This window comes from Somniosus microcephalus, unplaced genomic scaffold (genome assembly GCF_052327205.1).
Source record: "Somniosus microcephalus isolate GS21.2 unplaced genomic scaffold, FLI_Smic_1.0 unresolved_chr9, whole genome shotgun sequence".
Classification (NCBI taxonomy): Eukaryota; Metazoa; Chordata; class Chondrichthyes; order Squaliformes; family Somniosidae; genus Somniosus; species Somniosus microcephalus.
In genome coordinates, this window is record NW_028225187.1 from 38,937,204 (window position 1) to 39,009,292 (window position 72,089).

General features: G+C 43.5%; 1 protein-coding gene across 1 annotated transcript; it reads right to left on the reverse strand.

Annotated features, from left to right (window-relative positions):
- Nucleotides 1-16,700: 16,700 nt before the first annotated feature.
- On the reverse strand, nucleotides 16,701-43,542 carry LOC147085094 (T-cell-interacting, activating receptor on myeloid cells protein 1-like). The gene is made up of 8 exons (XM_085979431.1): nucleotides 43,512-43,542; nucleotides 41,080-41,370; nucleotides 34,844-35,137; nucleotides 31,573-31,674; nucleotides 27,473-27,500; nucleotides 27,252-27,304; nucleotides 19,954-19,991; nucleotides 16,701-19,052 (listed from the first exon to the last, which is right to left on the reverse strand). The coding sequence occupies exons 1-8, from the start codon at nucleotides 43,540-43,542 to the stop codon at nucleotides 18,912-18,914; spliced, it is 978 nt and encodes a 325-aa protein (XP_085835557.1). The 3' UTR covers nucleotides 16,701-18,911.
- Between the last annotated feature and the right edge of the window lie 28,547 nt (nucleotides 43,543-72,089).

Sequence of the window (72,089 nt, forward strand, 5' to 3'; positions counted from 1 at the left end):
TTAGGTGGGGTGGTGTTCACATGCGCCTGCTGCCCTTGTCCTTCTAGGTGGAAGAGGTCGCGTGTTTGGAAGGTGCTGCCGAAGAAGCCTTGGCGAGTTGCTGCAGTGCATCTTGTAGATGGTACACACTGCAGCCATGGTGCACCAGTGGTGGAGGGAGTGAATGTTTAAGCTGGTGGATGGGGTGCCAATCAAGCGGGCTGCTTTGTCCTGCATGGTTTCGAGTGTATTGAGTGTTATTTGAGCTGCACTCATCCAGGCAAGTGGAGAGCGTTCCATCACAATCCTTACTTGTACCTTGTAGATGGTGGAAAGGTTTTGAGGAGTCAGGAGGTGAGACATTCATCACAGAATACCCAGCCTCTGACCTGCGCCTGATGCCACAGTATTTAATTGTCTGATCCAGTTAAATTTATTAAAATTGAGACCCCCAGCATAATGGGGCATTGGGCGATGGTAATGCCAATGAATATCAAGGGCCGGTGGTTCGACACCAGTTTTTTTAAATTAGACATTGCCTGGCACTTGTATGGTGTGTATATTTCATGCCACTTATTAGCCCAAGCCTGAACGGCATCCAGCTCTTGGTGCATGCGGACTTGGACTTCTTCATTATCTGAGGAGTTGTGAATGGCACTGAACACTGTGCAGTCATCAGCGATCATCCCCCCTTGGATCCTCTCGTCACCCCACCCTGTGCCTGTCAATGCCTCATAAAGTGCTTTCCCTCTCATGGTTAGCTGTTTACGGATTGCGATTGCTTCATGCTGCTCTTTAGACAACCCAGCAAGAATCTTCCCCCATTAGAGAGAAAAATTGTGCCCGTTTTACAAGCCGCCCGATTTTCTTTTTCAATAGATATAAAAATCGTGTAATGTGTAATGCATGCTATATCGTCTACTTTGCTCTAGGGCCACAGTGTCATTTCAACCACATTCTGCAAGCTTTTCGGGCTGTCTCCCCACTCCAAACCACTGGAGGCGTCACCCAAAACCTTCCCCATGCCTGGGAAAGGATGCCTAAATAGTTCTGATGTGAATGTTTGTTTTCTGAATGGAATTGTACTGCTGCATATACATTGATTTATTCATCAATAAATATTTAACGGCAAATCTTGCATTATCATTTATTCCATTTTATAACTTGTTATCTATAGTTTCCATTGTAACTACATTCTTTTGCATTTTTTGCATTGGTGAAAGAAAGAAAGACTTGCATTTATATAGCGCCTTTCGTGACCACTGGACATCTCAAAGCACTTTACAGCCAATGATGTACTTTTTGAAGTGTGGTTACTGTTTCAATGTGACTCCCGCTTTCGACAATTTCCTCCCAGCAAGCTCCCACAAACAGCAATTTGATAATGACCAGATAAACTGTTTTATTGTTATGTTGATTGAGGGATAGATATTGGCCAGATCACCGAGGCTAACTGCTAATTTTCGAAATAGTGGCCATGGGGTCTTTTACCGCCAGCTGAGAGAGAAGACAGGGCCTCGGTGTAAAGTCTCGTGCAAAAGATGGCACCTCTGACAGAACAGCGCTCCCTCAGCACTACACTTGAGTGTCACCCTAGAATGATGGACTCAAATCCCTGGAGTGGGACCTGAACCCACAACCTTCTGACTCAGAGGCGATGGCTGACACTTTATCAGCTGTCAGCTGGTGTGACGTTTGTAAATAATAGCCTAAATGCTACTTAATGGAAGCTCAGTGCAGTGGAGATAATGAGGTAATGGGGAAGTAGGAAGAATGGTATAATGCAAATAGACAAGACCACCTTCAATTTCTCCATCGGGAACCAAGCTATATGTGAGTGCCAGACTCTATCATGTGTCTCACTCTTGAGAGCTCCAGCAGTAATGGCCCAGAAATTCGGGTCAGGGGCTTCCGCGGGTGCAAGCCCCCGACCTGCGCTTACCTAGCGCGCCGGCCGTTGAGCTATGGGCCCCCGTGGGATTCCGATCCTCGCCCTCCTCCAACTGCTGGCATGCAGTGCTTGCGTATCCCAGGGGTGCAGTTAGTTCGATGCATCCCCTGAGATCACGTGGGCCATGGGGAACCAATCGGAGCAGGGAATGCCCATTCATAAGTTTGACAGGAAGAGCTGTCAAAACTTATAAATACTACGGGCCCCAAAACATCACTAAATCTTCAAATATTTTTTTTTTAAATCACATTTTTTAAATAAAAGATAAATTACATGAAATAACTATTATAAACAATAATATAAATTTTTGAAAAATATAATTTTATTTTCTAACGGGGCTTAAAATAAACTTACCTTGCTTTAAAGTATTTAAAAATAATAAACCTGTGGAAAAAATGTTTTAATTTTAATTAATTCACCACATTCCTTGTTAAAAGCAGGCCTTGCGCCTGCTTTTTATGTGCAACTTCTGGAGACTTACCCTCCTGGGAAAACCTGCCAAAAAAACGTAAGTTCGATGCGCACGCGCTGCCTCTCCGGCGCGCGCGTTTGACCTCTGAACCTCTTCGTCCAGGGGAATGGATGTGCCGGTTTACCACTTCCATTGGGCTTACGGGTGAGTACCCCGTGCATACTCACCCGTGGAGACCCGAATTTCTGGGACAATTATATAATGAGATACTTTAACAACAGATCTATGTATGGATATTTCCAATCTTATAATGAAACTATACAATTCTCATGCTGAATTCAGTTAATTTCATAGTAACGTAGGAATAGGAGTAGTCCACTGATGCCCACACACCTGTTTCACCATTTTATTAGATCATAGCTGATCTGTACCTGGACACCATCTATCCGCCTTGGTTCTGTATCCCATAATATGATTACTTATTAAAAATCAATCAAAGCTAGTTTTCAAATTTCAATACAAAAAGCCTCAGCTATCTCGTGGAGAGAGCGCCTGATTTCCATTTTAGTGTGAAGAAGTGCATCATGACATCACCCCTAAACGACCTAGCTCTAATTTAAGGATATGCCCCCTTTGTGCTGGACTGCCCCCGCCAGAGGAAATAGTTTCACTCTATCTCCCCTATCATCATCTAAAACACCTCAATTAGATCACCCGTTAACCTTGAGTACTTAAGGGTATACAAGCATAGCAATTGCAACCTTTTCTCATAATTTAAACCTTTCAGTACCGGTGTCGTTCTGGTGAATCTGCACTGATCATCCTCCAAGCCCAATATTTAATTCCTGATGAAAGGTCATCGACCTGAAAGGTTAACTCTATTTCTCTCTTCATAGATGCTGACCTGCTACGTATCTCCAGCATTTCCTGTTTTTATTTCTGCTTTCCAGCATTCAGCTTTCCTCCCCCCTGCCATCTGGGAGACACGACAGATGCATTCGCACCAGAACGACTAGACTTAGGAACAGCTTCTTTCCCAGGGCTGTCATCCTACTGAACTCCGCAAATAAACTCTAAAGCCTGCACATCTGCCAATGCACTTTATTATGTTTATGTTTATGTATTACAAGCCAAATGAATGTTGAATGTTTAAATGTCTTAATTTAAATGTACACTATCGGGAGCCGCAAGCCTACATTTCATTGTACTGCACTTGTGCACTAAAAATGACAAAAAAGTTGATAATTATTATTATTATTATTATTATCTGCAGTATTTTCTGTTTGATTTAATTCCTGATGCCCGGCGCCCAAACACTGATAAAAGTGCTGTGAATGTAAGCAAAAAGAGTTGGTGGATCATGTTTTCTCCGTGAGTGAAAGAAATGTGCATATCATCAGAATAGCAGGATGTTAGCATTGGTGGAAATCTGAATTATGCGGTAGAATGCTTCAATTTCAGTGGCAGTGAGGCGATGGCACTTGGCAAGTGCCAAGGTAATGTTCATAACAGAGAATGGGGAAACGCAATTTGCAATGAGCACAGAATAACGTAGAAGTGAGGTCTTCTGGACTGAGATAAATTCTACAAGGTGTTTCCTCTTGGGTACTTCATATCAACTCCCGTAGGTTCGGTGCAAGATCGACTTGAACCCTGTTTATGCTGTAATCATTATGAGTAATGCACCAGAATTATAGCAATTGATAGGTGTATGCCTAGGCAGCGATAATCCTTAACATTTGAGACTCCTGAAGATGCCCCATATAGATAAAAAAAATAGTTTTAAAAATCAAGTAATATTCTTTATCTGCATGTTGCTTTCTTTGTGCTCATAAATCGACTTGGTAGCACACCAACTAACTATCAAAGCAACGCAAAGTTACTGTATTCCTTGCCTGCAGAGCAGCATCCGAACAGCTTAATAAGCCGCACTTTGGACATATGCTCGCGTTCAGTTTACCAAAGTTCTTGTTTGCTAACAAGCTGTATGAACGTGTTCTGGATGATTCACACATAGGTGAGACTCCTAATCCAAAAGGGCAGTTTGTGGCAACGTCAATTTGCAGGTAACAGTAGGTTAGTAAAATACGGCATTGGATCTCAACATATTCAGTAAGCCTACTCGTTGTTTTCCAGTCCCTACGCCAATCAATTCCTAGGGGACGTTTTCTCTGTCTCTTACTGGGACATACTCATTAAGATGAGGTAGGAACGTGCATTGCATTGCATTCGACGAGTTGGTTCGTGTCAGTAATTTTATTGAGAATGATCGAAGGAAGGAAGGAAGGAGGAATGAAGGGAGGGAGACATAATGGAGCAAGTTAGAGAGGGAGGGAGGCAGGCAGAAAGAAACGGAGCAAAGGAGTAAAGACTTTGTGATGTAATTCTGGCATCAAGGTTGAATAATATGAATTGCATGTTTGGGTTGCTAGCTTGAAGGCTTAGAGGGTAAATGGTTTGGTTTGTGCCTCTCCATAGCTCAAAACCCCTAGTGCTCATGCACGGTGCCACTAACGCCTCCCGTGAAATTCAGCAGGAGGTAAATTGCGGTGGCAGCCAGTACCAGCCAGCGCCGTTGCACCACCGGTGATGACGTCATCGCCGCGCACAGTGCCCAAATGGGTGCCACCCAATTTGGTTATAACTTTGAGATTTATGCTGACTGAGGTGTTGCCCGACTGATCACCAGGTTCACCATTAAAATCAATGGATATTAACGCATCAGATGCTTAATGCGTTCGTCCAAATAATCTTCTCTCAGATATTTAAACGGAAACGGATAATCAACTTTAAATGTTCAAGATTTCCCTTGGGGGAAAAATTCATTTGGTTGCGGCTCCCGTAAGCACCTTAAGAGGGCGCTAACGGGACGCAACTAGCGCCCGGGCGCGGCACTGCCCACGCCTCCCGCAAAATTCAGCGGGCGGTTCCTGGTGGCGCTAACCAGTACCGCCCTGCCGCGCTGTGCTGCTGGCGATGACATCATTGGTGTGCTCAGCGCCCCGCTCACGCCCCCACCACAAACTTCGGGTGCGCCCCCTGACTTACCGCTTGAAGCTAAGTCCGATGGGGTCAGGGGACGTACCTGCGGCCGGGGAGGCGCAATTTAAAGGTGAGGTGCGGGGCGGCCATTTTTGTTGCTGGCCGCCTGCCAGCACCTTCCTGCGCTCCCAACCCAGACCTCCTGAAACCCCCCCCCCCCTGAAATGCGCTCCAAGAACCCGGCACTTCTCTTGAGTGCCGGGCTCTTTTGCCTGCACTCCCGATCCCCGGGGGCCCAGCTGATCCCCGGGGGCCCAGCTGGGCCCCGGGTCACGCTGCACAAGGCCCCTCCCCTTAAAGAAGGGGAGGAAGGCCTGCAAAACTGCGGCGCGACATGCCACAGCGTGTGGCGCTGCGGCACATAATGCCGCAATATTGACACACAGTGCCCCAAGAGGGATGCTGGGTGCTTCCAGTAGCGCCCTACTTCCATCTTGGGGCGCAACCACTCAATTTCCGGTGCGGGGTTGCTAATTTTTCCAGGGCGGTACTTTTAGCACCCCGGCAAAGTTAGCTGCCCAATTGAGGCGCTACTCAATTTTTAGCCCTTTAAACTGTTCCCGTTGGCAGAAGAGTCGAGAACCAGAGGACACAGATTTAAGTGATTGGCAGAACAGCCAAAGGCGACATGTTAGGATGTGGAATGCACTGATTGAAAGGGTGGTGGAGGCAAATTGAACCATGGCTTTCAAAAGGGAATTTGATAATTACTTGAAGGAAAAAAAATACAAGGCTATGGGGAAAGGGCAGGAGAGTGGGACGAGCAGAAGTGCTCTTGCAGGGAGCCGACACGGGCTCGAGGGGCCAAAAGACCTCCTTCTGTGTGGTGACCATTCTATTCTAAATTGCAGCCGTCTTTGATGAAGGATAAAAAGGACAAAGGTTCTGTTGTTTGCTTCTTCTGACAGCTAATTCAATAAAGCCCATAATATCTGATTTTTCCATTGTCCCCGAAATATGGTCAGTGAGCCTTCATGTCAAGTGTTTGAACCTCAGTGATGTTCCAATATTGGCCTTGTTCCACATAAAAGAATTGTGACACTTTGAACATCCTCACAATTATTAAACACTAGAATCAGCGACTCGATGGGTTATGCTTCCCACAGGATCACGGTTGAACAGTGAATCTTGCAGAGTAATGCAATTCGGTGAGATGAGAGGCTGAGCGATCTTCCCTGTGCCTTTAACATCGAAGCAGGCATGGCGAAGATAAATCGGAAAGCACTGATTAAAGTTGAACATTCCTTTTTTTGTTCATTCACGGGTTGTGGGCATCGCTGACAGGGCCAGCATTTACTGGCCATCCTGGACTGAGAAGGTGGTGGTGAGCCGCCTTCTTGAAAAGCTGCAGTCCACGATACTTCTTTGATGCGGTTTGGTACAAATGAGTGGCTTGCTAGGCCATACTCAGAGAAGCACGTGAGATTCAAACATGATTTTGTTGGTCTGGAGTCACATATAGGCCAGACCAGGAAAGGACGGCAGATTTCCTTTACGAAAGAACATTAGTGAAGCAGATGCTTTTTTTTACAACAATCTGGTAGTTTCATAGAAATATAGAAGATAGGAGCAGGCTTTGGCCATTCTGCCCCTCCAGCCTGCTCCGCAATTCAATGCGATCATGGCTGATCATCCAAATTCAGTACCCTGTCCCTGCCTTCTCCCCATATCCCTTCATCACTTTAGCCTTAAGAAACATATCCAACTCCTTCTTGAATATGTTTAATGAATTGGCCTCTACTGCGCTCTGTGGTAGAGAATTCCACAGGTTCACCACTCTGGGTGAAGAAATTCTTTCTCGTTTCTGTCCTAAATGGCTTGCCCCTTATCCTTAGACTGTGACCCCTGGTTCTGAACTCCCCATCCATCAGGAACATCCTTCCTGCATCTAGTCTGTCCAGTCCTGTCAGAATTTTATAAGTTTCAATGCGATCCCCTCTCATTCTTCTAAACTCCAGCGAGTATAAGCCCAATCGACCCAATCTCTCCTCATACATCATTCCTGCCATCCCAGGTAGCAGACTGTTGAATCTGCGCTGAACTCCTTCCATGGCAAGAACATCCTTCCTCAGATAAGGCGACCAAAGCTGCACACAATACTCAAGGTGTGGTCTCACCAAGGCCCTGTACAACTGCAGCAAGACATCCTTGTTCCTGTACTCGAACCCTCTCACTACGAAGGCCAACATACCATTTGCCTTCTTAACCGCCTGCTGCACCTGCATGCTTACCTTCCGCGACTGGTGCACAAGGTCACCCAGGTCTCGTTGCACTTCCCCTTCTCCCAATCTGTTGCCATTCAGATAATAAGCTGCCTTTCATGATCATCATTACTGCTACTAGTTCTTTATTCAGATTTATTGAATTAACATTCCCCAGCTGCCATGCTGGGATTTGAACTCTTAGTCTACTGGTCCAAGACCCTGGATAACTAGTCCAGTAACATAACCACTATGCTTCCATAACCTAAATGTGACAGTTGAAATCATCAGTGTACTGAACGCTGCAAATTCAAATGTCTGTCTGGGCAATATCCATCTGTTTCTCGCCTGCCTTTGCTTTGCAAACTAATGTGAGGATCCAGATGAAACCCACTTTAATAACAGCATATTATGTGGAGTTTTTTTTTAAATGGCATGGGTGCAAATGATGAAATTATTATTGTGTTTGCTATGGTTTCCTAATTTACTTGCGAAACTAGTTGCTGACGATTACGAAACATCTTTGTTCGTTTATCGTTATGTTGCAGATGTTTACCCTCAGTTGGTTCACATGGAGAACTAGCAAAGTTTTTCTCATTTGTGAATATGATGTTTAGGGTCTTGGAGTGGTTCAGTTTATATTCTTGATAGGTAACACATTTGTTGTTATGAAACAAAGAAAAACTTGCATTCCTATAACGGCTTTCACGATCACGTCCAAAAGTGCTTCATCATCAATGTAGGAAATGCGTCAGCCAATGTGCGCACAGGAAGCTCCCACAAACAGAAATGTGACAATGACCTGATAATCTGAATTTTTTTTTAGTGATGTTGATTGAGGGATAAATATTGGCCCCAGTACACCGGGGAGAATTCCCTGCTATTCTTTGAAATAGTGCCTTGGGATCATTTACATCCACGTGACAGAGCAGATTGGGCATTGGTTTAATGTCTCATCCGAAAGATGGCACCCACGAAGGGGCAGCAGGGGAGTGAGCAGATGAGTTTATGGGCACAAATAAGCATATAGTTTCCCCCAATAATATTTTTGATGTTCACATGAGGTAGTGGGACAGCAGGGATATGTGTTCATCATTGTAGATGGTGAGCAGAAACACATTGATGGCAGCCTTGCGCAATCCTGGCTCTCACCGCAACAGCTGTGGACGATCAGGGCTTGGGTGAGTTATGCAGAGAGTGCTAAGTTCTAAACAGTGCTCCGAGCCGGTTATTGTTCCGACTTAATAAGGGTGCAAAGTCTAGGGGGTAGAATTAATCTTTGCTGGTAGTGTAATTAAACTTATCCAGTAAGAGTTTTGGGCATAGAAATTGACTATAGCCCCGTTTGGGGTGCCAGCCTCGCCAGGGCGCTAAAAGTAGCGCCCCGGAAGCCGTCGCGGCCGCCCACCGGAAATTCAGTTGGCGCACCCCAGAGGGAAGCGCGATGCTACTAGAGGCGCCCCGCATCCCTCTTGGGGCGCTGCAGCTGAATATCGCTGCGGCACATCGCGCTGCATTACTGCAGGCCTTCCTCCCCTTCTTAAAGGGGAGGGGCCTTGTGCAGCGCGATCTTGGGCCCAGCTGGACCCCCGAGGATCGCAAGTGCCGGCAAAAGAGCCCGGCACCGAGGAGAAGTGCTGGGCTCTTGAAATGCAGTCGGCACTCCGCGGGGGCGGGGGGGCTCAGGAAGCCAGGGATGGCATAGCGGAGAGGTGCTGGCAGGCGGCCAGCAACAAAAACGGCCGCCCCGCACCTCTCCTTCAATTAGCACCTCTACCGCCACAGGTAGGCCCCCCTGAACTGGTCGCACATAGCGTCCGGCGTTAAAGCAGGTGGCGCATCTAAATATCGCGATCGGGGCGTCAGCTGGGCGCTGCGCACAACGATGACGTCATCGGTAGTGGCGCCACGCTAACGGCGAGTGCCGCCATTAGCATCCCGCTGAAATTAGCGGGAGGCACGGCCAGTGGCTTACGACCCACTTCGCGCCCTCTTAAGGCACTAACGGGTGGCGCAGCCCATGGAATTTCTAGGCCTTGCTATTTTCCGCAGACACGGCAGCAATGCATTTTCAGGGTTTTTTTATCGCTCCATCCCTTATATGCTCGTTAGGATTTTGACCTACAGCCATGCATCATAACTTTATTAATTGGAGAGTAAAGAGCAACTTGACATCAGAATGATTTAAAATAAACAAAAATATACTAATTTTGGTCAAATAAAGACTTGCACTTGCATAGCGCCTTTCATGACTTCAGGACGTACTAAAGCGCATTACAGCAAATGAAGTACTTTTGCAGTGTAGCCACTGTTATAATGTAGGAAACGCGGCAGACAATTTGCACACAGCAAGCTTCCACAAAGAGAATTTTTGAAAACTTTTAAAACAGGTAAGTTTATTTAACAGTCCCATAAAAAACTAATTATTTTTGCAAAAAATTTAAATTTTGTTTAAAGTATTTAATTTATTGTAATTTCAACTCATTTTAAAAATGTGATTTAAAAAGAATGTATTTAATGTTTTACCGTGTTTATGGGGTGATCTCCATTCATTTATTTGACGGGTCCATCTGTCAAGTGCATGAAGGGAGAGTCCCTTCTTCTATTGGCTCCCCATGGCCCAAGTGATCCCAGGGACGTTTGCGAACCGCATGCACCTCTGGGCTACGTGGACCCTGCACATTTCGAGTTTGTAGAGACCCAGGAATGGAAGTGTATGCACCTTGGGAGCCCTCAGGTAAGTCGATAGATTTTTTCCAAATCGGAGGCCTCCGCACGCAGGAAGCCTCCGATCGGAAAATACGGACCAATTCTCTCGTCGATTGCAAGTCCATTTTAAGTTACAAATATCAATCAAACCCGCCACATACTCGTAGGCTCTTGCAGTCGGATGCTTTACTTTACATTTTTACTGTTTGCTTCAGTTGAATTTGGTTTTGTTTGCGCATTTTTCGACTGTTAACATATTTAAGCATTTCAAATGAGATGAGTCTTTGCCATTTCTGTTGAACCAGGCGGAGCTTCTGAAGTGCGGTACTGAGTCCTTGATTTCATTACAGATGACACAAAGCTGGGTGGGCATGTGTGCTTTGAGGAGGATGCTGAGAAACTACAGGATGATTTGGACAGGTTGGGTGAATGGGCAGAAGCATGGCAGATGCAATATAACGTGGATAAATATGCGGTTATCCACTTTGGTGGCAAAAACTGGAAGACAGATTATTATCTGAATGGCAATAGATTGGGAGAAGGGGAAGTGCAACGAGACCTTGGTGTCCTTGTGCACCCATCGCTGAAGGTAATTATGCAGGTGCAGCAGGCGGTTAAGAAGGCAAATGGTATGTTTGCCTTCATAGTGAGAGGGTTTGAGTACAGGAACAAGGATGTCTTGCTGCAATTGTACAGGGCCTTGGTGAGACCACATCTTGAGTATTGTGTGCAGTTTTGGTCGCCTTATCTGAGGAAGGATGTTCTTGCCATGGAAGCATCTCAGCGAAGATTCACCAGGCTGATACCTGGGGTGGCAGGAATGACGTATGAGGAGAGATTGGGTCGATTGGGCTTGTACTCGCTGGAGTTTAGAAGAACGAGAGGGGATCTCTTTGAAACTTTTAAAATTCTGATGGAACTGGACAGACTAGATGCAGGAAGGATGTTCCCGATGGCCAGGGAGTCCAGAACCAGGGGTCACAGTCTAAGGATAAGGGGTAGGCCATTTAGGACAGAAATGAGGAGGAATTTCTTCACCCAGAGAGTGGTGAACCTGTGGAATTCTCTACCACAAAAGACAGTAGAGACCAATACATTAAATATATTCAAGACGGAGTTGGATATATTTCTTAAGGCTAAAGGGATCAAGGGGTATGGGGAGAAAGCAGGGACCGGGTACTGAATTTGGATGATCAGCCATGATCGCATTGAATGGCAGAGGAGACTCAAGGGGCCGAATGGCCTACTCCTGCTCCTATCTTCTATGTTTCTACGTTTCTATTGATACAAGTACTGAGTTATTCATTAGATGTTTTTAATTTGAAGGTGCAAAGGTACCACGGTGGATGTGCACAGCGTGTCCACCTATCATGGTGTCAGAAAGAGGTGGCATTTCCTTCAACTATCTTTTTAAATATTAGCCCGAGCTTCTGCAACCTTTGAAGATGTGAGTGTAGAAATGCTTTCATTAGTTGTTGCATATAAGCCTACTGATGTATGAATGTTCTTTTAGATGTATTCCCTGAGCTGTATATTTTTTAGAGGTCTTCACATGGGAAAAAAACATCTTCACCGCACTTTTGTGCTGCAGTTTCCTTTCCTTCGCGCTTGGTCCTGCAACCTCGCCCTTCGCTAAAACATTCATTTCATCCTCTTTCGTTCTCTCTAATTATCCTTCATCCCTCTGAACCCCTCCTCTGCCCCTTGTTCTCCCCTTTCTCCAGCTCCTTGCTTATTCCTCTCCCTTTGCACTCACCTCCTACCACTCCCACGACTCCTAGATTCCCATCTTCACCCTCCCTCTATCCTTATTCTCTCACATTGCTCCCCTCCCTTACTTATCTAGCTACCATCCTCCTCTCCCACCAGCAATCTGTACTCCGCCTCCATCTTCATTTGCTGTCCCTTTCTCCTCTCCCTTTTCCCACTTCATTTCACACCATCCTACGCTCCTCCAGTTAATGCATCTTCCTTCAATGCCTCTCCTCTTCACATCTAAGCTATTTGCTTCAACCACCTCCTGTTGTAGCGAGACATACATTCTATCCATTTTTGAGTATAGGAATGTCTCCTTGTTTCGCTGTTGGATGTATTACTCCACACTCTTGGCCTGAACACTTCCCTTTGCAACTGGACCATGGACTTCCTAACTAACAGACTCCAGTCTGACAAATTAGGTAACCACACCTCCCCCCCCGACCCTGAACACGGGGGCCCCACAAGGATGTGTGCTAAGCCCCCTCCTCTACTCCCTCTTCTCCCACGACTGTGTGGCTGTTCAGGGATATACAATATTTAGGAAGGATCGGCAAAAAGGTAGGGGAGGTGGGGTAGCATTGCTGGTAAAGGAGGGGATTAATGCAATGGAAAGGAAGGATATTAACTCGGATGAAACGGAATCTGTATGGGTAGAAATGAGAAATAGCAAGGGGAGGAAAACGTTAGTGGGTGTGATATATAGGCCTCCAAATAGTAATATGGAGGTGAGGGAAGGCATAAAAAGGGAAATTAGAGAAGCGTGCGATAAGAGAACAGCTGTCATCATGGGTGACTTTAATTTACATATTGATTGGACTACCCAAATTAGTAATAATTCTGAGGAGGAGGAATTCCTGGAATGTTTTCGGGACGGTTATCTGGACCAATATGTCGAGGAGCCGACTCGAGATCAGGCCGTTTTAGACTGGGTATTGTGCAATGAGAAGGGACTTATCAGCAATCTTCTTCTACGAGGCCCCTTGGGTCAGAGCGATCATAATATGATCGAGCTCTCAGTCGAGATGGAGAGTGAGGAAATTGAATCAGAGACTAAGGTCCAGAACTTAAATAAAGGGAATAACGAGGGTATTAGACGGGAATTGGGTAAGATTGATTGGGTGGTGTTTCTGGGGGGATTGACAGTGGATAGACAATGGCAAGCATTCAAAGATAGAATGGAAGAATTCCAGAACATGTTTATACCGGTTTGGCATAAAAATAAACCTAAAAAGGTGACTCAACCGTGGATAACGAGGGAAATTAGGGACAGCATAAAATCAAAAAAAAGGGCATATCAACTGGCAAAAAAAAGCACCAGACCGGAAGATTGGGGGCAGTACAGGATACAGCAAAAGAGGACAAAGGGATTAATCAGGAAGGGGAAAATAGAATACGAAAGTAAACTTGCAGCAAACATAAAGACAGACTGCAAAAGCTTTTATCGGTATATCAGGAGGAAAAGACTGGTAAAATCCCAAGTCGGTCCCTTGCAGTCCGATTCGGGAGAATATATAATGGAGAATAAGGAAATGACAGACCAATTAAACTCATACTTTGGTTCTGTATTCACAAAGGAGGACACAAATAACCTCCCAGGAATATCGGCAAACATAGGGACTAATGAGAGGGAGGAGCTGACAGAAATTAGTATCTCCAGGGATATGGTGTTGGGTAAGTTGAGGGGACTGAAGGCCGACAAATCCCCGGGGCCTGATAAACTACATCCTAGGGTATTAAGGAGGTGGCCCTGGAGATAGCAGATGCTCTAAGGATCAACTTCCGGAACTCCATTGGCTCGGGAACAGTACCCGTGGATTGGAGGGTAGCTAATGTTACCCCAATATTTAAAAAGGGGGGTAGAGAGAAAGCAGGGAATTATAGACCAGTAAGCCTTACATCGGTTGTGGGCAAAATGCTAGAGTCCATTATTAAGGATAAAATAGCGGAGCACTTGACAAATGGGGAAAGGATCGGACAGAGTCAACATGGATTTACAAAGGGTAAATCGTGTTTGACTAATCTGCTGGAATTTTTTGAGGAAGTAACTGGTAAAATAGATGGGGGAGAGCCAGTGGATGTGGTGTACCTTGACTTCCAGAAAGCCTTCGATAAGGTTCCACACAAAAGATTATCATGCAAAATTAAGGCTCATGGGATTGGGGGCAAAGTATTAACGTGGATAGAGAACTGGCTGGCGGATAGAGAACAGAGAGTTGGAATAAACGGCTCGTTTTCGGAGTGGCAGGCAGTGACCAGCGGGGTGCCGCAAGGATCTGTCCTGGGACCCCAGCTGTTCACAATATATATAAATGATCTGGATCAGGGAATTGGATGCAATATTTCCAAATTCGCTGACGACACTAAACTAGGAGGAGGGGTGGGCTCTGATGAGGATGTCAGGAGGCTACAGTGCGATTTGGACAGGTTGGGGGAATGGGCGGATACGTGGCAGATGCACTATAATGTGGATAAATGCGAGGTTATCCACTTTGGGGGTAAAAACAGGAGGGTAGATTATTATCTAAATGGCAATAGATTGGGAGATGGGGAAGTGCAGAGGGACCTGGGTGTTCTTGTGCACCAGTCACTGAAGGAGAGCATGCAGGTGCAACAGGCGATTAAGAAGGCAAATGGTATGTTGGCCTTCATATCAAGGGGGTTCGAGTATAGGAATAGGGATACCTTACTACAGCTGTACAAGGTGCTGGTGAGACCGCATCTGGAGTATTGTGTACAGTTTTGGTCGCCCCATCTGCGGAAGGATGTTCTTGCCATGGAAAGAGTGCAACGGCGATTCACCAGGCTGATACCTGGAATGGCGGGAATGACCTACGAAGAGAGATTAAATAGTTTGGGCTTGTACTCACTGGAGTTTAGAAGATTGAGAGGGGATCTCATCGAAACATATAAAATTATGGCAGGCCTGGACAGGCTGAATTCAGTGAGAATGTTTCCAATGGCCGGGGAGCACAGAACCAGGGGCCACAGTCTAAAAATAGCGGGCAAATCATTTAAAACAGAGATGAGGAAGAATTTCTTCACTCAAAGAGTGGTGAGCCTGTGGAATTCCCTGCCACAGAGGGCTGTGAAGGCTAATTCAATAAATATTTTCAAGAGAGAATTGGATATATTTCTGAAGGCTAAGGGGATTAAGGGTTACGGAGAAAAGGCGGGGACGGGGTACTGAACTGGTAAGATCAGCTATGATCTCAGACCAAGATCAGCCATGATCTCATTGAATGGCGGAGCAGGCTCGAAGGGCCGAATGGCCTACTCCTGTTCCTATCTCTATGTTTTCTATGTTTTCTATATTTTCAACACCATCATCAAGTTTGCAGATGATACCATGGTAGTAGGCCAGATCACCAACAAGGATGAGTCAGCCTACAGGGAGGAGGTCCAGCATCTCGTGAAGTGGTGTGCCAATTACAAACTGGCCCTTAACATCAAGAAAACCAAGGAAATCATTGTGGACTTCAGGAAGTCTAAAGGCAGAAGTCACACCCCCATCCACATCCATGGGGCTGTGGTGGAAAGGGTGGACAGCTTTAAGTTCCTCGGAGTCCACATCACTGAAGACATCTCCTGGTCCCTCAGTACCTCCTCTTTGGTAAAGAAGGCCCAGCAGCGCCTATATTTCCTAAGGAGGCCTGAAGGGATGTAACCTGTCACACCTGATCCTCTCTAACTTTTACCGCTGCACAATAGAGAGGATCCTGATGAACTGTATCACAATGTGGTATGGCAGCTGTAGTTCCTATGATCGGAAAGCCCTGCAGCGGGTAGTCAAAACTGCCCAACGCATTACCGGCACCCGGCTGCCGACCATAGGGAACATTTATCAGAAACGCTGTTTACGGAGGTCGCTGACCATCATCAAACACCCTACACACCCCAGCCACAGTTTGTTCACCCCGCTGCCATCTGGGAGACGCTACAGGTGCATTCGCACCCGAACAACCAGATTTAGGAACAGCTTCTTTCCCAGGGCTTTCATCCTACTGAACTCTGCAAATAAACTCTAAAGCCTGCACATCTGCCAATGCACTTTATTATGTTTATGTTTATGTATTACAAGCCAAATGAATGTCGAATGTTAAATGTCTTAATCTAAATATACACTCTCGGGAGCCGCAAGACTACATTTCGTTGTACTGCACTTATGCACTAACAATGACAATAAAGATGATTATTATTATTATTGTTATTATAATCTATTTTGTTTTTGATCTCCCGCAAGTGGAAACCTAATTTCACATTTACCCTGGACAAATGATTCATAATTAGATTGACCTCGATCAGATCACCTTTAAAACTTCTCTGTTCTAAAGAAAAGAGTCTAAAGCTGTTCAATCTTTCCCGAATGCTGTAATCTCATTTATGTTAGCATCTTGTAAATATTTTGTTCATTTTTTCCACTGATTCTGTGGCCTTTTCATAATGTGGAGGTCTGATCTGTGCAGCGTGAACAAGGTCCTATACAGGTTCAACATAACTTCACTAATTTGGAACACTACTCCCCTGAAATAAATCCAAGTGCTCTGTTAGCAGTTTTAATTTTTTTGCTGATCTGTGATGCTGCATTTAATTATATGTTCACCTTTACCATTAGTTCATTGTACTCTTCGCCACATTCAACTTCTTATATTACACGGAATAGGTGACATTTCTATCAATGCATCACATCACATTTATTTATTTTAAAGTGAATTTGACACTTATCTTCCAAGTCTACAATTTTTCTATACTGTATTATGCTAATACAATACTGACGTCATCTTATTGTATTTGCATATTTAATTAAATCTGACTTTGCAAAAACAGAAAGAAACTTTCAAGACGACAAAAAGTTTACTCGCTACATTATTCATGTTACAGATTTGATAAACTCTTTCCTTCACTTATTGAAAACTATATGCAGCCAGTGAGGTATTTAAGAGGAAGATATTTTGAACACCCGTAGATAGTTAACACACCATTTGACAAATCTCTCATCTCCGAAAATGAGCCACTGCATTATTCCAAAAAAGTGCAGCAAGCAATTCAGTTAATCCGAAGTACATTGTGCCCTTCTCAGAGCAATAATGCATTTTGCTAAATCTCTCCCTGTCTCTCTCTCTCTCTCTCTTATCTTAATTAATCCTTGAATGACTGCATTGTTGAAAATGTATTATCATTGATATCCAGAATTGATTAACAGGCACATTCTCTGAGCAACAGATTAATTATGTTGTCTGTAATTGATTAGAGGGGATATGACTGATTCGATAATTTAAAACGGTATATAGCTTCTTGTCCCAGGAAATAGACGACTGATGGCCGAATCCTTAAAACGTTCTCGGTCCCGAGGACACTTCTACAAATGTATATCCTTCCTACATCTAATAAATAGGCATTTTCAAGCGTAAATATTGTTTATTGTTCCAGCTTCATGCAAATCGAAATTAAGACATTGCTTTCAAACTTTTTTAATCAACTGCTTCGCATCGTAAATGTCACAAATGATAAGAGATGCCCACAGCATTAGAACAAAAGGAATAGGAGCAGGAGTAGGACATTTGGCTCTTGGAGCCTGCTCTGCCATTCAATAAAAGCATGGCTGATCTTCTACCTTACCTCCATTTTCCTGCAATATCCCCATATCACTTGATTAACTTAATATTCAAAAATCTATCGATCTCTGTCTTGAATATACTCAAAGACTGAACCTCCACAGCCGTCTGGGTTAGCGAATTCCAAAGATTCACCACTTCCTGAGTGAAGAAATGTCTCCTCATCTCAGTCCTGAATGGCCGACCCCTTATTCTGAGACTTTGACCCCTGGTTGTAGACTCGCCAGCCAGGGGAAACCTCCTCCCTGCATCAACCATGTCAAGTCCTGTAAGAAATGTGTATGCTTCAATGAGATCACCTTTCATTTTTTCTATACTCTAGATAATATTGGACGAATCTACTCAATCTCTCCTCATAGGACAATCCCCCCATCCCTGGAAACAGCCTGGTGAAACTCCGTTGCACCCCCTCTAAGGGAAGTATATCCTTCCTCCTGGAAGGAGACCAACACTGTACACAATGCTCCAGGTGTGGTCTCACCGGGGCCCTATATAATTGCAGTAAGACGTCTTTACTCTTAAACTCAAATCCTCTTGTAATAAAGGCCCTCATACAATTTGCTTTCCTAATTGCTTGCTGTACCTGCATGTTGACTTGCAGTGATTATTGTACAAGGACACCCACATTTCCCATTCTCCCGCCATTTAAACAATACTCTGCTTTTCTATTTTTCCTACCAAAAGGAATAACTTCACAAATTTCCACGTTATATTGCATTTGCCATATTCCTGCCCACTCATTCGCCTGTGTATATCCCCTTGGTACCTCCATACATCATCCTCACAACATACATTCCATGTTATGATTGAAGCAATTAGTATAAAACATGTTGCTACGTGTAACAGCTTGCATGTGAAAAGCATGCAATCCTTTATACCTACTAAAAAAAAACATGCTGAGCTAAAAAAAAAGGAGGCTATATAGTTGTAGATTTTTGTGTTTACCACTAGGGCATTAAGCATGTTCTGGGCAAAGCAGAAAATTGAAAATCCGGCGGGATGAATCGCCTGTAATAGAAACCACCTCATTTTCTATTTTGATATTAATGGAAAGGAACTCTGGCCAGTTCTGTTAGAGTTGTGCATAATATACTGCCGGAATTTCGAGCCTGCCGTTCGCCCTGGTAATGCTTAATCTCCAAGCGTTAATTACGAAAATCGCGTCCCTACTCCCACCATCCGTCCCGAGAAAGCAGTTGTCTCCACAGGTCTTGGTGAGTAACATATATCAAAGCTGCTGAGAACTTTTATTTCTTTTTCACTTCGGCATACACAATGCTGTCCGCAGCAGTGGCCAAGGCAGCTTCTTTCTGATTCAGAGCTTCCATATTCAAAGTAACATAGGTGAGTTCCTGGTGGTCACTCTCTGGTACATCAGCAGACGCTCCCTGCGATGAATAACATGAAGAAATGGCAGAAGTAGATAATATACGGATAATGTGTTTCTTTACTCCTCTCCAACTCTCGTCGCCTCGCAATATCAATATTTTTCTCTCTGTCTCACTTCCTCTGCCTCGCTCTCTCTCTCTCTCGCTCTCAGCTATCTTACTCTCCATCTAGCTCTCTGCCTTTGACTGTCTATCTTTCTCTGTGTCGCTGTGTCTCACTGCAGCTTTCTCTCTCTCTTTCTCTCACTCTCTGTTTCTGTGTCTGTCTCTCTCAGAGTCTGTCTGTCTGTCTCTTTTGTATCTCACACCTCTGACTCTCGTTCATTCGTCTGTCTGTTCATTCTGTCTGTCTGTTCATTTTGTCTGGTCAGTCTGTCTGTCTGTCTGTTCGTTCTGTCTGTCTGTCTGTCTGTTTATCTGTCTGTCTGTCTGTCTGTGTGTCTGTCGTTCTGTCTGTCTGTGGTTCTGTCTGTCTATCATTCTGTCTGTCTTTCGTTCTGTCTGTCTGTCGTTCTGTCTGTCTGTCGTTCTGTCTGTCTGTCGTTCTCTGTCTTTCGTTCTCTGTCTGTCGTTCTCTGTCGTTCTGTCTGTCATTCATTCTGCCTGTCGTTCTGCCTCTCTGTCTACCTATATATATTTCTATCTATATATCTATCTGTCTGTCTGTCTGTCTATCTATCTATAAATGTATCGATCTCTATCTCTGTGTCCATCTGTTCTTCTCTCGGTCTTGTCTTTCTCTCTCCTTCTCTCTCACTCACTCTCTATCTCGTTCTTTCACTCTCTCACTCTCCCTCGCTCACTATTCTGTAAGTTTCCGACTCTCTCTACAGGAGCCAGCTTATCGGTGTTTGCAAAGCAAGAGGCATAATGATTGGTATTTGAGAAAAATTGAACTTACGTTTTTGTCAGGATCTAAAGGAAGATTCGCAATCTCATCTGAAAAGAAGGACATTTATTTTGTGAAGTCTCTGCCTGCTTTTCCAGTGAGTTTCAAAGGGCTAGAATGCCAACTGGCTGCTCGGGCAGACAACTGCCGTTGCCATGCTTTATAGCAAATGCCTAGTTACTAAATTCCTTTAAAATCAGTTGATGGGCAGTTCATGCCCGCACTGAAAATCTTCCCCGATATTAAAAAAAATCCTCAGTAATCACTCATTACCACAAATTTAGCGCAAAATTAAAATCATGTTTAGATATTTGTCTTTACCAAATGGGTAATAACAATCACAAGGCCACATTTCAGAAAGCAAAATATCGCAACAAGTATAACATGGCACTTCATTTCAAAGGAAGGGAAATCTGGCGGGTTACGTTACAAGCAGGGATCAGTGTTGGGGCCTCAGCTATTTACAATCTATATTAATGGGCGAGGTGAAGGGACCAAGAGAAAACAGGGAGGGGGAGAAGTACCTGGACTCTATGTTTCAGGAGGTAGTCACAACTATGAAATTAATTAATTCAGATGGAGTCCGTGGTCAGGGACAGGATGGTGTGACTATAAGTGAGGCAGGTACGGGGATCCAGGAGGTAGTGTTGAAGGAGCCGCAGCCCATGCTCTTGTCAAACAGGTTCGAGGTACTTACTCCCTGTGAGGGACGGAACGGGGACTGCAGGGAGGATGAGCAACCTGGCCACAGCACCGTGGAACAGGGGGCCATTCAAGTGAGGGGAGTAAAAAGAAATGTTGTAGTGGTAGGGGATAGTATCATTAGGGGGATAGATAGGGTTCTCTGCAGTCGAGGGCGGGAGTCCTGAAGGCTGTGTTGCCTGCCCGGTGCCAGGGTTAAGGACATCTCTTCTGGGCTGGAAAGAAACTTGGAGTGGGAGGGGGAGGATCCAGTTGTCGTGGTCCATGTTGGTACAAACGACGTAGATAGGACAAGGAAGAAGGTTCTGTTAAAGGAGTATGAGCAGCTAGGGGTCAAATTAAAAAACAGGACCTCAAGGATAATAATCTCTGGATTATTAACTGAGCCACCAGCGAATTTGGCTAGGATAAATAAAATTAGAGAGTTAAATGTATAGCTCGAAGACTGGTGTGGGAAAAATGGGTTTTGCTTCTTGGGACACTGGCACCAGTACTGGGACAGCAGGGAGCTGTTCCATTGGGACGGACTTCACTTGGCCAGTGCTGGGACTAGAATCCTAGCGAATCATATAACTAGAGCTGTAGAGAGGGCTTTAAACTAATTAGTGGGGGGAAGGTTTCTAGAGAGCAAATAATAAAAATGACAACGGGGAAGGTTATAGACTTAGGTAGCAGTGGGGGAATTAAAAACCAGAGCGTGTCAGAAAGGGACAGAAGGTATGGAGTAAAAGATACAGTAGCAAAAGGGGAAAAAGCAGGAACTAAGTGTCACAAAACGTATTTGAAATTTCTTTATCTGAATGCACGTAGCATTTGTAACAAAATGGACGAGTTAATGGCACAAATAACTACATATGGGTATGATCTTGTGGCAATTACAGAAACATGGCTGCAGGGTGACCATGACTGGGAATTAAACATACCAGGCTATTTAACAATCAGAAAGGACAGGCAAAAAGGAAGGGGAGGTGGGATGGCTATGTTAATTAAGGATGGAATCACTGTAATACAGAGAAATGATATTGGGTCAAAGGATCAGGATAGTGCAACAGTTTGGGTGGAGATAAGGAATAATAAGGGGAAAAAACACTAGTGGGCTTGTCTATAGGCCTCCGAACAGTTGCAACTCTGTTGGACGGAGTATCAATCAGGAAATAGTTGAGGCTTATAATAAGGGAACAGATATAATTATGGGGGATTTTAACTATCATATTAACTGGACAAATCAAATTGGGCAGGACAGCCTTGAGGAGGAGTTCATTGGGTGTATTAGGGATGGGTTTCTTGAGCAGTGTGTAACTGAACCGACCAGGGCGCAAGCAAACTTAGATTTGGTCCTGTGTAATGAGACAGGATTAATTAGAAATGTCTTGGAAAAGGATCCTCCATATTCAATTAGAGGGTGAGAAGGTTGGATCTCAAACAAGCGTGCTGAGCTTGAATAAAGGAGACTATGCAGGTATGAGAGCGGAATTGATTAGAGTGGACTGGGAAAATAGATTAAAGGGTAAGACGGTACATGATCAGTGGTGTACATTTAAGGAGTTATTTTAAAACTTCCAAAAAATATATATTCCACTGAGGAAAAAAGGGCGTAAAAGAAAAGATAGCCATCCCTGGCAAAGTAAGGTAATTAAGGATAGTATCCGACTAAAAATAAGGGCATATAAGTTAGCCAAATCTAGTGGGAGGATAGAAGATTGGGAAGTCTTTAAAAGACAACAAAAAATAACTAAAAGATTGATTAAGAAATGGAAGATAGATTATGAATGTAAATTAGCAAAAAATATAAAAACAGATAGCAAAAGTTTCTATAGTTATATAAAAAGTAAAAGGGTGGCTATAGTAAATGTTGGACCCTTAGAGGATGAGACTGGGAAATTAATGGTGGGAAACATGGAGATGGCTAAAACACTGAACAAATATTTTGTATCAGTCTTTAAGGTAGAGGACACTAAGAATATCCCAACACTGGACAAACAGGGGGCTCTAGTGGGGGAGGAGCTAAATATGATTAAAATCACTAAGGAAGTGGTACTCGGTAAAATAATGGGACTCAAGGCGGATAAATCCCCTGGACCTGATGGCTTACATTCTAGGGTCTTGAGGGAAGTGGCGGTAGAGATTGTGGATGCATTGGTAATAATTTTCCAAAACTCCCTGGACTCAGCAAAGGTCCTGGCAGATTGGAAAACTGCTAATGTAACACCCTTATTTAAAAAGGGTAGTAGGCAGAAGGCTGGAAACTATAGACCTGTTAGCCTAACATCTGTGGTTGGTAAAATTTTAGAGTCCATTATTAAGGAGACAGTAATGAGATATTTGGATGAACATAATTTAATCGGACAAAGTCTGCATGTTTTTATGAAGGGGAAGTCATGTCTGACAAATTTGCTTGAGTTCTTTGAGGAAGTAACATAGAGGGTGGATAAAGGGGAACCAGTGGACGTATTGTATTTAGACTTCCAAAAGGCATTTGACAAGGTGCCATACAAAAGATTATTGCTCAAGATAAAAAATCACGGGATTGGGGGTAATATTCTGGCATGGGTGGAGAATTGGCTATTTAACAGAAAGCAGAGAGTTGGGATAAATGGTTCATTCTCAGACTGGCAATCAGTAACTAGTGGTGTTCCGCAGGGGTCCGTGCTGGGTCCCCAACCCTTTACAATCTATATTAACGATTTGGAGGAGGGGGCCGAGTGTAACATATTAAAGTTTGCAGATGATACAAAGATGGGAGGGAAAGTAGTGAGTGAGGAGGAAATAAAAAACCTGCAAGGGGACATAGACAGGCTAAGTAAGTGGGCAGAGATTTGGCAGTTGGAATACAATACTGGAATGTGTGAGGTTATGCACTTTGGCAGGAAAAATCATAGAGCAAGTTATTATCTTAATGGCAAGAAACTGGAAAGTGCTGTAGTACAAAGGGATCTGGGGGTCCTGGTGCACGAAACTCAAAAAGTTAGTATGCAGGTGCAGCAACTGATCAAGAAGGCCAATGGAATGTTGGCTTTTATTGCTAGGGGGATAGAATATAAAAACAGGGAGGTATTGCTGCAGTTGTACAAGGTATTGGTGAGACCGCACCTGGAATACTGCATACAGTTTTGGTGTCCTTACTTAAGAAAAGACATACTTGCTCACTCGGTTAATCCCGGGGATGAGGGGGTGGACATATGAGGAGATGTTGAGTAGATTTGGACTCTACTCATTGGAGTTCAGAAGAATGAGAGGAGATCTAATTGAAACATATAAGATTGTGAAGGGGCTTGATCGGGTGCATGCAGTGAGGAGTTTCGCAATGATGGGTGAAACTAGAACTAGGGGGCATAATCTTCGAATAAGGGGCTGCTCTTTCAAAACCATGATGAGAGACACATCTTCACTCAGAGGGTAGTAGGTCTGTGGAATTTGCTGCCCGAGAAAGCTTTGGAAGCTACATCATTAAATAAATTTAAAACAGAAATAGACAGTTTCCTAGAAGCAAAGGGAATTAGGGGTTATGGGGAGCGGGCAGGAAATTGGACATGAGACGAGGTCCGGAATGGTCATGGCCCTGTGTGTAGCGAAGCGGGCCCAGGGGCCGTGTAGCCTGGTCCTGCTCCTACTTCTTGTGTTCTAATTCTGTGTTAGATTTCAGGAGATGGTTCTATTCACAGGGATTAGTGGAGACATCGAACAGGCTGCCAGCTAGGTGTCCTTTAAGAGTAAATTGGGCCTGTTCCTGGCTGGGGTGGAGATCACCTTTTACAGAAGGTAAGTACTGTGGGAAATATCGGGACAGAGTGATCTCCTGGACGAGTTTCGATCGCCTAGATGGGGCGGAGAGGAATTTCCCAGATTTTATTCCCCAAATTGGCCATTGGGTTTTTTATCTGGTTCTTCGCCTCTCTCAGGAGATCACATGGGTTCGGGTGCGATGGCGAGTGATAGTAGATTTGATGTTAGGATCAGATCAGCCATGATCTTATTCAATGATGGAGCAGGCTCGAGGGGCCGATTGGCCTACTCCTGCTCCTATTTCTTATGTTCTTATGTTCTTAAATGTATCCAAAATTGATCACAATACAATGCAAAGTGGGACAGTAAACTGTGAGGAGAACTAAAAGAGTCTGCAGAGGGATGCAGATAGATTAAGTCAGTGGGCATTAAGGTGGCAGACCAACTGTAATGTAGGGAAATGTGAGGTTATTTACTTTGGTAGAAAGAATAGAAAAACAGAATATTTTATTAACGATGAGAAACTTTCAAATGTTGGTGTTCAGAAAGATTTGGGTGTCCACGTGCAAGGAACACAGAGAACTAGCATAAAGGTACAGCAAGCAATATGTAATGGAAATGGCATGTCGGCCTTTATTGCAAGGCGGGTTGGAGTATAAGAGTAAGGACGTCTTGCTACAATTGTACAGAGCCTTGGTGAGACCACACCTGGAGTACTGTGCACAGTTTTGGTCTCCTTATCTGAGGAAGGATATACTTGCCTTGGAGGCGGTGCAACGAAGGTTCATTAGATTGATTACTGGGATGAGAGGGCTGTCCTATGATGAAGGATTGTTTAGAATGGGCCGATATTTCTGGAGTTTAGAAGAATGAGAGGTGATCTCATTGAAACATACAAGATTCTGAAGGGGATTGACAGGGTAGATGCTGAGAGGATGTTTTGCCTGGCTGGAGTGTCTGGAACTAGGGGGCATAGACTCAGGATAAGGGGTCGGCCATTTAAGACAAAATACGGAGGAAATCTTCACTCTGACGGTTTTGAATCTATGAATTCTCTACCCCAGAGGGCTGCAGATGCTCAGTCGTAGAGTATAATCAAGGCTGAAATAGATACATTTTTGGAATCTAGGACAATCAAGGGATATGGAGATCTGGCGGGAAAGTGGAGTTGAGGTCGATGATCAGCCATGATCTCATGGACAGGCGGAGAAGGCACGAGGGGCCGAATTGCCTAAACCCGCTCCTGTTTATTATGTTATTGTGTTCTTATGTAGGCATGCGTCCCTTCCATGGAGCTAGTACCTTTTCCACCCCGTTCAGATGGTGCCAGGTAGCCAGGCTCCAAAGAGCTAAATTTGAATCCACGACATTATTAATTGATTCACATATTTGGGGGACAAATTTGTACATGGGTGTGACGCAATAAAGGCATTATCGCTCCTGTCATCTGTAATCTGCTCAAGTCTTCAATCAGTTCCATTAACTTGAATAGATTGGAATATCAGACGTGTCGTACAACTGTTCACATTCAAAGGCATTACCATCGCTGAATCCCCCACTATCAACATCCTGGGGGTCACCATTAACCGAAAACTTAACTGGACCAGCCACATAAATACTGTGGCAACAAGAGCAGGTCAGAGGCTAGATATTCTGCGGCGAGTGTCTCAACTCCTGACTCCACAAAGCCTTTCCACCATCGACAAGGCACAAGTCAGGAGTGTGATGGAATTCTCTCCACTTGCCTGGATGAGTGCAGCTCCAACAACACTCAAGGAGCTCGACACCATCCAAGACAAAGCAATCCCTTTGATTGGCACCCCATCCACCACCTTAAACATTCACTCCCTCCACCACCGGTGTACCATGGCTGCAGTGTGTACCATCTACAAGATGCACTGCAGCAACTCGCCAAGGCTTCTTTGGCAGCACCTCCCAAACCCGCGACCTCTTCCACCTCGAAGGACAAGGGCAGCAGGCGCACGGGAACACCACCACCTCCAAATTCCCCTCCAAGTCACACACCATCCTGACTTAGAAGTATATCGCCGATCATTCAACGTCACTGGTCAAAATCCTGGAACGCCCTCCCTAACAGCTCTGTGGGAGCACCTTCACCACACGGACTGCAGCGGTTCAAGAATGCGGCTCAGCCCCACCTTCTCAAGGGCAACTAGGGATGGGCAATAAATGCTGGCATTGCCAGCGATGCCCTGATCCCATAAATTAATTTTTAATAATGTGAATCCGCCTGTTTGTTTACAGGCCCGTGTCAAATTTCACCCGCATTGTATCTAATTCAATCGTATGCAGGGTATTATTTTGCATTTTTCATTCCATATTATTTACACCAGTGCATTAATAACTAAAAGCCGATCCAGCTACAAGTATTACAAATTAAGCCATTAAGATATCTGTCACTGTTAGCGTCGCATAGAATCATATTGACCTGGATCTTACGGTCGGCAGCGTAACTACTCCAAACGCAATGCGCACTTAGCTCAATGTGCCAAGCACTTCCTCCGAGCTTTACACGGAAACTACAAAAATTGCCTGAGCAAAATCTGAAAATGATTCCCTTTCCGGCCGCATATAGCTTTTAGAAATTCTTGGAATTGACAGGCGGTATGTGTCACGCCCTGCGCCTGTTTGCATAAGCTGTTAAAATTGTAATGTTGCTGAGCAATTAGCCCTAATCTTTGGCCAGCAATTAGAATATCCCCATCGGTGCAAATCATCTGTCAAGTCGGAACGGAACAGAGAGCAATTTCGGGATGATGTGCACCTGCATTCGCATGTGGAAATTCCGAACGTGCTGCACATTTCCATGGCAAATTCTGGCCCATTATAATTAACCTTTTTCATTAAAGCAACACTGCACTTACACGTGTTATCAGCGTCTTCGTGACTCGTAACACCACCTGCAGAGGCTGCACTACTGTAACATACACAAACATGTTATATTATCCTAAATATAGCCCCAAATTAATGTTTAGTCTCTGCACCATTACCTAAGATGCAATGAACTTGAGTGATTAAAGTATAATTGCATAATTTGCATAAAACTATGAGTATCAAAATAAAGCGTGTCTCATGGTGTTCTCACCTCTCAATATTTTGCCTTCTTAATTGTCCTGCAAGGTAACAATGGGAACATATAAATCACTATGTTAAATTTCGCAATAAAGTGACCCAAACTATCAAAATTTCCACTGTTCAATATTAATACAAGTGAAGTAGATTCAATTGTTTAATATGCACCCTTCCCAGAAGAAATCAAGGAATGGAGACGTGCATACGCACAAAAGGTGCAAGAAAATATGGAATGAGAAAGAAAAAAACAGTTTCCTCTACTTGGTTACCTCAGCAACAACGCGAACTGCTTGCTGTTATAGGTCTAGAAATTCGTCTCTTCCTACCCCAAAATATTGACAGCAAAGTCGGAAGCTATTACCACCTTAAATAGTATTGGGCCTAAATTTGCGTTGGAAGTGCACCTCCAGAGTACGCCTCCGACCCGAAAAATAAATCCAAAAGTACCTGCTGGCTCTCAGGAAGGATATACTTGCCTTGGAGGTGGTGGATCGAAGGTTCGCTAGATTGATTCCTGGGATGAGAGGGCTGTCCTATGGTGAGAGATTGTGTAGAATGGGCCTGTACTCTCTGGAGTTTAGAAGAATGAGAGGTGATCTCATTGAAACATTCAAGATACTGAGGGGGATTGACAGGATAGATTCTGAGAGGTTGTTTCCCCTGGCTGGGGAGTCTAGAGCTAGGGGTCATAGTCTCAGGATAATGGGTTGGCCATTTAAGACTGAGATGAGGAGGAATTTCTTCACTCAGAGGGTTGTGAATCTTTGGAATTCTCTGCCCCAGAGGGCTGTGAATGTTGAGTCTTTGAGTATATTCAAGGCCGAGATCGATAGATTTTTGGACTCTAGTGGAATCAAGGGATGTGGAGATTGGGCGGGAAAGTGGAGTAGAGGTCGATGATCAGCCATGATCTTTTTGAATGGGGGAGAAGGCTCTAGGGGCTGTATGGCTTACTCCTGCTCTTACTTATTATGTTCTTCTGTCACGGGCATCGGAGTTGTTGCGTCCTTGGGCTGCATAAAGGCCCACGGATCCCAGTTAGGCAAGCGGTTAGGAAGCGTCCCTCGGTACACGTGAGCCAGATCAACACCCCATAATAGACTGATGAACAAGGTCAGAGAATGCGGAGTCAGGGGACAAGCAGCAGACTGGATTGCTGGCTGTCTTCAGGACAGAAAGCTTGGAGCAGGAGTAACGTGTAGCTGCTGAGAATGGCAGGTGTGTCTAGAACGAGGGGTCACAGTCTCAGGATACGGAGTAGGACGTTTAGGACTGAGATGAGGAGAAATTTCTTCACACAGAGGGTGGTGAACCTGTGGAATTCTCTACCACAGAAGGCTGTGGAGGACAAGTCACTGACTCTATTTAAGAAGGAGATAGATAGATTTCTATACACAAAAGGCATCAAGCGGTATGGGAATATGGTATTGAGATAGAGGATCAGCTATGATCATATTGAATGGTGGAGAAGGCTCGAAAGGCTGAATGGCCTACTCCATGTTTCTATGTCTCTATAGAGGCTACGGGATTTTTTCCGTCCACCTGAGAGGGCAGACTTGGTTTAATATCTCATCTGAAAGACGGCACCTCCGACAGTGCAGCACTTCTTCAGCACTGCACTGAGGACTGTCAGCATGGATTTTTGTGCTCAAGCTTCTGGAGTGGGACTTGAACCCACAAACTTCGGACTCAGGCGAACTGAACCACAGCTGACACTATGAAGGGTAAAGGGTAGCTATTCACAGTGGCAAAAGCTGGGTAGTGGTGTTCCACACGGATCAGTGCTGGGACCACTGCTGTTCACAATTTACATTAACAAATTAGACTTTGGAATCAGAAACACAATTTCTAAGTTTGTGGATGACACCAAATTTGGGGGGAAAGTCAATACTGAGGAGGACTGTGATTTCTGTGACTGCAACAAGTTACAGGAGGACATTAAAAAACTTGGAGAATGGGCATGTAATTGGCACATGAATTTCAACACGGAAAAATGTGATGTATTACATTTTGGGAGGGAGGTCACTGATCACTTGGAGGATGTGAGGCTAGGTCATGTAGAGGAATAACGGGAGCTAGGAGTAGAAATACACAAATCTGTAAAAGTTGCGACACAGGTTAGCAAGGCAATAAAAAAAGCAACCCAAGCACTACGGTTTATTTCTAGAGGGATAGAATTGAAATGTAGGGAAGTTATGCTAAACCTGTATTGAACATTGGTTAGACCACACTTGGAGTCGTCGTCGTACCTGTCTTCACACTGTTCCATTTGGGGAACAGTATGACATGGTGGAAGGATTTCTGGCCTCAATTAACGCTCCTTCCATGACCGTAACCATCTTCGTACCAGCCATTAGGGTGGTTAGTCCTATGGCGGGAGGGTTTTACGGGCTCCCACAACCCATATGAGGGGGGGGCCACCCACACCCACGGATGCAAGTATCCCACTGGATGTCAACCCAGAATTTAGAGCCGGTGCTCCGACTCCACTTGCCGGGACTGTCTGGAGCGGGGTTTGAAACCCTACACCTTCTGGCCCAGCGGCGGGGACGCTACCGCTACGCCAAAGGCTCACTCCCACTTGGAGTACTGTGTACAGTTCTTTCGCCATATTATAAAAAGGGTATAGAGGCACTGGAGAGGGCGCAGAGAAGATTTACAAGGATGATACCAGAAATGTGAGGGTATACCTATCACGAAAGGATGAACAGGCTGGGTCTCTTTTCTCTTGAAAAAAGAAGGCTGAGGGGTGACCGAATAAAGGTCTTTAAAATTATGAAATGTTTCGATAGAGTGGATATAGAGAGAATGTTTCCACTTGTGGGGAAGAGCATAACTAGAGGCCATCAATATAAGATAGTCACCAAGAAATCCAATTGGGAAGTCATCAGACACTTCTTTACCAAAAGAGTGGTGAGAATGTGGAACTCGCTACCACAGGGAGTGGTTGAAGCGAATAGTATAGATGTATTTCAGGGAGGCTGGACAAACATATGAGGGAGAAGGGAATAGAGGGTTACGCTGAGAGATTTAGATGAGGAAAGATGGGAGGAGGCTCGAGTGGAGCATAAACGCCGGCATGGACTGGTTGGGCCGAATGGCCTGTTACTTTGCCGTATATACTATGTAATCATATGTAAACACATTAGAAGGGAGAATCTCCATAAGCAAATGAGAAATCCCCAAATAAATAAGTAATTTACACAATTCTAATAAAAATAAATATTCTCATGTTCAAAATTAATTAAAAGCTCCAAATTCAGCATTTAAAATAAAAATTGAATTGTACGGAAAATAATTTTAATCCAGGCCAAAATTTAGATGAACTAACTTTAAAGGTTTTTGTATATTTTTATCATTTAGAAAATGTAATTTAACATCTATTTTTACCCTTATGCTGGTAAAAGCAGGCCCAGTGCCTGCTTTTACCAGGCGTCAGTGTTTTCCTGGGCACTCACTGAAGTAGATGAGTCACCTCAGGAGTAGTGACCACCAAATGACAGGGTTTCAGGTCCAAATAGAGAGAGAAAAGGTTTATGCATAGTTGAGTAAGCGGGTTGAGGCAAGGTGGAAAGACAGCTTGACAGGCAGGTCTGTAGAACAGCAATGGGATTTTTTTTTAAATTGCAAGGCATGTAATAAATATCTATCATGTGAAAGAAAAAGAGAGCAATTCTGGACCCCGTATGCGCACAGTTTCTTTTTAATCCCGAGATAGTCAAATCCAAATCTGCTCCAGCAATAGAGTTTTTTTTATGGCGCATGCGATGATCACCTGGACAGGTACCAAATTCCAGTTTACCATGCACAGGCAGCGTTATGCAAAAACCTGGAACTTGTGGGGCCATTCTGGGGGCTTCCCGATGGTGTGTATGCTGTGCATACGCCGTCATCGGCCCCGCAATATCCGGGCCAATATTTTCCAATGATCCGACTAGGCAGAGAAGCCTTTCCAAACCATGCAGTCAGAACTCTTCTACATTTGCCTTACCGTCACCTTTCACAATGTTAATGCTGGACTGGGTTTGCAGGCTGTTTGCAAGGCCTGACCAGTTTTTCGATGATCTTAGTTCACGTGAAAATTTGTACTTTCTTTCCCCCACGATCACTTACTTCTCTTCGCAAGCAAGAACCAGGTCAACGCAACAACCAGTAAAACGATGGTCCCAGCAGCACATCCCAGACCAATGTTGAGCAATAAACTGTTATCTGCATCTATACAGAGATAGAAAGATGGAAGATTGCTAAGATTTAATCAGCACACAAGAAATGTCAGCATTTACTTCCAGCTGAATGTCCAGTGCATAAAAGGGCACTAGATGATATTCTCTGCTTGACTGACTGCTTTGCGTCAGTGACACATTCTACCTCACGCCCGAAATTAAGTTCATTTGACGTGAGTATGATTATATGGGGATGAAATTGAACATGGGCAGAAAATTCAAAGAAAACGTCAGTATGGCGCTGTTCGCTTATTTTACGCCCCGTTTGAGATCCAGTTACATTGCGCTCGAAATTCCACTCGGGCGGTGGTGCAGGATCAGCGATATCAGATCGGCCGTCCGTTATATGAAGCTCATGATATTCAATTCCATTGCCGACTGATACCGCCAATATGGCGCCCGTTCTGCGCCAATGCCCGAGTCAAATTTCAAACCCCCATATCCTCACATCTCTCTGTACAGAGGGACTTTTCCTGCTGTCTCCCCTCTAGTATTGCATTTACTACACTTCCTTTTAGAACCCTAACTATTGACACTAGTTTGCTTCTATCATGATTTTAAATTTTCATCGAAGCCAACTTCCGTGCTTTCATAATTTAAAAAACATAGGCCCAGAAATTCGGGTCCCCACGGATGAGTACGCACGGGGTACTCACCCGTAGGCCCAATGGAAGTGCCGATTTCGTTCATGCACTGCGCAAGCACGAGAAAACGGAACTTCTGTTCCCTTGAAGGAAGGGGTTCACAGGTGGAATGCGTGCGCCGGAGAGGCAGCGCGTGCGCATCGAACTTACATTTTTTTTTGCAGATTTCTCCGGGAGGGTAAGTCTCCAGAAATTAAACTTTTAAAAGCAGATGCAAAGCCTGATTTTAACAAGGTAAGTGCTGAATGAATTACAATTAAAATATTTTTTAAACAGGTTTATTATTTTTAAATACTTTAAAGAAAGGTAAGTTTATTTTTAGCCCCGTTAGAAAATGTAATTAATTTTTTCAAAAATTAAATTATTGTTTAAAACAGTTATTTTTCTGCCCTCGCAGCGCGTTCCTATGCAGAGCTAGACAGATAGCTAACAACTTGATATCTTCCCATAAAAATCACAAGGCTTGACTTTTCTTGTAAAGCTTTACTGAAAGATTCTTATTGTAAAACTGAAATACAACACAGAAATGGAAGCACACATTAGTATACAAGTGCATAACTGATATGCATACACAAATTTAGGTACGCCTGAGCAACACAGTACATTTGGCATGTAAATTACCAAACACGTGGAAACACAGCTTACTGTGAATATGCATTTAGCAAACTGGAAGGCATTCTCTTTAAATTAGCCCAGTATATAGTGCATCAAAATACAGCTACTTGTTAACCAGCTAGACAGAGAGCGAGCACTTCACGGCTAGCTGTGTAAGTTTGCTTACAGAGAAAAGTTACAAACTAAACATTTTCTGCAACATGCAGTATACACTAATCATCTATAACATTCTCAAGTACTTACAGGCAAATAATATCCAAGACTCAGGCATGGGAACAATACAACTTCCCAGAGCATGTGCCGCTGTAGGTCTGTAGTTTACTTTACTGCACTTACTGTGCTTTACAGCACTTTACTGCACTTTTACTGCAGTTGCTAGGTACCAAATAGCCACTAGGTGGCAGCACACAATGGGAATCGACCCAACTTACGCAAACCCCTGAATTAACTGGAAAACTAACATAAATTGCTACAGAGAGACAGCACAGTTATTTGATGCAATTTATTGTTATTTTAAAAGTGTGATTTAAAAACAAAATATTTGAAGTTTTAGTGATGTTTTGGTGCTTATAGTATTTATAGGTTTGACAGCTCTTCCTGTCAAACTTATGAATGAAGCATTCCCTGCTACCATTGGGTCTCCATGGCCCACATGATCCCAGGGGACGCATCGAACTAACTCCGCCCCTTGGATATGCAAGCACTGCACGCTGGCAGTTGGAGGAGGCCCAGGATCGGAATCCCACGTTGGCGGTATCAGTCGGCTGGCACGCTAGGTAAGTGCAGGTCGGGGACTTGCACCCGCGGGAAGCCCCCGACCCGAATTTCTGGGCCATTGTAATTGTAATTTTTATAATGGCCCGCATTTTCCAATCGCAGTGTCCCTGGGATTTTGTGGGCCTTGGGGAGCCAATCACAGAAGGGAATCTCCATTCATACGTTTGACAGGAAGACCTGTCAAATATATGAATGGAGATCAATGAAAAATCATGGCAAAACTTTAAATATATATTTTTTAAAAACACATTTTTAAAATGACTTGAAATTACAATAAATTAAGTATTTTAAACAAAAATTAATTTATTGAGAAAAATAATCCAAGTTCTTTATGGGTCTACAAATAAACTTATCTTTTTTTAAAAGTATTTTAAAATGATAAATCAGTGAAATGTTTTTTTCTTTTTTGAACTCTTATCCTGGTAAAAGCAGGTCTTACTCCTGCAGGTACACAGCGCATACCCACCCGTAGGAATCGGAATATCTGGGCCAATAAAACTAGCCTGTCTATTTGAAGGAATTTTTCATATCTCTATCTCATCATACCAGGCAGCATCACTGTGAATTTGCATTGCGCCTTCTTTAACTTGTCAATGTCATTCAATTTCTGACCTCCTTACTTGGGTGGAGACGGCTCATATACTCCGAGTTAGCCTTCCACGCCCACCAGACCATGCATTAAATGGAGCATTGCCCAAGTTAAAATGGGCAAGAAATTCGACTGCTGATTTAGACGGGCGGCATATCCGATTCCGCCGCTTTCAGATCTCTGTCCTGGGGAATTTCTCAGCGATTGGAAGTTAAATTCGGGAGCTCTCTGGCGTTTCAACGCTTATAAAGAAAGAGCGTTAAATAACGTTTCCAGCTTTTAATTCGTGACCATTATTTTTGGATAACAGGCGGGGGGGGGGGGGCGGTTCAGCCTCTGCAGACTATGCATAACACATGGGAACCTTAAGCCTGCAGATAAAAAAACGATCCCCAGTTAACTTTTGCAGCGAAATATTTATATCTCAGTTTGATTTAAAAGGTTTTGGTCACCTATATTAACAAGATACGAGCGAAGGAGACAGACATTGAGATACAAGAACACACAACCACGTTTTGAAATGTGTTGGTCCCTACCTGTCTCCGTAATCGGGACATCTTTACTGAATGGCGAATGCCTCAAATGTCCTGCGACCTTTGTTTGATATCGACAACTGTAATTTCCCTCAGAGCCTTTGCTTCGGGTATTTATGTTGAAGGTCACATTCCGCTCATCGCCAGTCACAGTACGAGACTGTACAGGATTTTGCTTCTGATCTTTGTACAAGAGAAACGTACCCCCTCTGGAACGAATGTCACCTTTGCAGGAAATGCCAACATTTTCCCAGTTTGAAACTGGGTCCATGTAGAAAGTCGGCTGCGGGAGTTCACCTGTATGAAAAATACCGCATGAAATTGTGTGTCAAAAGTCTACTCAATAACATATGAGGCCACTTTTGTGAAAATGGAACAAAATCTGTCGCCTTCATTCCAATGCATACTTCGCTTTTTATTACTACTTCAAGAAAAGGACAGATGGGACACAGGGTGAACCAGAATGTGCTGATTTTTTCTATTATGCAAGGTATTTGATTCAGTCTGTTTTTTTCTGCTTTCAATAATGACCTTTGGGTAGCCGCTTACTGAACATCTCCATTCAATCTGCAAAACCCGACCTTCTTTTGGCTCAACGCTTTAAATGACCTCCCATTCCCAGGCCGACGTTCCATTTATCTGATTCTGTTGGAACTCGGATTAATCGGCTTCTGAAAGGTTTTCATGTTTAGTTCATTCAGTACACAGCAAATAAATGTTGTTGGCATCATTGGAGAGAGAATGAGAGAGAGAGCGAGAAGGAGATTTCACTTAGCAACAGTCAGCGTTCAAGATTGATGTTTATTGTATTGCCATAATATAAACATCCAATCACCTAACATTGGGTCAGAAATTCGGGTGCCCACGGGTGAGTATGCGCTGGGTACTCACGCGTAGGCCCAACGAAAGTGCCGGTTTTGTGCATGTACCGGAACCAGAACTTCCATTCCCTTGAAGGAAGGAGTTCGGAGGTCAAACGCATGCGCCAGAGAGGCAGTGCGTATGCCTGGAAATTCCGTTTTTTTCCAGGTTTCTCGGGAGGGTAAGTCTCCAGCAGCTACGCTTATAACAAGCAGTCACAAGGCCTGCTTTTAACAAGGTTAGGTGGTGAATTAAGTAAAATTAAAACATTTTTCCACAGGTTTATAATTTCTAAATACTTTAACGAAAGGTAAGTTTATTTTTAGCCCTGTTAAAAACTGCAATTACTTTTTTCTAATATTTAAATTGTTGTTTAATATAGTTATTTTATGTAATTTATAGTTATTTAAAAATGTGATGTTTTTTAAATATTTATGTGAAATTTTAGTTAGGTTTTGAGGCCGATCTCTATTCATAGATTTGACAGGTCTTCCTGTCAAATTTAAGAATACAGATTCCCTGCTACGATTGGCTCTCCATGGCCCATGTGATCCCAGAGGACGCTTCGAACTAACTGTGCCCCTGGGATAAGCAAGGACTGCGCGCCGGCAGCTGGAGGAGGCCCAGGATTGCAATCCCACGTGGGCCCACAGCACAATGGCCGGCGCGCTAGGTGAGTGCAGGTCGGGGGCTTGCAACTGCGGGAAGCCTCCGACCCGAATTTCTGGCCATTGCAAACTAAGCAATGGGATGTTGATGTACGAGAATTGTAAAGTTGTATGCATGCAAGACGCCTGAAGTACAGTGCAAAGATCAGTAACTACTGAATGTTGATGTGTGAGAAATGTCAACTTGTGTGGGTATGAATCGGCTGAAGGAAAATGCATTGACTGGAGGCTACCAAATAAGGCCAGACCACTTCTAATTTGATACAATGAACAGTGTATAAAAAAGGAAGCATGTGTGTTAAATTTTGAGAAAAAGAGAGAAACCTATTTGAGTGCACGCTTACTCTCGGAACTGCTGACAACTCTCTGCTTGTGAACTATGTTACACTCTGAGGAAATTATACTCCATGTTTAGATTGATTTTTAATTTAATGTAGAAAAAAATAAAGTGATAAATAATCATAACACAGAAGCCTTTACTACTCGACTGAAAAACAGAAGACTGTTTAAGAACAGATGCCTGTATACTTTTAATACTTCAGGCTCTCATTTATGTTCCCTGATACCGACAGTGCAAACACTCTCAGTAATCAGAGCATTGATATTAGCATTCCTACACCCTATAATCTCCAGCGTTTCCTAAACGATGCTGCCTAGTTAAAAATCACACAGTGAATTGCATTTGGTGCTGGTATTCGTTTTTTTGCAAGCATAGTGAAATTTAAATAGGTTCTAAATAACCAACATGCACAATGGTGCTCGTGGTATCCAGTAGACTGTTTGAAATTGCATATCAGCCTCTCAAAATACGATTACCCTTTTCTCCCAGGTAAAAATAATATTAAGCGTAAAACAAATATGTGGCCAACTTGGGGCAACTCATTGTCACGTCCCATAAGCTGTGCAATTACTGTACTAAAAACAAAGCTTCTAGCAAAGTGGCAAAGGCTAAATAGATTGTAAACTGGGTTACAAATTAAAAATGTGGGTTCTGCGCATTTATGTTGTGACAGAGGTAGATCCAGCTAGCCGAAAATTATAAGAATGGGACATTTTTGATCTATTAGTTAGATAAGCATTTCTTGTGCAGCCGTAAGCCCACAGCCACACCAGCAGCTGCGAGAGCCAAAAGGTGCCATTCCGGGCCTGGGAAGCAAGTCTTATTAATTGCATATCATCTTGAATTTCCTCTTGTCACAGTGAAAGCGGAGGTAGTTGAGGTACTGGATGTGCTAAAAATTGATAAGAAGGTGGCACTAGAATGGCTGGCTGTGCTTTAAGTAGATAAGACACGAGGACCAGATGGGATGTAGCCTAGGATGCTGAGGGAAGTAAAGGTGGAAATTGAGGAGGCACTGGCCATAATCTTCCAATCCTCCTTAGCTCCGGGGGTTGTGCCAGAGGACTGGAGAATTAAAAAAGCAAATTAAGATGTAAGGATAAATCCAGCAACTACAGGCCAGTAAGTTTAAACTCGGAGGTGGGGAAACTTTTAGAAATGGACATCAGGGACAAAATTAACAGTCATTTGGACAAGTGTGGATTAACTAAGGCAAGCCAGCATGGATTTGTTAAAGGCAAATCGTGCCTAACTAATTTGATTGTGATTTTGATGAGGTAACAGAGAGGGTTGATTAGGGCAATGCGGTGGATGTAGTGTACATGGACTTACAAAAGGCGCTGGTTAAAGTGACAAATAAAAGGCTTGCCAACAAAGTTGAAGCCCATGGAATATAAGGGACAGTGGCAGCATGGACACGAAGTTAGCTAAGTGAAATGAAACAGAGAGTAGTGGCGAACAGTTGTCTGCGGGATGGAGGGAGGTATATATTGCTGTTCACGAGGTTATTGCTGCAAGGACCACAGCTTTTCTTGATTTATATTGATGACTAGGACTTGTGTACAGGGCGCAATTTCAAAATTTGCAGATGACACAAAACTTGGATATATAGTGAACAGTGAGGAGGATAGTGATAAACTTCAAGATGACAAAGACAGGCTGGTGGAATGGACGGTCACGTGGCAGATGAAATTTAACGCAGCAAATTGTGAACTGATACATTTTGGTGTGAATAACAAGGAGAGGCAATTTAAATTAAAGGGTACAGTTCTAAAGAGGGCTCAGGAACAGAGAGACCCGGGGGTCGATGTGCATTCATCGTTGAAGGAGGCAGGTCAGAAACATAGAAACATAGAAGATAGGAGCAGGAGTAGGCCATTCAGCCCCTCGAGCCTGCTCCTCCATTCAATGAGATCATGTCTGATCATCCAAATTCAGTACCCTGTCCCTGTTTTCTCCCCATATCCCTTGATCCCTTTAGCCTTAAGAAATATATCCAACTCCTTCTTGAATATATTTAATGAATTGACCTCTACTGCCTTCTGTGGTAGAGAATTCCACAGGTTCACCACTCTCTGGGTGAAGAAATTCCTCCTGATTTCTGTCCTAAATGGCCTACCCCTTATTCTTAGACTGTGACCCCTGGTTCTGGACTCCCCCGCCATCGGGAACATCCTTCCTGCATCTAGTCTGTCTAGTCCTGCTGGAATTTTATAAGTTTCAATGAGATCCCCTCTCATGCTTCTAAACTCCGGCGAGTACAAGCCCAATTGTCCCAATCTCTCCTCATACGTCATTCCTGCCATCCCAGGTATCAGCTGAACTCCTTCCATGGCAAGAACATCCTTCCTCAGATAAGGCGACCAAAACTGCACACAATACTCAAGGTGCGGTCTCACCAAGGCCCTGAACAGTTGCAGCAAGACAGCCTTGTTCCTGTACTCAAACCCTCTCGCTACAAAGGCCAACATATCATTTGCCTTCTTAACCACCTGCTGCACCTGCATGCTTACCTTCAGTGGCTGGTGCACAAGGACACCCAGGCCTCGTCGAACTTCCCCTTCTCCCAATCTATTGCCATTCAGATAAGAATCTGCCTTCCTGTTTTTGCCACCAAAGTGGATAACCTCACATTTATCCACGTTATATTGCATCTGCCATGCTTTTGCCCAATCACCCAACCTGTCCAAATCATACTGGAGTTTCTCTGTATCCTCCTCACAGCACACACGCCCACCCAGCTCTGTGTCAGCTGCAAATTTGGAGATATTGCATCTAGTTCCCTCGTCTAGATCATTAATATATATTGTGAATAGCGGGAGCCCTGGGACCGATCCCTGTGGTAGCCCACTAGTCACTGCCTGCCACTTGGAAAAAGACCCGTTTGTTCCAACTCTTTGCTATCTGTCGGGCAACCAGTTCTCTATTCAAGTCAATACCTTTCCCCCAATCCCATGTGCCTTAACTTACACGCTAATCCCTTATGCGGGACCTTATCGAAAGCCTTCTGAAAGCCCAAATACACGATATCCACTGGTTCTCCCTTATTTATATTACCAGTTACATCCTCAAAGCATTCCAGTAGATTAGTCTAGCAGGATTTACCCTTTGTAAATCCATGTTGACTTTGTCGGATCGTGTCACTGTTTTCCAAGTGCTCTGCTATTGCATCTTTTATAATGGACTCCAGCATTTTCCCTACTACCGATGTCAGGTAATTCCCCATTTTCTCTCTACCATCTTTTCTGAATAGTGGGGTAAGATTAGCTACCCTCCAATCCATGGCTACTATTCCAGATTCCATCGAATGTTGGAAGATGATCTGCAATGCATCTATTATTTCTTGGGCCACTTACTTATGTACCCTAGGATGGAAATTATCAGGTTGAGAAAGCATTTAAAAAGGCTTACGAATCCTGAGCTTTATCAGGAGAGGCATAAGAGTACAAAAGTAAACAAATTATGATGAACCATTATAAAACACAGTTACGGCCTCAATTCGAGTATTGTGTCCACATCTGGGCCCCGCACTTTATGAAGGATGTGAAGATATTAGAGAGGGTGCAGTAAAGATTTACAAAAATAGTTCAAAGGATGAGGGATTTCAATTACGTGGATAGACTGGAGAAGCTGGGGTTGTTCTCTGTAGAGAAGGGAAGTTTGAGAGGAGATTTGATAGTGGTGTTCAAAATCACGAGGGGTCCAGACAGAGTAGATAGAGAGAAACTGTTCCCATTGGTGGAATGCTCGAGAACCAGAATTCAGGTGATTGGCAGAGGAACCGGAGGCAAAATGAGGAAAAGCTTTTTTTTACGCCACGGCTGGTTAAGATCTGAAAAGCACTGCCTGAAAGGGTGGTGGAAGCAGACTCAAAATGGCTTTCAAAATGACGTGGCTTTCAAAATGGAATTGGATAAGTAACTGAAGGAAAAAATATGGCAGGGCTACGGGGAAAGGGCAGGATGAGTGGGAATAGATGAAATGCTCTTTCAGAGAGCCGACAGGGGCTCGACGGGCCGAATGACCTCCTTCTGTGCTGTAATCATTCTAAGGTTCTACTGTGAAATAATATAGCCTTGTAGAACAGTTATATAAAATGATGTTAATAGTTCATGTACTAAACTTGTTAATAGAAAAAAAAATCGTGTGTGAATCACAAACGGAGTTATTGTCGCCGGACAACCCTTTGTTGTGACGGTAACCATTAAGAAATCCACTCACACCATGTAAAGAGGTTGGGTTTGAAATCGAACATCCAAGATCCAATGTAACTGCAGCCCAAGTGTCCTTCTGTTCCACTGGATCGTTTCATTGCTGAGTAAGCACAAATTGTTCTAATACCATTGGGAGAATAGGTTCTGTTAACATACCTCGAATAATTAACTGAACAGGGTTGCTCGGTTGTGAAGATCTCCATTGTCCATTCTCCGAGTGTAGACATTCACATGTGTAAATGTCATCAAAGCCATGATCTGCGGTGAAATCAAACGAGGTATAACATTGTCCTTTAGCAGATTCCTGTTCCGTGAATAAACCTTGCCTTTGGTAATAACAGTTCATTGTGAGGGGACACTGACAGCGACAAGTCATAGTTATTTTCTCTCCGTATACAATGACTTCATATGGTGGATTCACAGAGAAGATTGGCTTCGGTAAATCATCTGAGGAAAGCGCAGTCAAAAGAGTTTAAACACCGAAAAGCTTCAATCAATTAACATCGATATTATCATTGTAATAAGCTAAGTTCAACCTGCCCTTTACCAGTGTACGCCCCTCGAACAGAAATGGTAAAAGTGTCAGGAGATAGCGAGCTCTCCGCTTTCTAGATCATTGGAATTAATGTGCAATTTTTTAATTACTGTAACAGTGACATGATGTTTCAAACAACATAACAAGAAAGTGCAACTGCAGTCATTTTAAAAACTGGTAAATTAGGTGGATTAGCGCCTCCCGTTAGCACCCACAGGGGCAGACCAGGCTGTTTTTACTGCACCCCGCTCCCCGGTGGTCTAGCAGGGCCCCGATGCCTGCGGCGCTAGGTTCCACCCTATTCATCAGGGGAGGAATCCTGCAATGAGGCAGCGGTATGCTCCAACGCGTGTGGCGCTGTTGCACGTAGCCCACTGATCATCATTTATGGTGCCCCAAGAAGGAGCTGGGGCAATTCCAGTCGCTCTCCACATTCTGCTTGGGACACTACTAATGAATTTCTGGCGGGGGGGGTGCTAACATTTATGGGGCGCTACAATCAGCGCCGGTGACTTTGACATCCCAAAATGGTCGCCAACCAATTGATCCACCCAATTACTGAACATCAGGCGCTGCGTATAACGGGCGGCCGATCCGATGCTGCCCATTTTGCGCCCCGCCCAAGACAAATATCTAGACCATAATAATAGTGATGGACAGTGATAATAAATAAAATGTTACAAAATGCGTACAACCCGTAATCGCCTTTCAAATAAGTGCAATTTTTTTTGGAACATCAGAATTTATGAAACAATTGCGGGAAGTTGCACAATAATTCCTGCAATAGATCAATGCGCCTTGGAGTTAAACGAAATCCCAACTATCAAATATTAATTTCAGCTAACTGATGGCTATATTAATGAATTGACTATTCATTTTAATGTCGCATACTTACATATTATTTTCTGTCCGAACAACGTCTGGAAATGAACTGAAAGAGAAAAAAATGGATCAATGAAAATTTTTGCCCATCAATAGCCTGTGGACATGTCGCATTAACCAACAGCTCCCAGAGCTCGCATGTTATCACTTCCGAAATTGCCATCAGACTTTATACCCCAGATATATGTGTACCTTTATAATTCAGTACAGGTAAGGTACAAAATTCAAATTGATTCTAAATTATCAAACATAACAAGCATAATTATATTACTACATAATTAAACAGATCGTATACACCGAGAAAAACATTTTGAAATGTCACTTTGTGTTGCGTAGTGGATATAAATGTTAATACATTTTGGTCTAGACTATTAGAAAGAAGGAAGGAAAGAAAGAAAGAAAGAAAGAAAGAATCAGACGGAAGGAAAGAAAGAAAGAAAGATCATAAAAACATAAGAAAATAAGAAATAGGAGCAGGAGTCGGCCAATTGGCCCCTCGAGCCGGCTCCGCCATTTAATAAGATCATGGCTGATCCAATCTTGCCCTCAACAGCACTTCACCGCACTCTCCCCATACCCCTTGGCTCCCCTGTAGTTCAAATGTCTGTCAATCTCCGCCTTGAATATATTCAATGAGTCCGCTTCCACAGCTCCCTGGGGTAGAGAATTCCAAAGATTCATGACCCTCTGAGAATAAATTCCTCCTCATCTCCATCTTAAATGGGCGACCACTTATTCTGAAACTATGCCCCCTAGTTCTAGATACCCCCATTAGAGGAAACATCCTCTCAGCATCCAACCTGTCAATCCCCCTCAGAACCTTATATGTTTCAATAAGATCACCTCTCATTCTTCTTAACTCCAACGTGTATAGGCCCAACCTGCTCAAACATTTGTCAAGAGAGAGAAGGAAAGAAAGTAAGAAAGAAAGAAAGAAAGAAAGAAAGAAATAGAGTTAAAGTTTTAGGTATATAAATGTAATGAGAACTAGCAGATATTAGAGATGAAGAGTGTTAAGTCTGTGTGTCCCAGTTATGCTTATTATAAATCACTGGACACAGGGCACAAGAATAACTTTTAACAGGTCTTTACTATTCAGAGGTCAGGGCTGAACTGCCCAGCAAATCCCTACACAACGTTTATATACCGGTGTGGTCACCACCGGTATTACAGTATACAGCATCCAAGAGAATGTAGTACATCGCTTAAGGTAGTTCTCTTAAGGTGGAACAGGTTACCTACACCACAATCCTCTCTTTTTAGATTAACAGTTATATCCCCATTTAACATAACATAATAACGTATAGACATATATATATACAACTTCATGCAAAACAGTTCAAAGATTCAGTCTTTGAGGAGGCCTCCTGATTCGAGTTGGATAACGCCTTTCAGGGGTCTCTGATTCTCGTTGCTGGGGTGACTCATCTAGTTGATCTCTTATGGATTGGACATCATCCTCAGGTACATTCACTTCTGAGGTAGATGCTTCAGGTTCACTAACTTCTTCCACGGTTGTCTCTGCCGTAACCCTGGGTTCGACACTTGTTCTCGATTCTACCAGTTGGTCAGCATGACGCCGTATTACATTTTCACCAATATCTACCGTGTACATCAGGGGTCCTTGTCTGGCCCGAATTGTTCCTGATTGCCATTTCTCGTATTTACAGTCCCGGGCTAACACTGGTTGTCCTATTTCGAAACTCCGAGTGGTCTTGTTATTTATATGCTGGAACTGTTTGCTTTCAACTTCCCTCCGCACATTTGGTTTTAACAAGTCCAACATGGACCGCAACCTCCTGTTATAGAACATCATGGCAGGACTTTGGTTTGTCACTGCATGAGTGGCGCTTCGATATGCCAGTAGGAATTTGTCCACCTTGTGTTGTAGTGGAATCTGATCTTCGCTCATGGCCTTTATTGCTTTTTTGAACGTTTGTACAAATCTCTCAGCCAACCCGTTTGTAGCCGGATGATATGGGGCAGAGGTATAATGTTTCACCCCATTCTTCTTCATGAATTTCTGGAATTCTTCTGACACGAACTGCGATCCGTTGCCTGATCATATTTGTTCTGGCAATCCATTTCTGGCAAATATCGTTCTTAGCACCGCGATCGTCTTTTCCGAGGTAGTGGTAGTCATCTTAATCACTTCTGGCCATTTAGAATGTGCGTCCACCGCAATTAAAAACAAGGAGTCCATGAATGGACCAGCAAAGTCAATATGTACACATTGCCATGGGGTTGAAGGCCATTCCCATGGATGCAGCGGTGCAATCGGAGGTGCATTTTGCACTTTTTGGCACCCTGAGCAGCTTTTCGTCAGATCCTGTATCTGTTGTTCGATACCCGGCCACCACACATAAGCCCTTGCAAGGCTTATCATCTTGACTCCCCCCAGATGACCTTCATGCAGTTCCTTTAGAACTCTCTCTCTTAACTTAGGAGGAATAATCACCCTTGTTCCATACATCAATGTTCCTTGACAGACGGACAGCTGTTCTCGTCTTGCTGAGAATGCCGGTAACAGTGGATCACCATGTGCTGGCCATCCCTTCACTGTCACTTCGTAGGCCCGGGACAGTGTCGGGTCATTCCTGGTTTCTCTTTCAATACTTGCATTGGTGACTGGTAAACATTCGATGATGGTTGAGTGAAATAACTCAACAGGGCAGAGTCAACCGTCGGTGCCTTCTCCTCTGTAGGTAGTGGCAGGCGCGACAGCCCATCAGCATTACCATGCTGCTTTGTACCTTTGAATTCGATCTGATATTGATGTGCCCCTAGGAAAGGGACCATCTCTGGAGTCTCTGTGCTGTCATCACCGAAACACCCTTCTTAGGGTTAAAAATGGATACCAACGGCTGGTGGTCTGTCAGAAGCGTAAATATTTGGCCCTGCAGGTAATGATTAAACTTCTTTACTCCCCACACAAGGCTGAGAGCCTCCCTATCTATCTGAGCATAGTTGCGCTCAGCGGAGGTCAATGATCTGGATGCAAACGCAACTGGCCTCTCCAGGCCATTTGGCAACTTGTGTGAGAGTACTGCCCCAATACCATATGGAGAAGCATCACAAGCCAAACGAATAGGCAGCGTTGGGTTGAAGTGAGCCAACACTTCCTCTGAGGTGGTCAATGCCTTGCTTTTGAGAAAGGCCCTCTTACAGTCCTCGCTCCACTTCCATGGCACTCCCTTCTGCAAAAGAGCATTCAGCGGGTGCAGCACCATGGATAAATTTGGCAGAAACTTATGGTAATAGTTAATCAACCCTAGGAACGACCTCAACTGGGATACATTATCTGGAGCGGGAGCCTTCAAAGCAGCTTCGATCTTGTCAGGAGAATTATGAAGCCCCTCCTGGTCAATGACATGACCACAGTACGAGATCCACTTCTGAAAGAACTCACATTTCTGGCGATTAACTCGAAGTCCATTTTCTTTCAATCTGGTGAGCACCAGTTCCAAATTTGCAAGGTTTTCCTCGTCATCATCTCCTGTAATCAGAATATCGTCCAGGTAACATTGTGTGTCTGGAATTCCCTGTAATACCTGCTCCATGGCCCTCTGCCAAATTGCTGGAGCCGATGCCACTCCAAAAACCAGTCTATTATACCGGTACAAGCCTCTTTGCGTGTTGATCGTGAGATACTGGCGTGACTCTTCCTCAACTTCCATCTGTAAGTACGCCTGCGCCAGGTCTATCTTGGTGAAGTGTTTCCCACCAGACAATGAAGCGACGATATCCTCAATCCGCGGAAACGGATACTGCACCGTGTGAAGCACCGGATTAACAGTGATCTTGAAATCTCCACAGATGCGAACCTTCCCCGGTTCCCCCGGCTTGTTGCTCGATGAACAATTCATGACGGGAACGATGGGCGTGGCCCACTCACTCCAGTCTACCTTAGGCAGTACTCCTGAATGTTCTAGCCCTTCCAGCTCAGCTTCCACAGCAGGTCGTATCGCACAAGGTACCGGTCTGGCTTTGAAAAATTTCGGGTTTACATGTTCTTCAACCTTGATGTTTGCCGTAATTCCTCTCAGTGTTCCCAGTCCCTGTTGGAACACCCCTTTAGCATCGACCAATATTCTGGACAATCGTTTAGGTTTGACATCCTTTTTTACCGGAATCTACCATTAGTGCTTTTAAGGAATGCCAGTCCATATTTATTTTCCTAATCCACTCCCGTCCCAGTAGTGGTGGACCTCCCTCAGGTAGCACATATAAGTCCATTCCTCAGCTTTCTTTGCCCTTGTGGACCACCTTTACCTCTATCTTCCAAATGGGGTATACTCTTTGGCCCGTGTATGTTTTCAATACAATCTCCTTATCCCGTAGGGGAATATGTGGGAATAACCTTTTGTAATCTTGCTTATTCATGGCCGTCAATGCCGATCCAGTGTCCAATTCCATCTTCACTTGGACTCCTGCTATCTGAAGTGTGACCCAGATTGTTTGTAGGCCTGCTTCATTACCAACATTGTGTACTCTTAGACTACCCAGTTCATTACTGCTGGAATCTGAATTTGACTTCTGTTCGTTCGAACTTTTCTCTGTCACCTTGTGTACCTTTCTGTACTTTTCCTGCGGTGACTTTTTGTTGCTGGTCTTCTTTCCTGACCGGCATGCTTTAGCTATGTGACCAAGCCTGCCACATTTTCTGCATTCCTGATTTTTGAACCAGCACTGGTTCTGATCGTGCGTTGTCTTTCCACAACGATAACATTTTACTCTACCCAAGACCATTTGATTGGTGCTGAGTTCCAGTGACCATAGCTGCATTTCTGCAGTGCCTCTCGCTGCGGCTTCGTGCGATGCTGCAATAGTGACAGCTTTATCAAGCGTAAGATCATTCTCCTCAAGCAGTCGCTTTTGTGTTCCTTCTTTTAACAATCCACACACAAATTTATCCCTCAGCGCATCTGCTAGTCCTGTTCCAAACTGACAGTACTTTGATAGCTTACGCAGTTCAATTAAAAATTCAGCGTTGCTTTCGTCTTTCAGCTGCGTTCTTCTGTAAAATTTAAATCGTTCTGCTATCATCAGCGGCGTGGGGTTTAAATGATTTTTCAGGACAGTAACAATATTCGCAAAAGTCTGATCCGCTGGTTTATCTGGTGATAGAAGGTGCTTCAATAGCCCGTATGTCTTCGCACCCATTGAGCTTAATAAGGTTAGTGCTTTCTCATCATCTGATACCTTATTTGCTTTACAATATACTTCCATGCGTTCTACATACGTGGTCCAATCTTCGATATCGCTATCAAAGGTATTAATGTTCCCATGTTTAGGCATCCTTGCAAGCTTTTAAATTTTTCTTTTTCTCAAAATGGTGGCTTCCCGCGCTTGTCTTCTTCCCCCGCCTACTAAAATGGCGGCTTCCCGCGCTTGGCTGCCTTTCCCGCGCTCGTCTTCTTCCCCCGCCGACTACAATGGTGGATTCCCGCGTTTGCCTTCTTCCCCCGCTGGCTGCAATGGCGATTGTCGTGCTGCTGCCGTTCTCGCCTCCCCAGCGGTTCTCAATTCCCCGACGCTGCATTTACTCCCCCGCGGTTCCCGTGGGCATTCACGCTTCCCCTGCTGTTGCGCCTCTCAGCCCCGCATGCAGCCCGGTCCTTTACACCGGCTGCGTTTGAGTTCTCCGCGGCTCTCGTGCCTTAAGCTGCCACAGTCGCTGTGCCTCTCGGCCTCGATTGCAGCCCGGCTCTTTTCACCGGCTGTGGTCGAGTTCTCCACCCTTTTTCCTCCGTTTTCCCTCCCCCACTCCAGTCAACGTGGCCGACGTTCTGCTCGTGTCGCTGATCGGCTTACCCACCACCGTGGTAGAAGGGATGATCACTGCCTGTCACTGATGGAGGGCTTCGTGATCAGAATTTTTCTTTTTAACCCGGGTTCTCGATGCCTCCCGTGCGATGGTGCTCAGCAGGATGATGAGGGCGGATGCTTCTTCTCGACGCCCATTCTGAGGACGAAGCTGCCTTGGATGTAAAACTGCTGCAGGGTAAGATCGGACTCATCGCCACTGTTAAGTCTGTGTGTCCCAGTTATGCTTATTATAAATCACTGGACACAGACCACAAGAATAACTTTTAACAGGTCTTTTCTATTTGGAGGTCAGGGCTGAACTGCCCAGCAATTCCCTACACAACGTTTATATACCGGTGTGGCCACCACCGGTATTACAGTATACAGAAGCCAAGAGAAAGTAGTACATCTCTTAAGGTAGTTCTCTTAAGGTGGAAAAGGTTACATACACCACAAAGAGCATTGATAATAAATATCCGGCCCCCTTGGGAGTCTAACTACCTTCCGTCTGCCAAATTGCCGATCCAGGACAAGCCTCTGCACTTTGAACAGGGCAAGCCTCTGAACCACATGAATCCCTGGAATACATGGTCCTCCTTGCATTTCGTAGTGGAGAGGCCCAGGATCACAATCCTCGGCACCTACAGAGCCAACAGGTTAATGCGTAGATTTATCCTGATCAGAGACATCCGCATGCACGAACCCTCCGATCGGAAATTCAGGGCCAATGTGTCTTTGACTTATGTTTATAACAGCCTCACATACCTTCTCCTTTCTTCCTTTAATAGGCTTTTAGAATGTACGATAAGATTGTTCAGATCATGAGAAACATCTGTGTGATTTTGTTTAAGCTGCTAGAGCACATCATCCAGTTTGCATCCTGTGAATTGCTATTTCATGTATTTAAAATGTCAATGAAATGTCGAATATGATCAAATATGCATATTAGAAAAAAACAGCTGCATGCTGAACCCTGTGTCGGCAGTTTCTCAATTCAAGCATTTTGCGGAACTCTCTATTTGAACTTTTCATTGACGTAAAGATCTTCGAGTAGTTAATGTTACCAGACAGTACACCCATGCCCACTGATCCCAAGAACAACTGAGAGAGGAAACATGTTCTAATTAGATTCTTGCACACTGTGCGGATCCTTCCAAAATACCGAGATATTGTATTTTGTTAATTGCCTTGGTCATTGGTTTGGGGATAACGGATATGATGTGAATGTTGCTGCAGTAACCGAGATTGCAACACAGACGTCACATTAGCTGAAGTCACTAATTAGGGCACTGGGTTAACATTAGTCAAGTTGTCACGAAAAGGAACGTATAACTTCCCTTATTCGTTATGTTGGATTGGGGTAGGGATTAGGGAGGGCAGAGTATCCGAAAGTGGAGAGAGCGAAGGAGGCAGAACAACAGGAGGGCGCGGTCATGGAGGGAGAGCGAGAAAAGTAAAAGGGAAAGAAAGTGGAAAAATAAATGAATGGCTCGGGTCCGGACTGCCAGTCAATGTGCTCACGGGAATAGACACAGGGGAACAACCTGTGGAATAGTGCAAAAGGTGATAGATGCACATATCGATATAGACACAGAGCAATAAATAAACAGAGAGAAAGGGAGAGAGAAAGAGAGATAGAAAGAGAGACAGAAAGAGAGATTGAAAGAAAGAAAGATTGAAAGATAGATTGAAAGAAAGAAAGATTGAAAGAAAAACTGAAAGAAGGATTGAAAGAAAGAAAGATTGAAAGAAAGAGATAGAAAGCAATAAAGAATGGTAGACAGAAAGTAAGAAAGAAAGAAATAGGAAAGAGAGTGAGAAAGAACGAAAGAAATATAGAAAGTTTGAAAGAAAGAAAGATTGAAAGATAGAAGAGACAGAAAGAAAAAAGAATGGTCGAAAGAAAGTAAATAAGAAAGAAAGAGAGATAGTAAGAAAGAAAAAACAAAGAGATAGTAAGGCAAGTAGGTAAAACAAAACACTGTGAATGCTGGAATCCTGAAATACAAACAGGAAATTCAGGAAACACTCAGCAGGTCAGGCAGTATCTGTGGAGAGTAAAACAGAGTTAACGATTCAGGTTGGTAAATGTAATGCGAACTAGAAGATATTGGAGATGAAGTGCTATTAAAATAAGTGCAGGAACTGGGAACCACTCCCAGAAACCTCTTTCTCACACTTCCGCCATCAGACCCTCACTCCCAGGAACAATTTCCGACCACCAACCGCACCCCTGGCAGTCTACCTACTGTCTTCCACCACATTCCCGAACCAGGGTAAGCCTCTCCACATTGTTAGATTCCCCACGATTCCCTTACCTGCTGCTGTTCTACTGTAACCATTAAAAATCCTCTGCACCCAATATGTGTTTCTAGACTTGCAACAATAGCACTCCCATTTCCCTTACACCATCATCCATTTTGTCACTGAATCACTCACGTCCTCCAACCTATCACAGACTGCCTCATTTTATTAATTTCCTGTCCCCTTTATCCTGGCACTTTATATTCTTAAAAGCTGCTCATCTCTAACAACTTCCAGTTCTGATGAAAGTTCGTTGAACTGAAACAATAACTCTGTTCTCTCTCCACAAAGGATGCCTGACTATTTGAGTGTGTCCAGCACTTACCGTATGAAGTAAGTTAGACAGACAATGTGTCTTTGAATTAGTTATATAGCAGCCACACATACTCTGCCCTTACTTCCTGTAATCCGCTTTCAAAACTGTACGAGAACAATGTCCAGATCTTGAGAAACCTCTGCATGATTTATTGTTTAAGCTACCAGAGCACATCATCCAATTTGTACCCTGTGAATTACTCGCCCACCTTTTAACAATTACAAATACAGGCCGAGTATTACCGATTATGCGCATTAGAAACAAATACAGCAGCGAGCAACGCCCTGTGTAGACTGTTCCTCAATTCAAACAGTTTGCGTAACTCTCTATTTCAACTTTACATTGAAATAAAAATCTTCGAGGAGTTAAAATTACCAGACACTAGAATCATACTCACTGATCCCAAGAAGAACTGAGAGAGTATACATGTTCTAATTCAATTCGCGCACAATTTTCGGAGCCTCCAAAGGACTGAGATAGATTTCTTTCTTAACTTCCTTAGTCGTTGGTTTGTGCATAAAGGATATGACGTGGCTGTTACTGTAGTAACCAAGATTGCAACACAGATACCACGTTAATCAAGTTGTTACTAAAGGAACGAATAATCTTCTTCATCCTCATAGGCAGTTCCTCGGAACCGAGGATGTCTTTCTTCCACATTAAAAATGTGTTCGCAGGTGACTGATGAGTCCAATGCAGGACCTACAGTCTCTGTCACACGTGGGGCAAACGGTGGTTGAAGGGGTGGGAGGGTGGGGTGCTTCGGTTGACGTGCGCTGCTTGCGCTTGGCTTCCGCTTGCTCCCGGCGAAGAGACTCGAGGTGTTCGGTGCCTTCCCAGATGCTTCTCCTCCACTTTGTGCTATGGTCTCAGGCCAGGGATTCCCAGGTGTCGGTGGGGATGTTACACTTTTTCAAGGAGGCTTTGGGGGTGTCCTTGAAGCGTTTCCTCTGCCCAACTGGGGCTCTCTTGCCGTGCCGGAGCTCTGAGTAGAGTGCTTGTTTTGAATGTCTCGTATCGGGCATGCGGAAAATTTGACCCATCCATCGGAGTTGATCGAGTGTGGTCAAGGCTTCGATGCTGGGGATGTTGGCCTGACCGAGAATACTGACATTGGTGCGCCTATCCTGCCAAAGGATTTGCAGGATCTTGCGGAGGCAGCGTTGGTGGTACCTCTCCAGTGCTTTGAGGTGCCTCCTGTACATGGTCCATGTCTCTGAGGCGTACAGCAGGGCGGGTATCATTGCTGCTCTGTAGACCAGGAGCTGAGTGCCGGGTTTGTGGTCCTGGTCTTCAAACACTCTCTTCCTGACCTGTTAGCACATACAATTACTACACACTCATTCTGAACATGAATTTGACATGTTACACCGGTGTGTAATATATTGAGTTACGAGGAGAGATTACACAAACAACGCATGTATTTCCTAAAATTTAAATGTGAGGGGGTGTTCTGTTCGATGTTATCAAGATAGTAAGGGGAACAGATGGGATAGATAGAGATAAACGATTTCCGCTGGTTAGGGATTCCTGGACTAGGTGGCATAGTCTTAAAATTAGAGCCAGACCTATCAGGAGTGAAAATATGAAATTCCAAAATTATACACACAAATGGTGGTCGAAGTTTGAAACTATCTCTCACAAACGGCAATTGTTGCTAAATCAATTGTTAATTTTAAATCGGAGATTGATAGCTTTCCATTAACCAAAGGAATTAAGGGATATGGGCCAAAGGCAGATTAACCATGATCTCAATGAATGGCAGAACAGACTCGAGGGGCGGAATGGCCTCTTCCTTTTCCTATATAGGTAAATAGAAGCCTGTAGCATATATTAAACAATGTATTGAAACAACCACCTACAATGCCAGTGCGTTTTAGGCAATCACATATAACTTCCCGGTGCCTCTCTGAAGATCTTTCAATATTAAACATCTTGTTTCAATGATGAAGGACAGAAAACCTTAATTTAAAAAAATAGAGACTGTTTTAGGATCACAGAGAGAAGCTCAGAAGGATTAATTTCTATTCCAGATTACGTTAATTGTATGTTGACGTTATCTTAATATATTTGCATATATATGTACATATTAGTACATTTAATCGCTAAACACACAACAATCCTGTTTAATTTTCAGTACAACAATAAGATTACTCGCTACATTATTCAAAGAGCAGATTTGTTTAATAATTAGCTTTACGTACTGTAGCCTATCTGCAGCCAGTGCAGTATTTAGCAGGAAGCAATGTTTCATAGCCAAAGATAGTGAACAAATCACTTTACACATATTTCATCTCTGATAATGATACCCTGTATTATTCCAAAGACATGCAGCAAACAATTTGGTTAATCAGAAGTGTTTTGTGTACTTTTCAGAGACATATTACAAATTATTGTATATATATAGTAAAACAGCACAGAATGTGGTCATCGTGCCTGTACAGTCTCTTTGAAAGAACTATTCAGTTGACCCACTCCCCTGTTATTTCACCAAATCCCTGTAAATGTTTCCTTTTCAACTATAAAATCACTTACCTTAAATTAAGTGTGAAATCTGTTTCTATTTTCCTTTCAAGCAATGAATTCCAGGTAGTGATTAATAGGGTATTAAAAAAATATCCGCAACTCCCCTCTTTTATGCCAATTACCATAAATGTACATCCTCTGGTCAACGATCTCTAGCCAGTGGGAACTGTTTGTCCTAATTCAACCTATCAAAACCCTGTATAATTATGATCACTTTAGGTTCTTCTCAGGTACACGATGCAGATTGTGGTATCTATTTCTCCCTACACTCTCTCCTACTATAGATATGGAGAAAGAAAGAGATAGAGAGAGAGGCATTTAGACAAGCTTACATATATACAGACAAGCATAAAATTAACCCGAAAATGAATACATTGCTGAACATGTAATGATTGATATCCAGATTACATATAAAGGCACCTTCTCTGAGCCACAGTTTTCCCTCGCTAATTGATTAGAAGGGAGCTGTATTATTAATGTATCGTTTCTGTGGCACTGATCTATCTGCGAAGAAGACAGCGAGAAAATTGGAAAAAATGTAGACTTGCATTTATATAGCGCCTTTCACGAACATCGGACTTCTCAAAGCACGTTACAGCCAATGAAATACTTTTCAAGTGAAATCACTGTTGTATTGTGGGAAACGGTGCTGCCATTTTGCGTACAGCAAGGTCCCACTAACAGCAATGTGATAATGACCAGATAATCTGTTTTTGTTAGTTTGGTGGAGGGATAAATGTTGGCCAGGACACCGGGGATAACTCCCCTGTTTCTTTGAAATATTGGCCATGGGACCTTTTTAATGTTCACCTGAGAAGAGGGACAGGCCCTCTGTTTAATGTCTCATCCAAAAGACAGCACCTCCGACAGTGCAGCTCTCCCTCAGCTTTGCTTCAGAGCTTCAAGTATGGCTTTATGTGCTCAAGACCATAGAGTGAGACTCTGAACCCACAACCTTCTGACTCAGAGGCGAGTGTGCTAGCAACTGAGCCACAGTTCACAGGGAAGAGAGTCAAGAAGTTACACTTCCCTCTCTGCACAAAACAGCGTGTATTAAAGGCATCTTCCTCAACTGATGGTGTTGCTGTGAAAATGCCAGCAGCAGCTTATAGCAGAGATATCAGTTTTCAAAGGAAACAGGTTAAATTGAGCAATGCCTGAATCAAGTTTGCTCTATCTGCAGGCAGCTTGTGATTCAGTCTTTGTGAATAATTATTCTGTTTCTATAACTGCCGGCGCCAGGATTACTATTTCATGCTTTATTCTCAGACCTGTACCCGAATATACCTATATTGATAATTTATTCTCCAATGCGTTTCATCTTATATCATTTGTCTTCAAATTTGCACTAACTTCCCAAACGGGTGGATTTTCCAAATGCTATTTTCGGTTGGCTGAGTGAGGAATAATGACCAGGACAACAGTGCAGCTGCCCTGATCTTCATTGAGTCATGGTGTGGGATAACTTACATCCACCTGAGGGAGGAGGAAGGGGCCTCAGTTTACCATCTCATACTAAAGAGGGCACCTCCGGCAGTGCAGCGCTCCCTCTGGCGATTTTACCATCTGCCCTAAATGTGCACCCTCTGGTTGCTGATCTCTGGACAGTGAAACGGTTTTTCCTATTTGCATCATCAAAATAATTTCTAATTATGAATAACTCTATTAAAACCCCTTGCCCTTCCCTGCTGCACAGAGAACATCACCCTGCTTCTCTACCATGTCCTCATAATCGAAGTTCATCATCTGTTTCCATTCTGTTCAATTTTCTCTGCATTCTTTCCAAGGCTTTTACATCCTTTGTAAAATCTGATGGCCAGAACTGGACACAATGTTCCATCTGAGCCCCCAAAAATGATGTTTAATGATTTAGCATCACCTCATAATTATTCATCACTACTTTATGGCTCTATTTATAAATCACATGATACGGTATACTTTTTAACAGTCTTTACAATTGGCCTGCCAACTTCAAAGATGCGTGTAAGTGAACCTCCAGGTCTATCTGTTACTGCACCCCCTTTAGAATTACACCAAGCTATTTATATTGTCTCTCCTCATTCTTCCTTCCAACAGGCATCACTTCCCTGCATTACGTTTCAGCAGCAATGTCTCTGCACATTTGAAATGATGCCCTTTAACCCCAAGTCCAGGTCGTTAATATATAGGAGCAAGGGCAGAGGTCTCAATAAGCGACCCATGGGGAACCCCACTACATATTTCTCTCCAGTCTGAAAAACAAGCCTTCAGCACCACTCACTTCTTTCTGACACTGAGCTGTTTTTATATCCACGCTGCCACTGACTCTTAATTAATATAATTGAGAAAAGGACAATAAGCAGCAATAAGTGGGCAATTACCGTTCAATAGGTTTTAATTGAATGTCGAGGAATAAAAGGAGGGACCCGGATACAGTAGCAACACAGGCAGCAACTACAAGCAGGTTGTATTGACTTGTTTAAGGGGTAAGAGTTTACATGTTTTAAGCTGAGGCAAATACAGGGCTATGGCAAAACGGCAGGATCTTGGAATTTCATCAGGGTTGCTGCAGCAAACAGCCAGCAGAGAGAGAAACAAACAGACAGAGAGAGAGACAGGGAGAGTGAGAAAGAGAATCACACACACACAGACAGAGACGGAGAGAGAGGCAGAGAAACAGAGAGAGAGAGTGAGACAGAGAGATTGAGACAGAGAGGGAAAGAGGGAGAGTGAGTGAGAGACAGAGAGAGAGACAGACAGACAGAGAGAGAGGCAGAGACAGAGAGACAGAGAGGGAGACAGAGAGAGACAAAGAGTGTGAGAGAGACAGACAGAGAGAGACAGACAGGGACAGAGACAGAGAGAGATCGAGAGAGAGAAAGACAGAGAGACAAACAGAGAGAGAGAGACAGAGAGAGACAGGGAGAGAGAGGGAGGTCTGAATGGTGTCATGAGCATCTGCAAAATCCTAAAGTTTCAGAAAACTTCAAAAGAAGCAATTCATGCGAAAGAGAAAACTGCTTACTTTTGAATGGTGACTGTACTCAAGGTTAAACTCGGCTAAAACAAACAAAGCGACATACTGGTGGGGTGGGAGGGGATCGGTTGATGATGATGCGGTGGTGTACATCACTAATATGCACAGACTGTATAAACCTGCTGTCAGAAAGATATACAGGTTATGAAAGCCTTTATTAAATCAAAACACGATTGTATTCCGTGCATGGGTAGTTTTAAAATCTAGGTGAGTCGATGTTGTGACACAATTAACATAAAATAGAATATGAGTAACTGATATGATATTGTAGTACTGTATAGCCTAGGCTTCACTTTAAAATGTATGTTGGTCTGTTCAAAGATGACAGAAATGCGCAATTGTGGAGCATTTTCTGGACCTGAATCCAGTATTTGAGTGATAGTTCGTTATTTGACTTGTGCAATGTTGTAATCTACAGGATGTTTGTCAGCAATTTCTCCCAGTGAATCTGAACCGTTCTTTCCCAAGGGAGGGAAAGGCTCTGTAAGTAATCTATTAGAGATTGAAAAGTGGAGTTGAGGAATTTCTCGGTTCTCCAAAATTATTCTGCAGAAAAAGGGGATCTCCGGGTGACTCGGAGATAAGGTATTGTATGTGATCAGTGATTAGAGTTGTTAACAAAGGACCAGGTCCGTATACCACCTTCTGTGTAAGCGTTCCTGACTTGCTGATAATGAATTGGGTGATGCCTCAGGAAAGGGGCTCGGGTAGGTCTGGCGGTGGATGTCACAGGGAGGATGGCAGTGAAACTGCCAAGAAGGAAATCACTGTGTCTGTAGAAATAAATCTTAGGCCAGCGCTTTTTCTACACTCCTTCACAATGGAATAATTCAGATTCAAAGATTCCCTGAGATATGAAGTGGAAGATCTATTCCATTGATTCAAATGATGCAGCAATTAAATAACATCACAGCCAACCTCATCAACTGAATATGGAAGGACATTGATGATATTGTGCCATTTCAATAAAATTACATCCAGTGTTTGTACACATTGGGCGACATAAAATGTAATGTTTTTGGCCTGATAATTGAGCCACAGGCCTAATTTGCTGCTGTCATATTTGCCTATAACTTCAGTTAAAACATCAGCTCGGCTACACTCTATATTGTGCAGAATATTACTATAAAATTCTAATCCCACACGGTGGACAGCACTGAGCCAAAGCCATCACGGCAGATGCCTCGTTTCTCAGAAGGAGCAATAACCTGCTGTCTGAACATTTTAATACTAAACGGTCACACGCAACAAGAAAGGTGGAACCTGACCAGCCAAGAAAATTAATTGCATTTCAACAGCGGCTAGCTTCTGTTAAGGTGCTTTCCCAACATTGATACTGTGCAGTCACATGGTTCACATAGTGAGAGAGCGGGAACAGTACAGCAACAGGAAATGATAGCTTGACAAAATATTTGAAACTATTCTTCCTGTTGTAGTGTTAACCAGAGCTCAATGGGTCGCACTCTCGCACAAGCTCATGGGATCAAGTCACTATTCCAGAGACTTGGGCACAAAAACCTGGGGCTGACACTCCAGTACAGTGCTGAGGGAGTGCTGCACTGTCGGAGGTGCCGTCTTTCAGATTTTTCTGCTCTCTAAGTTGGACGTAAATTATTCCATGGCACAATTTTGAAAAGGAGCTTGGAATTTATTCCCGATTGACCTGGCCAATATTTATCCCACATTCAACATCACAGAAACAGATGATCTGGTCATTATCACATTGCTGCTTGTGGGAGCTTGCTGTGTGCAAATTAGCTGCCGAGTTTTCTATATTGCACGTCACTAATTTTCAAAAAGTACATCATTGGCTGTATAGCATTTTGGGATGTCCGGTGGCCATGAAAGGCGCTATATAAATGCAAATCCTTCTTTCATTTCACAGAATAGGCAGCTAGCTGGGAGAGGTTTTGATCTCAGCTTCATTAGCATATGTTATACCTCTTATATTGTGAAAGTTTAATGCATGTCATTTACTCTGCTTACGTGTTTGTGCCTTTGCTTTCCATTTGTCACTCATTAGCGTGCAGTGAAGGGAATAAAGGCGAACAGCATTAAAGAGTAGCTGCGTCAAACAGCACCTACCATTCACTACACCTGGCACGGATGAATGATGTACTAATGGCAGAATTTTAACTGCTTTATATTACCCCGAATAAATGGTTTCGTTGGCACTGCCACTCACCTTCCCCTCTTGTGTATTTTGAACATACACAACGGACTGTGAACTTCTTCATCCACCTTGTTATAACTTTCCGTTCCTGACCTTTAATGTCCTTCTCCACCCTCTAGACTGCCGCCCCTCGATAAATGATTCCATCCTCTCTGATGCCTTGGAGATTTAACCCTTCCATTGACCACTGCTCAAATACTTTCTGTTCCTTTCCCATTGACACAAAATCTTGGCATCACAATGTTGTCATTAGGCTGAACTCCAGCCGAGGCAACTGTCTCGAAAGCTCTCTGTTAATGAGCTGCAATAATGATTAAGCTGTGTCTAGAGCACGAATCACATGAACAGGTGGCTCTACACCCATTCGATCGTCACCTCCTGTTTGAAGTGGGAATTACAGTCACTATTTACATAGAAACATAGAAGATAGGAGCAGCAGTATGCCATTCGGCCCCTCGAGCCTGCTCTACCATTCAATGAGATCATGGCTGATCATCCAAAATTAGTACACTGTCCCTGCTTTCTCCCCATATCCCTTGATCCCTGTAGCCTTAAGAAATATATCCAACTTCTTCTTGAATATATGTAATTAATTGGCCTCAACTGTGGTAGAAAATTCCACAGGTTCACCACTCTCTGGGTGAAGAAATTCCTCCTCATCTCTATCCTAATTGGCTTACCCCTTAGACTGTGACCCCTGGTTCTGGACTCGCCGACCATCGGGAACATCCTTCCTGCATCTAGTCTGTCTCGTCATGTTAGAATTTTATAAGTTTCAATGAGATCCCCTCTCATTCATCTAAACTCCAGCGAGTACAAGCCCAATCGACACAATCTCTCCTCATACGTCATTCCTGCCATCCCAGGTATCAGCCTGGTGAATCTTCGCTGCACTCCTTCAATGGCAAGAACGTTCTTCCTCAGATAAAGTGATCAAAACTGCACACAATACTCAAGGTGCGGTCTCACCAAGGCCCTGTACAACTGCAGCAAGACATCCTTGTTCCTGTACTCGAACCCTTTTGTTACGAAGGCCAACATACCATTTGCCTTCTTAACCACCTGCTGCACCTGCATCCTTACCTTCAGCATCTGGTGCGCAAGATCACCCAGGTCTCTTTGCACTTCCCCTTCTCCCAATCTATTGCCATTCAAAAAAGAATCTGCCTTCTGGTTTTTGCCACCAAAGTGGAAAACCTCACATTTATCCACATTCTAGTGCATTTGCCATGTTTCTGCCCAATCACCCAACCTGTCCAAATCGTACTGGAGGTTCACGACATCCTCCTCACAGCATACCCTCCCACCCAGCTTTGTGTCGTCTTCAAATTTGGAGATATTACATCCAATTCCCTCATCCAGATCATTAATATGGATTGTGAACAGCTGGGCCTAGAAATTTATTGTAGCCACTTTTGGGGCGGTAAAGTAGGGCGGCCGCTAAAGTTTGGGCTCGCCGCCAAATCGAGGCCACTTCTCCGATATTCATTAGCTTCGCCCTAAGAGTTTGCTCGAGCGCTAAAACTGGTGCTGCACGCCTCTCTTTAGGCACTAAGCCGGCGGGCCGGGGTGCTACACCGGAAGTTGGGCACAGGGCAGGTGCGGCGTGCTGCTGATTGACAGCAGACACTCTGGCTCCGGTGAGCTCTTAAAGGGGGAGGGTGGATTTTTTTGAAAGGCCGACACTGGTGTATTTGTGGTTTTGGGGAGGGTGTCCCTCCATCAGTTTGTTATGTGTTCCCGGAACACCAGTCGTCTCCATCTCCTCCTCCTCCTCCTCCTCCTCCTCATTCTCGTCCTCGTCCTCCTCCTCCTCCTCCTCTCCCCCCACCCCCTCAGCCATACCGTACCATTTGTAGTACAGGAGGGCCCTTTAAATTGCGCTCCCCGCGGCCCGCATCGGCTGTGTACCGTTCCACTTCACAGTCGTTATGGCCGCCCGGCGCACAATGGGCCGGCGCGAGTGAAGTTCCGGTTCAGGGCGCACAAAGGGCGTTGCACTAGTAAATGACGTCATGATCTGCGCGCGCAGCAGGGCGTGCGCTAAGACTTTGCGCCGGTGCTAAATGTGTACTGAAGTCGGGGCGAGGCGCAGATCGCGCTGCGCCCGGGCGCTAAGCACCTAGCGCTCGAGATCTAGTCCTCCTAAGATGCAAACAGCTGGCGCGCCCAACTGAATTTCTAGGCCCTGCGGTCCTAGGACCGATCCTTGCGGTACCCCACTAGTCACTGCCTGCCACTTGGAAAATGACCCGTTTATTCCAACTCTTTGCTTTCTGTCTGCCAACTAGTTCTCTATCCAAGTCAATACCTTTCCCCAAATCCCATGTGCTTTAACTTTACACGCTAATCTCTTATGCAGGACCTTATCAAAAGCCTTCTGAAAGTTCAAATACACCACATCCACTGATTCTCCCTGATCTATGTTACCAGTTACATCCTCACAAAATGCCAGTAGATTAGTCAAGCACAATTTATCTTTTGTGAATCCATGTTGAATTTGTCCGATCCTGTCACTGTTTTCCAAGTGCTCTGCTATTACATCTTTTATAATGGACTCTAGCACTTTCCCCACTACCACTGTCAGGCTTACCAGTCTGTAATTCCCTGCTTTCTCCCTACCACCTTTTTTGAATAGTGGGGTAACATTAGCTACCCTCCAATCCATGGCTATTGTTCCAGATTCCATCAAATGCTGGAAGATGATCAGCAAAGCATCAACTATTTCTAGGGCCACTTCCTTAAGTACCCTAGGATGGAGATTATCAAGCAGTGGGGATTTATCGGCCTTCACTCCCATCTATTTCGCTAACATCATTTCCCTACAAATACTGATTTCTTACAGTTCCTCTCTTTCATCAGACCCTATGTTCCCCGAAATCTGTGGGAGGTTTTGTGTCCTCCTTTGTGAAGGCCGAATCAAAAAATGTATTTAATTGGCCTGCCATTTCTTTGTTCCCCATTATAAATTCCCCTGATTCTGACTGCAAGGGACCTTAGCTTGACTTCCCCAAACTTTTTCTTTTCACATATCTATAAAAGCTTTTACAGTCAGTTTTTATGTTCCCTGAAAGCTTACTCTCATATTCTATTTTCCCTTTCTTAATTAACCCCTTTGCCCTCCTTTGTTGAATACTAAACTGCTCCCAATCCTCAGGTTTACTGCTTTTTCTGGCCAATTTATATGTCCTCTCCTTGGATCTTATGCTATCACTAATTTCCCTTGTTAGCCACGGTTGAGTCCCCTTTTTTGTTTTATTTTCATGCCAAACTGTGAGGAATAAATTCTGTAGTTCATCCATGCGGTCTTTGAATGTTTGCCATTGCCTATCCACCGTCAACCCTTTGAGTGACATTCCCCAATCAATCCTACCCAACTCCAGCCTCAGACCATCGTAGTTTCCTTTATTTAAATTTAGGACCCTATGTTACCCATAATATCTTGAAAAGTTCAATAAAATCACATCTTAATCATCTAAATACCAAGGAATACAACGATAGTTTGTAAAATAAGTGTGTGATATTCACTGGTGTATATTATTATAATTGTGTTGGTCCGTTTATTATAGAACAAACTTTGACAGAAACCTGTTATTTTCTGTCCTTTATATAATGAAGTTTACATTTGTTCTAACACAGCAGCAACATTGTGACACTGAACGCGCACCAGATCATATGTGTTAATGCAATGTTAATTGGCTTATTCATCAGTCAGAGCCTGAGTGTAACATCAGTAATGAATTCTATCATTTCAGACCCCCCACCTCCTCCAACAAGGCCCAGTTATCCGCCATATCTGGTCAGAGAAGAACTCATCATTATCTGTGAAGCTGCCAATGGTTACACTTTCGGTCAGCTTCAGTGGTTACTCAGGTGGCCGGTTGGCAATGCAGCCAATGAAATATACAAGGAACAACAATCGTTTACTAACTCAATAATAAATGTAAATAACAATAGTGACGGATGCTACAAATGCCTTTATGAGAAACAAGTGTCCGGACACCGGATTAACTCTATTCCCAGTGATGCTGTGACTGTCCGAAGTGAGTTATACTTTCTGATATTTTATGCCATTCAAATTTTGTATAACGGCTTCCAGAGATCAGCAACACCTTCAGTTGAAGAAACGTAGATATTGCTCTTGGGCTGGTGCACAAATGGGCGCTATCCAATCTGCTGCACGTTTTTGGTCCCGCCTGATGTTGACATCGATTGACTGCAATGGAACTGAATATCTACCTGTAAAACTTGGCTCTGATAACTGGTAAAAATCTTATTGTGTGTGCTCAACCCTCTGTGGAAACGGAAACTGGGCAGTGTTAAAAAGGGGAGACCGATTAATTCCCACCATTTTGAGCTTCCGCACAACACTAATTTCACCGCAAAAATATGCTTTTACCGAGTTACCACGTTAAATTGTAGCGACATCTAGAATTGTTCTTCTGCTGCATCTTTATGGGGTAGAACTTCCTCCTGGGCAGCAACGGTATAATGGGCGGCATCGCTTCTTCTGCCTGTTCCACACCCCGGTGCGTATAATGGGAGGCCGATTGCATTGCTCACGTTTTGTGTTACACCCGATATGATTTAATACTGCAACATCTTCAGGAAATAAATTTATAACGAATTAACCCGAGCTAAGGCAGCAGGCTAAAAACCAGTAATGTAATATAAGAATTGCTAGACGAAATCAATAGAAATGCATCTGAATGATGCCGTTGGCGTCTCTATTGATGTTGGCTGCCTGTGTGTGGCTGCCTCAACTTCAGCTGGATAATATGGGCAATATGGGAATGCTGCCCATTATATATCATGCTCGCTTTTGCTTTGCATTGTTTTCAATGGAAAATAAAATAATGTGGGGCAGGCAGTGGGTATGATGGAAGGATGATCGGAAATCGCCGTTTTACACCCCTAGGGAAGTTGAGAGTTCTGGCGCATATCTCTGTAATTGTGGCCCATGATAACAGATCTTGTTTTACATTTTTGCGATGGTGCAAATTGGGTGATTTCCATTGGCCGCCTGTAATACTTGCAAGCCTGCTTTTCCCTCCATTGAATTTATTTATAATGACCGGTCAATTCATTATCATCCGTTTTATACCACCTCGCAAAATTAATTGACCCTCAGAGTCTCGCGCCTTAGAGATTTATGTTGCGATACGAATATAAATTCTTTCAAATCTATTATTTTAAACTTCTGTTCCAGGACAAAAGATGATCGCCAGTGTTTCTTTGTACCACGAGCCGGGTGTGTGTATGAAAGAATAGTCAGCTCCCATTAACTGTTCCGATTCCGACCAGAACAAGGTTAACAACTTCACTTTCTATCGGGACAATTTGTTACTGAGCTCACGAGATATTGGTTCCCCTCATGATTTTGCCTCGATCATTATCAGCAACATTTCCGATATACACACAGGATTTTACAGCTGCAAGTACGAGTTGAGAGTGTTCGGAAGGCAATTATTATCACACCTCTGTGTTAATAACTGTAGAAGGTAACCCTTCCTCCTTTTGCTTTACTTAACAAAATCTCAATTCCTACACCTAGAAGGAGTTTATGATTTCCTCACTCATGCAAAAAACAATACATCCCCCATCCTTAGGCAAAACATACTCTTTCTGAATTGGTAAGAGATGCGGCTGTTACACAGCTGAATTTCGTCTTTGGCAGAAGCGACAAACGGGCGGAATCTTATTGGCCGCGTGTTATTTGCCCCGCCGGATATTCAGTCCAATTAACACGAATGGGACTGAACCCGCCGGTGAATCACCTGGCGGTAGATAATCTGTGGAGTTACTGGTCGATCATATCCAGTGTCTTTCACTTCTATTCGTGACAATTGTTGTGATTGGTAAAGCATTAGACTAACTGACTCCTGCTCTCGTGAATTATCCTGCTAAACCTTTTGCCTTGCCACATCTCTGCTCACCTTCAACAATTTTGGCACATGCCATGTAAATCTACTCATAACTGGTATTATGTGGCTGTCTCTCCATATCTGTAGAGCTTCCCCTGTGGAAGCCCCAGTACTTTAAATGGGCTATTTCAGAGTGTGTTCCTGTTCTGCAAGACACAGCAGTAAGAATAGTGACAACCATCTGGTTAAACATTAGTCATATAGGGATAGATATTCTACCTACCGCTTGGGCAGAACCCCGGTGTTCCCATTAATGAAACCAATGGAAATGTAACTGGAGACGGTTCTACAACCAGCTGCCAATGCTTACCGACAATTAATACACTTAGCCAGCAAAATAAACAACAAGCCCATTATCCTGGAATGAATCTGCTACCTTTGAGGATACGAACCACGCTGAAACTGAAATGGATCAACATTTAGCACATTAAAGACAAACGTGAAGTTGAAGTGTGAAGAATGATTGTGGTGGAATTGGTCATGGCGGGGCAGGGGGTAGGGAGTGCACTTGTAAAACTGACGGTAGCACATTAGTAACCTGGTATATGCTGTGCCCGACATTCAATTCATTCGCCGAGTAATATGCTGTCAATTGAACTTAATATCAGTCGCTACATAGAGCGGGCGGCCGATCCGACACCATCCGGTTTTCGCCACCGTCCGAGTTCAATTTCTCTATTGACTTCTAACGACTCAATCATATCATCAGCAACTTGCCCAATTGTACTTAGCGCAACTCTACACTGAATTGATGGCAATGGCTTCAACATAGGAAATTTAGTCAAATTCACTCAATACGTTTACTTTTCAGAGATTTTTACACCAGTTATATCAATACATCCAGGAAAAGTTGAAATCGGTGGAAACGTCTCTATTACCTGCACCAGATCGACTGTCTATCGCAGCATCATATTCTTCTTGCAGAGAGCTGGCAATACCAATTGCTCTGCCTCCCTGACTGTGTCAGCAGAGGATAATTCTATCACCTTCACATTCACCTTCACAAATGTGACTCAGGATGATGAAGGAGTCTACTCCTATTGCTATAAAGCAATGGTTAATGGAACAGTGATAACATCAGCTATCAGTCAACTTGTGCAGGTGACTGTAAAGGGTGAGTGCTATTTATACAGTGACATGTAGGTAAAGGTAAAGAATGAATACAGGGCTCGTGGCAATATATACATTTTTCGATTTCTGCAGCCACACTGTATAAATGAATCAATTCATCCTGACAAACAGACAAATAACACATGGAACGAAAGAAAGCTGCATTAGACTCAAGAGATCTGTGGGTAAAATGTAGTTTAACCGAATGTAACCCTTGACCTAGATTCGAGGTGGTGAAATACCACCTGTGCGGGGATGGAACATGTGCGGAATCGCATCTGCTTCCAGTTATAAAACCGCTCGAAATTGAATGTAAATTGCTGGGTTCTATCAAGTACAGACAATATGCGACACCAAATTACCTCCAAAACAATTATGTTGAAAATTTGTCCCAGCACGTCAAATATTCGCTCTTACTTCCCAAATGTGATTCCACCATTGATATAGAAAAGGTAAGAGTAAGGTCCAGGAAGATATTGTTATCAAACAATGAACAACACAAATGGGTGCAGCTTCACCCAGTGGCTCAGTGGGTTCAAGCAATGAGGCACTGAGCATTGGCCACTGGCCTTTGAACAACCGGAACAAGAATAATAGACACATTTCATGAAGTACACGAGGGCGCTCTTTGGACAGTAAACAATTTGAGCAAAGCATCAACTGGGAGATGGGGGATTCAGTGGCAAGGGTGAAAAGAGGGCAGGTGCGGATACATCACCTGTTATACACCCGGCCCGAATTTAGTTCCCATTGAATTTAATAGGTGAATCTTACAGTTGGCTGATGGCGCAGAATGTGCAGTATTGAAATAGACACCCATTATAAACCACACCGGATTTCCCTTTCCACTGAAGGTGATGGAATGTAAAATCGGGAGAGTTGCACATTCAGCGGCTAATTCAATGCCGCCCGTTGTTCACCTGTGCCAGGAGTTCAAATTAATCCCAAATAGAAAGTAAAATGAGCTGCGTGTATAACGGTCAGCCGATCCGCTCCCCCCTTTTGGTAAATCTCCCGAATTCGGATTTCACCCTTCGTCTTCCGAGGAGGAAATATTGATAGACCGTGAAGAATTCACAAAAACTGAGCGCTGGTAAAAGCTAAAAATAGTTTAATGCGATTTGTGTATTAATAAGAACTATTGTAAGCCCTTTTAAAACTATTACGGAATAAAAAAACCATCAGGTTGTTTCTGACAAAAAATATTCACATCGAAGAAAATTCAGCACAGCTAATATTCATAGAATCATGCAGCCCAGAAGGAGGCTATTCGGCCCATGGTGCCTGTGCTAGCGCTCTGATAGAGCTCTCCAGATAGTCCAACTCCCCTACTCCTTCCCCTTAGCCCTGCAAGTTACTGTCGAAGATGCTTACAACACTTTTTCAGGCATTGCATTCCAGATCATAAATCGCTGAGTTAAAAAAAATCTCCTCACCCTTCCTCTGTTTTTTTTTGACAAATAAATTAAAATCTGTGGCCTTTGCTTAACAACGCTCCTGCTAGTGGAAACAATTGCTCCCTATGTACTCTATAAAAAACCCTCATAATTTTGAATACATCTCTGCTTAATCTTTCCTCCAAGGAGAGCAATCCCAGCTTTTCTAGTCTCTCCACATGACTGAATTCCCTAATTCTGGTATATCTCTTCTGTACCTGCTCCAAGGCCGTGACATTCTCTCTAGAGTGTGGTGAACATAATAGTACACAAGACTCGAGCTGAGGCGTAAGCAATGATTTATAAAGCTTTACCATAACTTCCTTGTTTTTGACTCTATTTTGAAACCAACGTGTCCTGGATACATTTTTCGCAGCCTTCTCAACTTGTCCTGCGACCATCAAAAATGTGTATATGTGAATCGACAGTTCTCTCTGTTCCCGCACCCTATGTAAATGTTTTCCATTGAGTCTATTCTGCAGCTCCTCATTTTTTTCCCTGCCAAAATGCATCACTTCACAAATCTCTCCATCAAATATATCCACCATTGTTCTGCCCAATGCACCATTCTTTCTCTTTCCTTCTAAAGTCTGCTACTATGCTCCTCACTGCTCACTATATTTCTATGCTTTGTGTCATTTGCGAACTTGGCAATTATTCCGCCGATACACCGTGCAGTTCATTAATATATATCAGAAAGAGCAATGGTCCTAATATCAACTCCAGGGGACACCGATTTGTACATCCCTGCATTCTGAAATACAGCCATTCACCACTGCTCTCCTCCTCCTCCCTCTCAGCCAATAGCGAGTCCATGCTGCCAATCCTCTTTAAACTTGAGGGCTTCAAATTTGCTGCGGTTGAGTTTATTTTAAGTGCCATTTACTGTACAACCAATCTTCGACTACTTATTAGATCTCAAGCATTGTGAAAAGTAACCAAGTGTAAAATGAATTAGTGGTGAAATTCAGACATGAAGCTATCTGTCTAATACAGCAGCTTGTTATTTCACAGCCAAATCACCGATTGAAATGATGTTTCGCAATGTTTGTGTGATTGCGGTGGGGGTGTTGGAGCAGTTGCTGCAGCGATCGCCATAAGGAACCAGATAAGAAAAGGTAAAATAAAGAATTTGTCATCATTTAACTATCTTCAACTTAAACAGACCAAGTGTTTCATTGCTATGATGATACAACCACATGTGTTTGATACACACATTGAGTTAAATCATGAATATATGTATTTCTACAATGGGGAATAATAAACTCCCGGCTGACTCCAGTCAACTTGCTAGTAAGCCCCAAACATAGAAACATAGAAGATAGGAGCAGGAGTAGGCCATTCGGCCCCTCGAGCCTGCTCCGCTATTCAATGAGATCATGGCTGATCATCCAAATTCAGTACCATGTCCCTGCTTTCTCCCCATACCCCTTGATCCCTTTAGCCTTAAGAAATATATCCAACTCCTTCTTGAATATATTTAATGAATTGGCCTCTACTGCCTTCTGTGGTAGAGGATTCCACAGGTTCACCACTCTCTGTGTGAAGAAATTCCTCCTCATCTCTGTCCTAAATGGCTTACCCCTTATCCTTAGACTGTGACCCCTGGTTCTGGACTCCGCGACCATCGGGAACATCCTTCCAGCTTCTAGTTTGTCAAGTCCTGTTAGAATTTTATAAGCTTCGATGAGATCCTCTCTCATTCTTCTAAACTCCAGCGAGTACAAGCCCAATCGATCTAATCTCTCCTCATACGTCATTCCTGCCATCCCAGGTATCAGCCTGGTGAAACTTCACTGAAATCCTTCCATGGCAAGAACATCCTTCCTCAGATAAGAAATACATAAAAATCATATGCGGCATCACAAAGAGGGAAGAAACAAAGAGAAAGGGAGAGAGATAAACATGAATCCTAAATTTATAAAAAGAGGAATTCTAAGTTTATCCGGGTAGAAATCTGTCCCGGGTGATAGCGGAAAAGGGATTTAGTGGAGTGGTCGCTCATTCCACGCCCCGCTTGATTTTGAGTTCCATTGCCACTAATGGAATTGAATACTGAGCAGCGCGTGTAGCAGGAGGCCGACCGTCCAAGCTGAACCTCGACTCCAATGAGACTTCTGTGTACCCGGCTTGTGTAATGATTGGTTAACACAACTTACTTTGAAATGAATCAACGACAGAGGTCGGTAAATTGAGCATCATGATCTAACCTGTCTCATGGAATACAACACTTTATGTTCTGAAATTCGCAGGACATGCCAGTTTGGTAAAAGCTGCCGCCAACTTAAATGAAATGAATCCTACCTTCAACGCAGAGGCCACGTTTTGAGAACATAAAGACACCACGATGCAACATATGATGTGATCATTTATACTGCTTTCTTATTTAGACGGTTATCATTCTAAATCGGTAGCACTCCCCATAATAATAAAGGATTCCGCTCTCCTCTTACATCTAACCTGGTGTAGGTTTTTAATGAATTCGGCCCAGAGAAAAACGCATATCAATGATAACTGCAAGTTTCCGATTTCGCTTTTGGAATAGCCATCATTTATTTGTCTTTATAGCAACAGGGGTGTTATTTTGTACAATGCGTTTCAGACTATCATTAGCAACCTGACTGTTTTTATATGAATGGAAGTCTCTTCCATCATTCATATCAAACAGAAGACAAAACACGTAACATGAAGTTTCATTCAAATAATGTTTTAACATGTTTTATATAATGCACTTAACTCATTACAATATATTAATGGTTATTTTTACTGGCTTCCTAACGAAATCAACAGAAATACTTTTGTGATAATTGGCAGGTTGTCCAGTTGCATTCAATCTGTGTTCCTTCTGTAATTTCACTTAACTGATTTCATTCTGTTTTTGTCAAATTTGGTTAATAGATGTGATCAATATATGAGATTAAAGTATTGGATTAATAAATCTTTATTTTTGAAATCCCATTACTGGTACAAATTTCGTCATGACTCAGAATGCTGAAGATTGTCAGCCAATGCAAAAGCATCATGATTTAAGATACCACACACACACACACACACATATACACCAACACAGATACACACACATACACAGCTACACAATGTCATGCACAGACACACACACACACAGATACACACACAGACAGATGCACAAACACAGATACACACACACACAGATACACATACTGTCATGCACAGACACAGATACACACACACACAGATACACAAACACAGATACACCCACACACAGATACACATAACGTCATGCACAGACACACACATGCACAGATACACAAACACAGATACACACACACACAGGTACACATAACATCATGCACAGACACACACACACATGCAGATACACACACACATAACGACATGCACAGGCACACACACACACACAGATACACAAACACAGATACATACACTCAGAAACACATAACGTCATGCACAGACACACACACACACAGATACACAAACACAGACACACACACACACAGATACACATACACATAACATCATGCACAGACACAAATGCATACCCACAGACTGAAATTTGCACACAAAACACGGCCACACACACATATATAAACATACACATATAGAGCGCATTCACACACGAAAACACACGCACACAGAAATAAACATAAGCACACACACTCCCACACAATCACAAATATACCAATATACAATTAGTAGCAGAAATCGGCCACACAATCCTTCGAACCTGCTCCGCCATTCAATAACATCATGACTGATCTTCGACCTCAACTCCACTTTCCCGCCCGATCTCCATATCCCTTGAGTCCAAACATCTCTCGATCTCAGCCTTGAATATACTCAATGAATCAGCATCCACAGCCCTCTGTGGTAGAGAATTCACAAGATTCACAATCCTCTCAGTGAAGAAATTCCTCCTCATCTCAGTGTTAACCCCGTTATCCTGAGACTGTTCCTCCTATTTTTCGACTCTCCAGCCAGGGGAAATAACCTCTCAGCATCTACCCTGTTAATCCCTCTCAGAATCTTATATGTTCCAATGAGATCACCTCTCATTTTTCTAACTCCATAGAGTAAAGACTCAATCTACTCAAACTCGCATAGGAAAAAGCCCCCATCCAAGGAATCAGTCTAGTGAACCTTCTCTGCACTCCCTCTAATATATGTATGCACTTTCTTAGATAAGGAGACCAAAGCTGTGCTCAGTACTCCAGGTGTGGTCTCACCAAAGCTCTGTACAATTGTAGCAAGACTTCCATACTCGTATTCACCAACCCACTTGCAATAAAGGACAACAAACCATTTGCCTTCTGCATTGCTTGCTGTGCCTGCATGCTAACGTTCTGTGTTTCCTGACCGAGGGCAACTAAATCTCTCTGAACACCAACATTTAAAAATTTATCATCATTCAAAATAATCTGCTCTTCTATTCTTGCTACCAAAGTGGATAACCTCACACTTCTCCACATTATAGTCCATCTACTACATTAGTGCCCACTCACTTAACTTCTCTGTATCCCTTTGGAGGCTCTTTGTGTTCTCCTCACAGCTTACTTCCCCACCTAGCTTCGTATCATCAGCAAACTTGGATATATTGCACTCGGTCCCATCATTAATATAGATTGTAAGTATACATAAAGACACACACACACACACACATGAATGGCTTTATATGCAGAATGTACATATTTCGCATCTCTCACAATCACGGGGTTGGGGAATGGAGATGGGGGGCGGGCTGCAGGCAACTCATATGCGAAAACGCACAATCACACCTGCCACCAGGCCAGCGGTGATGGCATAGAATCTGGACAATCTGAGGTCCACACCTGTAGTAATGGTTGTGTAGGAACACATTGTGCAGCTTTAATATGAGTTAGGCACTATTTTTGTTGCACTGATTACAGTTCTACGGAGTACTACATCTGCAGAGTAATAAGCTCGGTAATTTGGTGAGTGAAGGGGTTGTTAAGGGTTGATCTCTTTCTAAAATGTCTTTACATTTTGCATTTAACATTTGGCATTTAACTTAACTTTAACCTTAATTTGTAGTTTATTTCACAGTGGTAAACAGACTGCCTGCTAGTGCCAGCTGCACAGTTAATGCGGTATCTAGCTAGAACTGGTTACCTGGTAATTCCT

Bases quoted from the DNA above. Each gene is read 5' to 3' on its own strand.
- LOC147085094 (XM_085979431.1), bottom strand. From the start codon at position 43,542: ATGTACTACATTCTCTTGGATGCTGTATACT. The intron at 41,371-43,511 runs GTAATACCGGTG...CGCTTTCCTCAG, and splicing joins TCTCTTGGATGCTGTATACT to ATGATTTACCGAAGCCAATC. The intron at 19,992-27,251 runs GTAAGTGCAGTG...CCTTCTTTTCAG, and splicing joins CGAAGACGCTGATAACACGT to ATGAGATTGCGAATCTTCCT.